Consider the following 58,230-nt stretch of genomic DNA (forward strand, 5'->3'; position numbering starts at 1 on the left):
TTCGTCAATACATCCTTGATCATGCACGTGTGTGTGTGTGCATGCGCGCACGCTTTCCGGTCAAGCCTCTCCAGCCTCGTCAGTGTATTTATAGAGCATTTGTTGACACTGACACAGTATTAAAGTGGCTGCCAAACAGACAATGAAAACATCTCGTCTCCAAGCATTTGTGTGTCATTACATTTATTCATACGAACATTAAAGTAAATTGTCAGCGCTGTCTTCTTTAAGCAGCTAAGCCCCGCGGAGCGCCTCTCCTCAGCGGGATTATAAATGAGATAGGATTTAATATTGATCCTCCGCTGACCTCCTATGAAGTTCTCATCATTTCATAATATTCTCCACAAATGCTGCTGATGCGATCAATGAACTCCCACAGGTCCACGCGCGTAAACCTTGACCTTAGCGCTTGAGCATGACCGGGCTGTGCGCGGCCACAGGAGAGAGAAGGCGAGGGACGACGCACGAGGATGCCTTGTTTACTTGATATGGCGACTCTCCGTGCGAGCCCCCATCACCCCCCCGGTTCTCATCATCTCTTCATGCTTGCATCTCTAGTTTGGACACTATTACATTTTTAGGCTCCACAGCACGCCGCTGAGTAACGCCACCTTCAAAGGGCTAGACCGTGAAGTATTGGATGATTTTTTACCTCGCACTGGAACGAAACTGGTTGATGAGCAAATTTACTGTCAGCTCTGAGGCTGTCTGATGCTGCTCCTCAGATGAAAAGAGGAAGGAAGGAGGAAAAAAAAGGAAAAAGAATCTGTCTCCTCACAAAACACGGGGCTCATAAGCAAGCCACATAAATAAATGAGCTTGATAATTATCGGAATATATTTCCATTCCTCTTACAATGGTCCCCAATCAATGAGCCTGCCTTTAAAAGTCAGAGCTCGCATATGTCCCAAAGGCATTCATTTCACTGACGCTCACATATGAGTTTGGGGGTGGATGCTTGGTGTGGGTGGAGGCAATTGATTCAATGTATCTGAGGCGATGCCAGCCGTACATAATACACAAAAAACAGCGACGGAGGAAGGGTGTGGGCGGCGGGGTGTGTGTGTTTGTGTGTGTGTCAGAGTAGGGAGGGCTACCTGAGTGACTGTAGCCTCTAATAAATCAAATCATTTGCCTTCCCGCCAGCTAGTCCTGTTTTGGAGTCTAAAGCTGCTTATGAGAAAAAAGACATGAGGAATTGTGATTTGTATTCATCGATACTGAGCCACAAGCACACGATGTCCCCTCTCCCACTCCCCTGTCAGCTCATTAGTCGCCCATCTCGATATTGCTATAAGGTGTAGATTCAAGCTCTCATCTAATTATGCCTGCACACACAGAGAATTAGATAAAGAAAACCTTTGCATAATTGGTCCAGAAATGTCCCTCCTTTAGTCCTGTGTGTATGGGTGTGTGTGTGTGTGTTGGGGGGGGACAGAGACACACACACATATTATTGGACAGGAGCCACACCCTGGCAATGACATCCAGAAGTTAGATTTTTAAGCCGGTAACAATAATGTGTGTGAAACTGTAAATCTTCGGCCAAGCTGGCAGGAGACCAACCGCCGACATCTATTTAAAAGATTTTTTTGATGGATAGTCTCCTCCGAGGAAACAGAATCACATCCTGGATATATACATTCCTGTATAATTAAACCTCTTAATAAATGATTTGCGAGGACAAATCTTTCTGCACAAAAATATGGATGGCAACCAGAAAAGGAAAAAGAAAGAAAGAAAGAAAGTTGTGGAATGAATATATCTGGCCTGATTTCTCCCCCCTCCCCCCACCTCCGTAGCTAATAACTCATTTATCATCTGCGACCTATTAATGACCATCTTCAGTAGAGCCGTAATACCATCAGGAAGAGGAGAGACACTCTTTGCCTTCCTGTTGCTGCTAACATAATTGTTACAGATCATCTCCATTCGAATGCGGGTGCAGGTGTTTGGTTTTTTTCTTTGCTTTGGGACCGAGTACCTTTATCTTTGTCAGATGACAGTGTCAATTTGGCTTCAAAGCCGGTCAATGCTAAAAACAGCCGTTTGTACATTTTTCCCTTGATAAAAGTGGAGTGGATGCATTTGATCAAATCTCTGTTGCATTTAAATTTCTATGGGGAGGAGGAAAAAAAGTCATCTTATGTTGACTAATGTGTTAATTAAAAAAGCACCCCAAACCAAATAAATTATAATACAAAAACACCACAAAATTTACATTCTTGCATATGGAAATGTGTGCATTAGAAAGGTGATAGAAGATACAGTTCATGTAATGCATGTAATTACATATTCTGTCTTCACTCTGTGGTTTCACATTACTATACTGCCCGAAGCTGGCACTTTTCAATCCATGAAATCCACAGACTGTATATTAAATATAGACATCCTTAAACCCCCAGACTCTAGCTTGATCATCCATGCTATCAGAAGTAACCAAGTATGCTAAGCTAACATCGAACTCCAGTAAGGATAGTTACCAAGCTTGTTCCATAGACTCCGTGTGTGCATCATATACACATACCTGCTGAAGTAATGTGAAAATAAAACATTACCACACAGCAGTGAATATTATTCCCAGGAGGATATCTTTACAAACTAGTACAGAAAGAACCAACATCACAAACAGGTTATTGCAGTAAGTAAATAAGTAAGCTATAGAAAAATTAAAAACCTGTTTATTTCTGCTGTGAAGTTAGTTTTGGAGCATGGACGATGAAAAAAGATGGATTTAGCTTCTGCGCTGAAAATATGAAGCCAATTCTGAAGTGACTTAAATCTGCTTTCTATCTCAAGGCCACCAGATGGCGATAGCTGTGGTTAGCCTATTAGCCCCTTTCCACCAGTACTTATTCGGCTCGATCCGACTAAGTTTGTAGGGTTTTTGATTAGGTGGTAGTACCTGCACCACTAAAATTTTTAGTAACAGCTCAGCCGGTATGACACCAACAGACAGCATGCCACCGACTGGCAAGTCACTGCCGTCACTCAATGAGTGAAATGGCAACGAGACAATGGCAACACAAAAATCAGCACCCTGGTCTCAGAGCCTGACAAAAAGCCATACTTAGATATACCATCGCCTCGACATCCTCCGTTTTAGTGTTGTGTTCGTGTCACATAGATATGACCTCACAGGGTTTTCGGCCGCGTTGTTATAGCAACCTGATGCACATTAGGTGGCACTCAATTGTAATGGAAAAAGAGAGAAACCCAGTAGAGTTGAGTCAAAGCACGCCGAGTTGCACTATGTACAACTGGAAAACAGCTACATGTGAAATGGCTTTCTGCTCTGACCTCTGTAAACACTTTCCTGCTGAGTTATGGTCTCACTAACTCAATATGAATTATATTGAATTATAAAATTAAATCTATTTTGTTACTTGTGGTCGCACAATGTTTCAAACTGGAACCTTATCAGTGATATGAAACCGTCGTTATCCAATGAGTGTGTGGTTACACAGTCAGACCCGCTGCTCCCCACCAGCCTTCAAAACCAAAGGGTGATGTCATTATGCTACACATTATCAAGTCACTTTAACCTGTGGGTTATTGATGGGGTCAGTTAAGTAGCAGAGGGGATTGTTAATCAGTTTTAGCTACTTTGGTATTAATGAAATTAACAACTGTTGCACTAGAGGGGTAACAATGAGACAATCCACAAAGCAGGAATGTTTTTACAGCTGGAGGCCACGGACATTTTATCTGACTGGATTTACATTATTTTAGCATTTGGCTAAGATCAGTGTCATTGCTGGTAGCACGAGGCGATACCTGGACCCTACAGAGGTTGCACAGGTAGTCCACCATCTCCAGGGTGGCACATCAATATGTGACATTGGCAGAAGGTTTGCTGAGTCTCCCAGCACAGTCTCAAGATCATGGAAGCGATTCAAGGGGACAGGCAGTTACTCTAGGAGAGCTGGACAGGGCCGTAGAAGGTCCGTAATCCAACAGCAGGATCAGTATCTGTTCCTTTGTCCAAGGATGGACAGGATGAGCACTGCCAGAAGTAGAGCCCTACAGAATGACCTCCATCAGGCCAATGGTGTGAATGTGTCTGACCAAACAATATGAAAAATGGGCTTCACGAGGGTGGCATGAGACCCCGAAGTCCTCTGGTGGACCTGTGCTCCCTGCAGAATTGGCAGGTCAATCACTGGTGACCTGTACTTTTCACAGATGAGAGTTTGGTGGTGGGTTGGTGATGGTCTGTGGATGCTTATCCATGGAGTGCTGCACTGCCCTCTATAGACTAGGCAACAGCACCCTGACTGCCATTAGGTATCTGGATGAAATCCTTGTGCTTGTTGTCAGACCCTACGCTGGTGCAGTGGGTCCTAGTGCATGACAATTCCCGGCCTCATGTGGGGAGAGTATGCGGCAGTTCCTGGACCCCACACTCGCCTGACCTAAATCCACCAAAACACCTCCGGGACGTTTTGTTTTGGTCCGACACCACAAAGTTGCTCCTCAGACAGCCCAGGAGCTCATTGATGCCCTGGTCCAGATCTGGGAGGAGATCCCCGAGGACACCATCTGTTGTCTCATTAAGAGCATCCCCGACGCTATCAGCCATGCATACAAGTATGCAGGGACCATACAAACTACCAAGTACCATTTCAAGTTGCTGCAAATTAATTTTCTGTCAAATGGACAAGCCTGCCGCATTGTTTTTCCACTTTGATTTTCAGGGATCTTTGAATTCAGCCCTCTGTAGGGTCCTGTCACTCCTAACACATTATCCAGTCCGTATCAGTCCAGATATCAAACATATTTTTTTTCCTCATTGAGATCTGGTGTATATTAAAAACTTTCTTTTAGCTTTTTATTCATGAGAAAAATGTCATGACAGTAAAACCACAAAGACCTGGCACGATTGGTTCAGACTGAGTGTAACACATTAAACTGTAGTTACTTCACTGTTCACAGCTCTGTTCACCACAGAGCAGCAGTAACATAAAAACCCGGAGTAATGGCTGCATCCAGCAAGATATTTTTACACGATAGCTAAAATAACCGCACACAGCAGACTGATTGTTCCTCGACATGGCATGAAAACAGTTTGTACACAGAAAGCAGACTGAGTCATTTATAGTTATGTGGTACTACAACATGCAGATGCATCCACTAAAGCTCCACGGCACCTTCATCTGTTCCACAACCAGAATAGCCAGGGTTTCCGCTCTCCAATTACACAACATTACTTCATCTTTTGGCCTCTTTCTATCCCACTCACAAAAAAAAATAAAAAATCCCATCTCCATAGCAACAAACTCTCATCCATAGTTCACAAAAATAATTGTTTGCTCCCGCATCAAACAGTTGTTCCGTGGAAGCTGTTAAATTTTGAGAACTTGTGCGTCTGTGCCCACCTTTGGTATATTTAACATAAAAGCCCAAGGCCTCTGACTTTTCTATTTATGTCCTTTGTGTGCTTCTGCCTCTATACGCTGCTGCAGAGGCTGAGGTGGAAAATAGTTGACTGCGCCGGTCCAGACGGTCTTAAAAGCAGGACTGTTCATTATTCACATGTCCTTGGGTTGAGTGGATGCATGTCTGTATTGCTTGTTATTGGTCAGCTCGGCTCTGATGCTATCACATAAAGGCACAGATGCTGGAAAAAAAAGCACTTAAATAAAAAAGATGTCAATGTTTCTCCTGCTTGTTGCCCCAGAAAGACAAAAGAACTTGTCGCCTGGTGATGCGATGACGCCACCATGGAAATGTTTATCTGTTACAAAGGTGGTAAGACCACACTAAGCTAGCTTAGACTTCTGAAATTAGCAAGAGCACATTCGACTAATTTAAGTTTATTAAACCGCAGATATTTAACAGATTTAAATGTCTTTTGTTTATATTTATGTTGCAGTATAGGAATTTCTTTCAACCCACAGGATAGCAGGAATCATGCTGGAAAAAAGGAGAGTAAATTCAGGATTGACCTGATTCTACGCTCCCTCTTATCTCCCTTAAAATGTCAAGTACCTGAATGCGCTGATCAGGCCATGAAAGTACTTATATATATTATGTCCTTGAGTCCCAGAGATTAGAATTTCCATTTCAGGCAGAAAGCCTCTAGAAAAACCAAACATCACATGCTGAGTGAAGAAAACTGGAAAGGTTACTGAGCCTTATCTGCAATTATGCAAAAACAGAGAGATTGGCCAAACCCATGTTCATTGCTACAAAGGGAATCTACAATGCCTTGATGTTGCATTCTCGTCTCGTAGTGCAGATATGTAGCACGCAGCACATCCTAGAGGAGGCTATAGGCAAGAACAGCTGACTGTACACTACTCACACCTAGTCATGTTTTGAATTATGAACACAGGCAATTAAACTTTAAATCCCCCCTTAGTAAGAAGATAGAGCCGACTAATTAAGTAAGTCCTTTTTAAATTTGGTTTTAATTCAGAGCTCCTCGAATGCCAAGCCGGCGTAGAGGATCAGATCAAAACAAGCTTGGTTTACTTTCATTCAAAGCTTTGCATTTTTGTTTGTGTTACATTCAAGTACCTAGTTTATTCCAGCATTAGAAGGGAACAAAACAACAAATCTGAAAATCTTCACTCTGTCTGACCTTCTTCTATCAGCAGCACTGACATGGAGCTTCTCAGATGTTGACAACTCCACTTCTGGACTCATTGTGTCATCTGTTCTCCGTCTCTCTCTTTTTTTTTTCCAAAGGAAGAAAGACAAGAAACAAAGCTTTGCTACAAAGGTCACTCGGAAAAACCTGCTTCTTTCTCTCATTTATTTATTTTTTTCCAACAAACACCGGGGGAATAAAAATAGTTTGGTTTAAAAATAATGGCTTTCATCTTCATTTATGCCTCTGAATATTCAATATGAGAGCAATGGTGCCCCCTTGTGTAAAATATAATTAACAGTCTGATAGTAAATATGCACCTAAGGTCAATTATAATTGAATCTGATAGCACAGCTTAGAAACGAACAGTGTTATTTAACCGTGAAAGAGTGTGATCACCTTTACAGCAGCTTCTGAGGTCCAGCATGTGTTTTGAACATTTTTTATTCCACATTCATACAATTCCCTCTGCAGTAAACCTGTATTGATTCTCTCAGAGGTGAAGGGCGCTCCCTCTGTCCGTCTTTAGCCTCTCCTGCTCTTCACAAGGACTGCAGCTCTATCCTCCGCTGTCAGAGCTCTGTGCACTCTGCACCGCTCGCGGCTCAGTCAGGCGGTCGTAGGACAGCGCTGTCATAACCTGTGAAAATGTACAGTGTGATATGGCTTTGGAGAATAGAGAGAAGCAAGTAATAAGTAGAGGCTATCAAAGACATGCTGAGTTAAAGATTTTACTGGCTAGAACAGCCTGTGGCTACTGTTTTTCACACTGGATTGGTGAAAAAAAATTTTTTTTAAGCAGTAGCTTCGGCTAGTTTCAAACAGGGAAGGTAGATGAAGGACAGAAAACGGAGCTCTTTCTCTCTGCTGACATTAAAATTAAAATAACCATTAAAGATTTTGTAAGCGTTAAATGATCAGTCTGAAGCCACACTCGTGTCTATGCTAAATGTGAAGCTACAGCTAACCACACAGCTTAACTTAGTTTAGCATGCAGAATAAACATAAATTCAAAAGAACTATTTGGAATTTTATCACCAAATTACTTTTTTTTTAAAAAACAACAGTAGAATGTAACATGTTATATTCCAGTGAGCTTTCCCACCTGCTAGTTTGTAGCGTCTGTTTTCAGTCTCAACGCTATGTGAAGCTAAAGTAAGCTATCCTTTAGCAGAAGGCGATTTTCTTAAAGCCATACACAGTCAGTCTGCCTAATGACCAAGACTATATTAGAGAGACACACTACCCAGACAATCACGAAATGAACTATGGGATAATCCAAAGCACAGATGGCTGTATTAAATATAAGTTTAAAGGGGAGAAAGGCGTTTTAAACCGTATTTTGAGCTTTTAACAGATTATGGAGTATATATATAATCTAGGGAAAACTAAAAGGAACATTTTTGGTTCAGTCGCACTATAGCAAAAATTGAGCAACAACCTTCTTGCAACTAGGAAAAATTGGTGATTGCAGGGTTTATGCACTGATGTTGTTTGTTGTGTTTTGTCTTTCTCCCCTCTCACCCTCAATCGGTCGTGGCAGATGGCCACCCTTCACTAAGCCCGTTTCTGCCGGAGGTTTCTTCCTGTTAAAAGGGAATTTTTCCTTCCCACTGTGACCAAAGCACTTGCTCATAAGGGGTCATCTGATTGTTGGATTTTTTTTTTCTGTATTCTATGTATTATTTTAGGACCTTTACTTAGGGCTTAAAATCTGGGACTGTCCACCAATTGCTCTTAGAACTGAAGAAGCTTCTCAGAGGAGAGATGAAACGTCTTCAAGAAACCTAAAGAAGTCCAGACGCTTTTCTTTTAAACCTCCTTAGACTATGATGACCTGGATGACTGAGAACCTTCACAGACATAGGTCTTAACCTTACAATCTGGTTGTTCAGTGATGACAAGACGAATCCTACTTCCGGGTCTAAAGTAGTCTGCGTTTAATATGGCTTTTGTGTTGTTAACATGTTTAATGTTATGTATTTTCTTCTATTTGATCTCAAAAAGCTCCTAAAACAGTCAGTGATCACTGCTGACCTCCCTCGGCTTTTATTACCGCTAATCATTTATTTAAGCTCAGTTTTTAAAACCTTAGGATGTAACTACAGCCCAGCCCATGCAGCAGTATATGAATGACTAACCTCGTATTGTGAATGGATTATCTCAGTTGTTCTCCTGGCTTTAAACAACACAAAACTTTCCAGTTTCTCTTTTGTATCGGTTAAATAACTGTATATGGCATGTCTTATCCCGTTGGTTTATCAGTGATAGTAGATATGTGTTAGTACCACATAATAGGTTACATGCTAAGCCAAGCTAAGCTAAACACATGACAGAACACAGCCACATAGCCAGTCTGTGTAACACTACACTATTACTGAGCGCCTTGTTCTACTTACTGTGATCATAAGAAGTAGTGCCAGCATCATGCCCAACATTATGTACAAATTATTAGTCAATCCTCCAGCCCACAAGGGACCCAAGATTGTGGCCAGGCCCCCAACTGAGCGTCTGACACCTTGGCTGAATCCTTTTGGTGAGGGATCACAAAATATTAGGTTATTTATTTCAGATATAAACATAACAATATGGCTTTAAAGTTCGCTACGTGTAATTTTTTTTTCTATGCATCACATGCGCTGAGCAACAATCTGTTGTTTTAATGTGTTGAGCCAGCACACGGTGCCAAGGTAATATGAGCCAACCTTGTGTTTTCTCAGCAGTGACTTTGGAGAAGAGAGACACCTGAGACACGGCCACAAAGGGAAGCCCCAGCAGCTGCAGAAACACTCCGATGATGAAGGCCGACAGCTCCCATCCATAACCACCTGGCAGGGGTGGGAAGATGATATCACAGGATCGCTAAATTAAAGTAGTTTATCACAGAGTAAATGGAATACATAATTCAGCAATTACCTTTAGCGCAATCCAACATAAACCCTCGCATACCTATATTTGATAGACCTAGTGGCCAATAAATATGACAGTTCTGAAGCTTCTTATTTCTCATGTGGAGTCATGATCATTCAAAGAGTGTGGCAGATCATGCTTCGGTTGCCCAGCTCGTCCGTCCGTCAGTTTTTAAGTTTCTCCCACAAATGGGCTGGCAACACCAGAGACGGCTCAATCCGAAAAACGAAACCCCTGCCAAGCTGGCAACCACTTGATTTTTGTTCTCTGCTGCTTTGCATCATGCACATGCCTGTATGAATTTGTGCCGACTCTAATTGTTGGAAGTTCTTGCATGAGCTGAAAGTCTATCATTTTACGATCAAATTACAGTTTCACCAATCAAACATGCCTCTCGGTGGCCCCAAAGGATAAAATAGTTTTTCTTTAGGTGTCTTTCTTTCGGGTTTTATGTCTTTGTTCGGTTGCTTTAACCACAACGGTTAACAAATGGCAAACAAATGACAGCCACGCTTTAACAAATAGCATTTTTGCTAAATTTGATTACTCTAATCCTTTTATATGTACTCAGGCACTACCCAGCTCCAGCACCTGTCACTTGTAATCAGAGCGATAAACGTGACGAGCTGCAACAGACGCAGGCCAACATTAACATACAGGATCCGGTTTGCCTCTATGGTATCCTGCTGAATGATATCATTTACAGAGCACACTCAGTTCAGCCAGTGTGTAACCCAATATGGCTCTGCTGTGCTCTACACACCGACACTGGTGGAACAGAAAGGATTTGGCTCAGAAAAAGAGGCATTTTTGTGTCTGTGTGTGCCTGCATTTGTGTGTGTGTGTCTGTGGGTGTGGTTTTTCACAGGCAGGTTAGCACCTCGGGGGTTGCAGAGGAAGATGAGGCACCAGATACAGGCGGTGCAGCAGATGACCAGGCCCGCTGCCAGCACGGCGCGGTCCGCCACCTTCCTGCTCAGCCAGCGTACAAAGAAGAAGCCCAGGATGACCTCCACCCCGCACAGGCTGTACATGAGGCTGTTGCCCAGCTCGCCAAAGTTGAAGTGGCGCTGCGTAAGAGGGGTCACCATGGTCTGTGAATTTTTAGAAAGACACCAGTCATTTAGGCAAAGCGGTCCATTCAGAGGTAAAGAAAGGTAACCAGAGTATCCAGTTAGGTCAGTTTAATAAGAGGTGAGAATGGATCTTTACACAGAGGCTGATTATGTGCTTCAGCATTTAACTGATTATTTTCCCAAAAGTTTAGGTCTTAGAAGACTCAGTGTTATTCACTCTGGATGATAAACAGTGTGACATAGTGTGAAATGTTTGGAATCGCTGCCTGATGGATCTCGATGGTCGCTGCTCTCACCTCCAGCGCCGTCTGATTGAAGAGAGTGATGAACTGAGCCGTGAGGACAACAACTACCTCTTCTCTCAGGAACTCTGTGCAGAGAAGGACAGAGAGAGAGATACCAGAAGAAATAAAATAGGGAAGTCAGGGAGAAAAATCCCCAAAAATCTTCAACTGCTAGCTTCAAATCGAAAGTTTCAACTGGCAAGTTAATTCGAGATCAAGAAGTTTTAAGAGAAAAGAAAAGTTGGACGATCTCAAAGCGGTTGTAAGATAGAAGGAGGCGTGACAAATCCTGGCCGCCTGGTCGTGTTGATCATGTCGTCCAAGACGCTCTATATCTATTTCTTTTGATGGAGAGAAGTATGGATTCTGATATTTATCTTATATCCAAAACATGATTACACAGGAAAAAAGGGGGGGGGAAGCTTTCAATAAATTCCAAATTTTGATACCAGCTTTTCCTGGAACAAATTCCTCCTTATGGGCTTGGAGAGGAGGAAAACGAGCTGGGCTTGCTGCTAAATTTGGATGCCAGATGGCTGGAGAATCGGCTTGATATTACACTGTGTGATCCACTACAGTTCAGTTCTCTGTGTTCAGCGTTTGCACTGCTATTGACATGGTTTGATTATTTTATGTCACTGGATGTGTATGTGTGCAGGTAAATACCTGATGTGGCTTTAAAATGATTTATTGTACCTCAGAAAGTTCTGAGACAGATTTTTTTCCCCAAGATTTCCCAGCTTTTATTCCAAAGTCTGAATCTACAGACTGATTATTAGAATCAAAAATGCTTAATAATGGACAAAAAAAGTTACAAAGTGGTTGCTAGGGTTGCCAGGTCTTTGGTATTAAAGCAAAGGGCAACCACTGGAGCTGAAAATTGCCTTGCTCTAAAAGAAGGTCAATCCTAATGTTAAAATATCCAGACAGTAGAAAGCATCGTTAAAGAACAAAAAATAGTTTGTGCATTTTTTCACTTATTACAAAATCTCTGAGCAGAGAGGGGTTTTTTAAGGACTCTGGATACTAGAAGCTGGGGGCGCGGCCAATTTGACCAACAGGCATCCAGACACAAGCAACTGTAAGCAGTTTGGGTCTTCTAGGTATCACCTCTGCTAATTCAAGCCACTGAGCTGGATCTTACCTCCATGCTTGTGCTGTTGGTGCCTTTTATGACAATTTTAATTGGCTAATATGATGTGTTTCTGCGTGGTACGAACTCTCCCAGAAGTTTGTGTTTCTGGTTTGGTGAGTAAAAGTCTAATATTTGATTATTATCTTTGTTAACACTAATTAGCTGATTTGTTTGTCTGTTCATTGATCCTATGAAGTTTATGGAAGCAGACTGGTAACCAAACCTGCTAGAGTGAGCTGAAAACCTGATTCTTCATCCAAACATCAACTCTGTCTTCAAACACCCCCCCCCCCCAAAAAAAATGGTGACAGCAAAAACATCAAAGCATCAATTCAAACGGCAAACGACTCGGAAACTAGTTTTTATCCCATCTATGGATAAAAGCAGCTCAGCTGCCAATCCAAATTAGCCCAAGATTTATTTATACTTTTTTTAAAAATCCAGGTGGCCACTTTGATGCTTTTCCTTTGGACCTTAAAGACATGCTCTTGCTCAGCCGATACATTTTACATTTGATGCTGCACAGAAAATAAGTAATAAAAAGATCTATGAGGAAAATGCTTTGACCTAAAGATGGTTTTCTGGTGACGCCACAAGTAGACAAAGCAAAACAGCAAGTTCCACCGTTTTATTCATTGTATAGCTTAGCTTAGGAAAGAGACTAGCTAGCATGGCATTAAAATTAGCTTACCATTACTTCTAAACATTTCATCACTCGTGAGAGGAGGGGTACAACCTGAAAATATCAACCCAAAATTCAACCCTAAAACTAATCATACTTTCTTGATCTAACTGGAAAAACTAAGAAGCTATATAGCCTAGAACTGTTTTAAACCACATATTGACTTCATTGATATCATTGTTGTTAGTTATCCAGGAAGACATTTACTAGCAGAGGATCTAGCACAGAGTAAAACCTGCATTTCTTTTATTTCTATATTTTTATACATGTTAAACAAATGAAGGCATTCACTCCTGCATCTGGACTTTTTGCTCAGTATGAAAGTGGAATCTAACTCTTGATTACAAAATATCTCTTAAGTATATTTCAGATAATACATCTTTGAATGTTTCAGTCTTTTCAAGGGAGAAGAACTAGAGCGTGAAACAGAGCAGGCTACAAACCTGCAGTGCCGTGTAAGCATGTGTAAAATCTGATCCAGTTCAGATACAATACAAGTACATGGACTAAAAAAAGCAGTTGTATAGTTTTCCTTGTTCCAAAAGCAAAGATTCACAGAGATTTTACTGGTGCTGTTATGTACTTTTTTCTTTCCACGACACCTACCAGAAAAATCAAGATTTGATGAAAGAAAGTGAAAGATCTGCCCTGATCTTCAAAGCTTCTCCACAAAAAGTCAGAAAAGATCAATAATTCAAGAGAGCGAATACCAGACACGCTGTAAGGGCTAACAGACACTCCTACTGCATGTGCCAGAGAAAACATCCTCCGCTCCTGCTGCGTTTCTGGTGTTGTAGCTTCTCTTCGTACAAAAAGGAATCAATAAGAGGAATGTTGGCCACATTACCAATTCTGTCTCCATTTCATCCACAAGTCAACCACAGCAAGTCAGTCAATAAAAAAGGAAGTCTTCCATCCTTCCCTCTACCACGTCTTCAAAGAGTGAGAGAATCAATACAGCACATACACACAAACACACGCACTCGCAGTTGTGTCTTTAGAGGACACAACACCGACTCGCATTTCCTGGAGAGTTACTTCAGTCTTAAACACAACTCTGACCCCAACACTCACCTCGACCGTAAGCTTTAAACACGTCTGCAGCTTAAATTTAACGACGTCCCCAAAAGAAAAATAAATCCCCAGAATGTGAGTGCGTAAATCTACGATCAAAGCTTTAGGTCCTCACAACATGGTTAAGACAAATGAGTAAGTACTCAACCCACTCACTCCCAAGACACACACACAGTCAAAGAAAGTACAGAAAGGATATTGAGTAGTGGCAAACAATCGCAATCGCCATGTAAACGTACTATGACACTAATCCAATAGTGCACCTGACATCATGTATATACATGCTCTGACATAAACCAGACATGTTCACGCAAGTCCAATCAATACACCGGGAATCTGATCTGACATGCTGCAGAAAATTCCTCAGAGAGACCTGGAGAATGGAAAGTGTGTGCGAGACTGAGTGAGCAAATACAAGCAAAATCAATAGAGCAGATATGAAACATGTGCATTGGCAGTGACACCTCTTCCTACCTGAACGCTGCAAAATGGGGCAGAGGAAAGCTGACTGTAATTGCTCGAGACAGGCAGTCAAACCTGCCGGCTCACCTCTGCTGGCGCTGAAGTTTCGGAAGGGGTCCGAAGCTCTGTGGACGGGTTGCATGTCAGACGAGGTGGAGGTCTCCAGTTGGTCGGAGTTGAGGGCTCTGTAGGTGTGCACCGGCTCCTCGTCAGACCCCATCAGCGGCACCTCTTCCTCTACCTCCTCCTGTTTCATCTCCATCATCGTGGCTCCCCCCTCGCAGCTAACGGGTGGTACATCCCAGTACATAGCCAGGACGACAAACTGGAGCAGCATCCACAACAGGCACATGAAGATCTGACAGCATGGAGGAAAAACCCACATGTCTTCAAAGATCTTACAGTTTAAACACACAAAAAAAGATATTTTCACAGGACCAGAATCCCTGGAAGCTTTCAGGAGAGATAAAGTGGTTCAGCTATGGAAGCGCTGCCTGGCAGAGTGAACTCTAGAGAGGGATTCTGGGTCATATTATGCGGAAAAAAATGGAAGCAGGCATATAAGAGCTTTGTTAAGTCTCATTTAAGCTTCATCCACGCTACAGGTGTTTTATTGAGGCACACTTAGATAGAAACAGATCGATACAGGTTGTTACGGGACCGAGTACCGCTGCAGGTGTTTTGTATTCCTCTTACTCACAGGAGAACAAAGGAGGAAAAATATATATGTGAGCACAGAATGTAGAGCGACTATTTCTGAAGGTTATTTCTGTATTCATGAGCCTTTCACAGAACCTTAGATTACTGATTATCTGGATGCTGTTACCCCAGGAGACGTATACTTGTTCACAACAAAGGGCCCCAGTTTGAAATCACACAGCCGCAGGAACAGGTTGAACGCCGGCCCTGTAGAGACAGGAGGAAGTGCTTTAAAGATGAGATAAATGGAAGATGTGTGGAAACAGTAGCCTGCTCCTTAGTGATTTTATTGAATGTTTTTTTCTGCTCACAGTTTAAATGAAACATCAAAAAAGAAAAAAGGGGAAAAAAGGATCACGAAATCCTTCCCGTTGTCTGATATTTCCTCACAGGGCAGAAGGGGTGGTGAGAGGTGAAATAACACCTATTTCTCTGTGGATAAGTGGAAAGGGTAGAAACTGACCAACAAGAAGACCGGCTTGTCGACCAGCCATGATGGCGGCAAATATTCCAGCTCGCTCCTCCGGCTGAGTGCTCCGAGTCAAAAAGCCAAAGATGGAGGACCCAGCTCCTGCTCCGACACCTTAGGGCAAACATATCAAACTATGATATATTACATGCATTGAGTGTTAACCGTTTTACGTAATGCATGCGTGCATGTGTGTGCATTTGTCACCTGCTACAATCCGACTGCATAACAAAAGCCACTTTGAGTATCCAATGAAATACATAAAGTTACCTGAGAAGAAATTAAAAAAAAATAAAAAATTGTTGTGAAATGCATCTTCATCTGAGGCAAGATCTTTGTTTAAATGTTTCCAAAAAAGTACTGGCTTCACCCTGTAACAATTCCATTAACTTCTATACTATTCTATACTTTGGCTAGTTGGCTAATGTTAGCATGCTAACACGCCAACCAATGACTGTATAAAAAAAAACTTTTCTTTTACTAAAAAGGTCTACAGTCATTGATTCCAACACATTCGGTGACAATAGAAAAACACTGTATCTAGTAAAGTGCACATTAACAATAATAGACGATCATGTGGTACTGCTGTTTTAGTTAGTTGATTTTAGCTGATAGTAGCTAGGTTTTAGCTAGTATTTACTAATATTTAGCTACTATTTAGAATATACTGTTAGTCTAATAGCATTCAGGTGATTTTGTTGTTTGGTTGACAACATAAATTTCTTAACAATGACTCACATCATCCCTATAATGCTTTGCTTAAAGAACAAATAAATAGTTATTTTAGAAATTCCCATAATCCATTGTGTGCATCCTGTAGATAAAAATTTGAATCGCAGAGGCAGCTAGAGAGTTCTCATTTTGAAGCCTGTACCTTCACACAAGCCTAGAGACTAGTCAGTGGCTATCTGGTAACTATGGTCACTATGGAAACATGTGCATCAACTAACAGATTAGCCAGTGGCTGCAGGAGGTTAAAGGTCCACTGTTAATAGCCCTCTCACCACTCACCAACCACAACTGCTTGGAGAGTGGTTGCTAGAGGTTGGCACGCACTAGCATGAAATTGGTCACAAAGCGGTATGGAGGTATACCGTGCGCTACCAGGAACCTTCTTGCAGTTGCTTTGGTCTCTAGCAAGTTGCTGCTGTCACCAGTAGTTTGCATGGAAGACACGTGAACCTTCTCTGTTTCAAGTCTTATTTTAGTTTTACAACAGCAAGCTATGGGGCAACTGCAGCAATCTGCTATCAACAAAAGCAATCACAAGGACGTTGTTGGTACAGTACCCTCTTTGTGACTGATTTCACCTAGTAACCTCCAGCAAACACTGACCAACACAACCCAGCGGGTGGTTGCCATGGGGTTGCCAGCCAGTATAGGTCTACATAACTAAAGCCTTTTTTTTTCTTTTTATGAAACCACACGTGATGAAGTGTGACTGACAATCACATGGCAGGAAATGGCCAAACACAATTTAGCAAGCACTTCCTGCTTAACTGTGTCTTTTATTCTAAATGAGACTCAGAACAGAATCAATATTTTGGGAAGGGACCAGTAGGGTGATTTCCTCTTTGACTTTTCTACAATCAGACTTCTTTTTGCAACTGCAGAAGCCACCCTCTGCTGGCCATTAGAAAGAAAGCGGGTTTAAATCAATTCTGCGCCTCTTTCACTATTCACTTGACTTTCTTCCTCCCGGAGGCTACGTTCAAAGAGAAATTTAGATTGCATTCAGATGAAAGGAATGACCTGATATCAGATTTTTTGTAAGTTCGGTCATCTATAAGGAATTCTCTGTGTTGCATGAGGTGAAAATAAATGCGTAAAAGATGACCCACATAGTCTCTTCATACAGAAGCGTGACGCAGAGTCTAAATTAGTCATGTGATGTCTCGTGGCTTGACTACTTACCAACAATCTCGAAAACATTTGAGAAAAGGACAATGGACTTTGTAGTTTTGCTTCGATCTGACCAGATGCCAAATAGCGGGCCCGTGACCAGTGCACTCAAGCTGAAGGCAGACAGACCGAGACCTAGGAAGTAAGGTGGAGCCTCCAAAATCTGTAGATACCTCCATATTGTAGGAAGAATGACAGCTGAGGCCACCACAGAGGAACAACAGAGAAGGGTTGAGACGTGTGCATTAATATGCCAAAAACAACCCTGAAATGATATCCAGTTCGATATGAACTTACCGTACTCTATGCCACTCAGCATGAATATCAGTCCAATGGTGAGAAAAGTAAGATTCCTCTTTTGGTGATTATCCATTGTCCTCACTGACTTGCTTCTTTTTACATGCCAACCTCTATCTGCGCATGCTGCTCTGAAACATTCTTCAGAGCCATAATCAGATAACAAGAGACACCATGCATCCTATTACAGCTGCCGGCCCAGATAATCAGAGGAATCTGTTGCAGCGCTTTACAAGGTCACAGCAAAACTTCTTAGAGATGGACAACAAAGACGATGGGAGGCTTTTCTTACAGAAAAAGCTCAGGACGAACGAAGCCTGGACCACGTCACAGCAAACATGGAAACAATACAAACAAATATGAAATGATTGCAGTAGTCCAATTCCATTAGGCATTTATGTTAAAGATGAAATTCTGTTTGACTCCAGTCCTCGGTGTAGCACCACGCTGCGAGATCGAGGCAAGTTCTCAGGTTGCCCGGTGAGGTAAAGTACCCTGAGGTTTATACATATTTAAACTTGTTTGCTTCAGTTTCATCAAAAGCACCTCACAACCTTGTGAAAAAATGTGCAAGGCCTATCTGCCCCTTTTGGTTACACAGTAATATGCAAAAGTCTTGAGACACTCCTCATTTCTTTATACTTTTCTTCCAAGGAGGCAGACTAAAGAAGAACATCTAAAGAAGAGCCAGGGCAATAGTTCTCCAGGCCTTCTGAAGGAGTTTCAGAGTTTTTCTTGGAACTGACCGTTTTCATAGTAAATCTTTTTTTTGTTGTTGCTTTGCTTTGTTTTTTTTTTCTGTTAAGCCACTTAACACTGACCCATGAATCATTCAAGCATAATAAAAGCTCCTACACATAACAGAGAATAGGACAAATTGTATCTTTAAGGCACTTTGTTACTTGAAGCCTGTTGCAAAAACACATCTTCTGTTCAATTTCTGTAGTTAAATCTATGAAAAATGCCAATGATAACATAAAATAGTAGTTTTGGCGTAGTAATGTGATTCCCAAAGAGCTATTAGCTGAAAACTCGGCATATCCCGGCATGGTGTGCAGTTTGTCCTTAAGGATTTTAGGAAACTGCTGAAGAAATTAGGGCTGAACGATTATGGAAAATAATCTAATTGCGATTTTTTGCCCCAATATTGCGATTGCGATGCGATATGCGATTATTTTTTAAGGTATTTGTCTTCTGTATTATTAAACAAAGACAAGCAATACATCATATAGTATGGCCAATACTATATTACATTAATTGTGTGGATGCTTTAAGCATCCACACTATTGAGTTCCTGTTTCTCTTTATTCTTTATTATTATTCTTAGGACTTCCGTACACTTTTCGCCGTGGAACTACTTCCACAATTTTTGTGCTATTTTCACCGTTCAAACTTTAAACTATTCAGCTATTTTTGCTAATGCCGGCTATGACTTTTGCTATTTTTAACTATTATACTTTTTAAAATATTCCACTTTTTTCCTTTAATTTGTCCCATTGAAATGAATGGGAAACTTCAGCAATTCTGCTAAAATTTGCTTGTTTTTGAAACTTAACTACTTCCTCATATTTTCACCTAGAACAACCATTCAAACTTTAAAATGTTCACAAATTATTGGGCTATTCAGGTATGGTTCAGCTTTTTCAAATCTTCTACTGTTTTACTTTTATGCCTCTTAAAGTTTTGAGTTGCAAAATTGTGATTTTTCACAAAATACATGCGTTGTTATGGTTGCTATGCTCTTGGCTTCCAGTGTGTCACTGAAGGTTTTGCAGTCTTCTCTTCATGTCGGAACAACTGTTTGCTACTTGCTCAATTTTCACTCAACTTCCACAAATTATACATCAAAACGTAGGTATTTTTGCTGGCTTTCAGGAAATGTAACTATCATTGTTGTGGGATTTATAGAATTTTCGCAAATCTCCTCAGACCAACACAATGTCAGAAAACTCTCCATATAAAGTGAATGGAGAGCTTGTTCAAAATCACCGCTGGATTTCTGTAATGAGAGGCATATTCGAATCGTCATATCTCCTTAACGAAGCAAAGTTAAGACATGAGGCTTGTCCCCGAATATCTTCAGACACCCCTGACGCTCACAATTCAAGAATTTCTTTCTCACCTATTACCGTTCTGAAATGAGTTGGACTTGTTTGAGGGTAGGAAATTCGTCCTTCGCTCAGATTTCTTCAGATTTCAAACTGTGGAAATGAACCACTTTTTTCTCTCGTCATAACTTTTTGTTGGATTTCCACAGAGACCTGAAAATTTCCATGATTGTTCACCAAAGCCTGCTGTCTCTTACGGTGAAAGAATGATATCGATACTCCAAATAGATTTCAAGTCACAAAGCGTTGTTTGAGGGCAAGTCAAGGCAGTTTTTGCTTCGCTCTACTCAGTTATGGTGCATTACAAGTCAAATATCTTTAATAATTCATATTTTAATGATAAATTGTAAACACTGGAAGATTCCCCCATCTCTTCTGAACAAAACGGTGTAAGAATGACCGCTCTAGCCCCTACGGTTTGGAAATTATGGTCATTTGTTTGAGGGGAGTCGTCACTATGAGAAATAGGCTGCAATAATCCTGTGCCTCTCTGTGCTGCGTGTGTAAAAAGAGGCACATGTTTTGGCGGGAAAAAGTACACAGGCTCTCTGATTGGTGGATTCAAATTCAGCAGCTCCCAGGCTGACCTAGAAACTTACTTCTCTCTCCCTGTGCATTTTTTTGCTGATTTTTTCATTTAACAAGTATATTTGAGGGACCCTCAGCATGTTCAGCATTTTTTCAGCTGTCCATTTTGCTTTTCCAATTTTTCTGTTTAACTTATTACTATTGTGCTAAATCATACTATTTCTGCTATTTTATAAGATTTGTGCCTAATATAGTATTTCTGCTAAATTACAGTATTTCTGCTTTTTATACTATTTGTGCTAAAACATAGTATTTCTACTAAATGTAGTATTTATGCTTAATCATACTATTTCTGCTTTTTATGGGATTTGTGCCTAATATAGTATTTCTGCTTTTTATAGGATTTTTGCTCAAACATAGTATTTCTACTAAATGTAGTGTTTATGCTTAATCATCCTATTTCTGCTTTTTATAGGATTTGTGCTTAATATAGTATTTCTGCTAAATTATAGTATTTCTGCTTTTTATAGTATTTGTGCTAAAACATAGTATTTCTACTAAATGTAGTATTTATGCTTAATCATAGTATTTCTATATATTTCTGCCAGGTCCCCAGGCAGCCAATCCTCTGTGAGGACTGAGACATTCAAATTTTCAAATCAGGGCCTGCACGGTTTCCCAGCCAATCATATATGTGTCCTGAGGCATTCAAATTTGCATATTGGGGCCTTCATGGCTTCTAAGCCAGCCAATCATATCTGAGGGCTGAGGAATTCAAATCCACAAATCAGGGCCTGCACGGCTTCCCAGGCAGCCAATCATATATGTGGCCTCAGGCATTCAAATTTGCATATTGGGGAATTCGTGGCTTCTAAGTCAACAAGTCATCCATGTCGTATATCTCTAAAAATTCACATTTTAATGATAAATTGTTAACACTGGAAGATTCCCCCATCTCTTCTGAACAAAACGGTTTAAGAATGACCGTTCTAGCCCCTACGGTTAGGAAATTATGGTCATTTGTTTGTGGGGAGTCCTCACTATGAGAAATAGGCTGCAATAATCCTGTGCCTCTCTGTGCTGCGTGTGTAAAAAGATGCACCTGTTTTGGCGGGAAAACGTAAACAGCCACTCTGATTGGTGGATTTAAATTCGGCAGCTCTCTCCCTCTGTGTCTGTGTGTGTGTGTGTGTGTGTGTGTGTGTGTGTGTGTGTGTGTGTGTGTGTGTGTGTGTGTGTGTGTGTGTGTGTGTTTAGTGGGAGAGAGAGGACCCTGCCCTTATTTGGCAGCATGTCATTGTAGGATTTAAATTGAATATAGTTAGACTGGTTGACTGGATTAGAGCCTGTGTTTGTGTGTCCCTCTGTACATTTCTGTTTCAATATGCCTCCATATTTGTAATTTTGTAAGTTATTACTATTCTGCTAAATCATAGTATTTCTGGTACTTTTCGGTACTTGTGCTAAATACAGTATTTCTGCTAAATCATACTATTTCTGCTTTTCATAAGATTTGTGCATAATATAGTATTTCTGCTAAATTATAGTATTTATTCTTTTTATAAGATTTGTGCCTAACATAGTATTTCTGCTAAATTATAATATTTCTGGTTTTTATACTATTTGTGCCTAATATAGTATTTCTGCTTTTTATAGGATTTGTACCTAATATAGTATTTCTGCTTTTTATAGGATTTGTACCTAATATAGTATTTCTGCTTTTTATAGGATTTGTGCCTAATATAGTATTTCTGCTTTTTATACTATTTGTGCCTAATATAGTATTTCTGCTAAATTATAGTATTTCTGCTTTTTATAGTATTTGTGCGAAAACATAGTATTTCTACTAAATGTAGTATTTATGCTTAATCATAGTATTTCTATATATATATCTGCCAGGTCCCCAGGCAGCCAATCCTCTGTGAGGACTGAGACATTCAAATTTTCAAATCAGGGCCTGCACGGCTTCCCAGCCAATCATATATGTGTCCTGAGGCATTCAAATTTGCATATTGGGGCCTTCATGGCTTCTAAGCCAGCCAATCATATCAGGGCTGAGGAATTCAAATCCACAAATCAGGGCCTGCACGGCTTCCCAGCCAATCATATATGTGTCCTGAGGCATTCAAATTTGCATATTGGGGCCTTCATGGCTTCTAAGCCAGCCAATCATATCAGGGCTGAGGAATTCAAATCCACAAATCAGGGCCTGCATGGCTTCCCAGCCAGCCAATCATATATGTGGCCTCAGCCATTCAAATTTGCATATTGGGGAATTCGTGGCTTCTAAGTCAACAAGTCATCCATGTCATATATCTCTAAAAATTCATATTTGAATGATAAATTGTCAACACTTGAAGATTCCCCAATCACTTCTGAACAAAACGGTGTAAGAATGACCGCTCTAGCCCCTACAGTTAGGAAATTATGGTCATTTGTTTGAGGGGAGTCCTCACTATGAGAAATAGACTGCAATAATCCTGTGCCTCTCTGTGCTGCGTGTGTAAAAAGATGCACCTGTTTTGGCGGGAAAACGTAAACAGCCACTCTGATTGGTGGATTTAAATTCGGCAGCTCTCTCCCTCTGTGTGTGTGTGTGTGTGTGTGTGTGTGTGTGTGTGTGTGTGTGTGTGTTTAGTGGGAGAGAGAGGACCCTGCCCTTATTTGGCAGCATGTCATTGTAGGATTTAAATTGAATATAGTTAGACTGGTTGACTGAATTGGATCTTGTGTGTGTGTCTCTCTGTGCATGTGTGTTTCCTCATGTGTACATATTTGTAATTGTGTGGCTGTCATAAATTTTTTTTCAGATTTTTGTCGTTTAACAAGTATATTTGAGGGACCCTCAGCATGTTCAGCATTTTTTCAGCTGTCCATTTTGCTTTTCCAATTTTTCTGTTTAACTTATTACTATTGTGCTAAATCATACTATTTCTGCTATTTTATAAGATTTGTGCTTAATATACTATTTCTGCTTTTATAGGATTTGTGCTTAATATAGTATTTCTGCTTTTTATAAGATTTGTGCTTAATATAGTATTTCTGCTAAATGTAGTATTTATGCTTAATCATATTATTTCTGCTTTTCATAGGATTTGTGCTTAATATAGTATTTCTGCTAAATTTAGTATTTCTGATTAATTATAGTTTTTCTACTAAATCATAGTACAGTATTTCTGCTTTTTATGGGATTTGTGCTAAAACAAAGTATTTCTACTAAATGTAGTATTTATGCTTAATCATACCATTTCTGCTTTTTATAGGATTTGTGCTTAATATAGTATTTCTGCTAAATTATAGTATTTCTGCCAAATTATAATATTTGTGCTAAAACATAGTCTTAATTTAAAATTACAATATTCATAGTTCATCACAGTGTCTCTGGTAAATCACAATATTTCTGCTCTGTTGTACTATTTTTCTAAATCATAGTGTTTCTGTAATGTTTAAGTATTTTTGGCTAAATATATTCTTTCTGTTATCTTATACTATTTCTCCTAAATTCTTGTATTTTTGAGAAGTTATCATGTTTCTGGTAAGTTACAATATTTCTGCTAAATTCTGCTATGCTATTGTATCTCTGCCAAGTATTATGTTTCCTCTAAGATATTGCAGTTCTGCTAAGTTATTCCATTTTAGCAAACTTCTTTTGCTTCTGCAAAGTTTTTACAATTTCTGCAACTTTTCAGCTTTTTCAGCTACTTTTTGCATACAGCTTCAGCTTTAAGCATCCACACTGCATTTTCGCAGGAAATGCAAATTTTTCTAGTTTTAAACTGTTCTTTCCTGGAAGACAGACCTCTGTTATGATGACATGAGGTGATGCATGAATTGATGACTGACATTTTTATTTAACTTCTTCAATCACAACAGTATATTTGAACATACACAATAGTTTATTTTTAGCTTACAAACATCTGAGCATAAAGTGCTGACAAGGAACCCTGGTGTAAACATTAAAATGAAAGTCAGTACAATGTGCAGATTGCAGAAATATACATAAACAAAATCAGTGGCTTTACCACACTCAGTTTTTCGACATCTGTGAACTACTAGACAGTCATTCAATTAAAAAATAATATTAAATAAATAAAACTAATAAATAAAAAATACACACTGAAGGAAACGGTTTCCAGGGCCTAATCCGTGGATCGACTTCCTTCGAGGCGTGGACGTCTATCAGCAGAGAATGTACCTTCACCTATCAGCAGAGAATGTCCCTTAGTCTGTAACACAGTCAAATATATTCTCAAGTAATATTCAAGCATGCCATTCAGCGTGTTAGTACGAGCTCGGGAGCAGCTTGGGAGAACAAGAAAACAGAGACTGCTTCAGGTTGTCTTCCCAAATTGACTCAACTTTATTCACAAGTACAACAGTTTATATAGAGGGTAAAATTCATGAGACAGCAGATTATCAGTTTAAACCAGTACAGACCAAGATAAGGCAGCGTCTTCCTGCCCTTGGGTGAAGAAGCATCCTTTGTGTAGTGTATCAGTTCAGCTACAATTGTGATTATCTCAGCGACATATTTTCAAGGCACAAAACAAAGAGTTCTTACATTAGTGAAATCTGAAACAAACAATTTGGCCTCAACAGGCGTCTCCTAAAAGATTAAGAAACTAATGTAGCTGAGGGAGTGATCTCTGTGGTATTTCAACCTTGTACCAGCCTGTGATTCTCACACATCAATTCTTGGGTCAAAGAGAAAAATAACTAAAACAAAGGGGCCTTATTGAATGACAGAGTTTTCCTGTATAATGTCACTATAAAACAATATCCAGTAAATGCTACCATGGTACTAAAATACCTAACACACACATCTTACTGATCTCTGCAGTCAGTAACATTACACATAAAGTGCAAACATAATAGCAATTGTATAAACACACACACAAACACGCCTTTAAAGTTTAAAGGCGTGAAATTGGACGGTCTAGTTCTGATTAGCGTCACCGCTGTCTCGGTGGAGTTTAATAAACTCGGCCGTCTGCTTCTTGCTATCTAAAATATAACCAGACACTGGCGTAAATTCTCGACTGTCTCATACTTCTGTTTAATAAGTTTTCTGTTTGACGTTTAGTCAGCTGTGTGAAAACCAAGGGGGAACCCACCCGGGGGATTAATAAAGTTTTATTTTATCTAATCTAATAACTTTAATCTCAGCCAAACCGATTTACTCACGAACAAACAAAACACTGAAAAAAGCCCAACAATAACATTTTTAGGTTGTCTAAGTGACTTATATATTACGTTTAACCCGAGCAGCGAAACTCCGCGGTGATCTGAAAATGATGTGCCGGGAGTTGTGCCGTTCTCGGCCGCATCAGTAACCCTCGAGCTCCCGGCTAGCTGTCGAGCTGGTGGGTAGCAGACGCCTCTGAAAACGTCGAAGCACTTTTGCAAATATGGGATATCTTGATAAACCGAGCAGATGTTTGATGTTTACACAACTACTTTCTCGCCTGAAAATATGTTAAAAGTTTATTTTGTGACCCAGAAAAATTAGTATGAGTAATTTTAAAACTTAGTAGCGGCCGCCATTGCTGGAAACTGGAGTTTGGCTGGGCCGCGCTATGAATTCTGGGGACAGCCTTCGGCGCGTCGCTGTGACGTAATCGGTCTACAAATGCGGCCTCAGGAGGATGCAGCCCATGAATTGTATAATATAATCGCAGTATAATCGCAGCCTTTGCGGTTAGAAAATTGCACTTGATCATGTCGCGATATTATCGCAAATGCGATATATCGTTCAGCCCTAGAAGAAATCCAGCAAAGACTTGACACAGGACCTGACAGATGCATCTGGTGCTTAAGTTGATCCATCTACTGTTCACTGAAGCCTAATGAGAAATGATCTCAATGAAAGGAAGAAGCCAAAGGAAGAGAAACAGGGACAAAAGGCTGAGGTTATCATGTAATGCCAGATTTTACAATAACTAAACTAAAAATGAGAAACAACAGATGGAGTGGTGAATCCAAATATGAAATACTTGGTTCAAGTATGTACAGAGGTCAGGAAAGAGGTACAACATAGAGTGTGTACAACATGGTGGAAGCTCTATCATGGTTTTGGGCTCCATTTCGGTCAGTGGTGTTGGAGATCTTGTCCAAATTGATGAACACAGAAAAGCACCATCAAATTTGGATCCATCATGTAGTACAATCTGGAAAGCTTCTGATAATGTTTTAGCATGACAACGATCCCAAACACACTGCCAATGCAGTAAACACACAGTGAAACACTGCCAGTCATGAATTGGCCTCCCCAGAGCTCGGACCTCAACAAGCAGTGTGGGATCGTGTTGACAAAGAACAGAAGAAAAAAGGCAGCCAACATAAAGTCACACCAATTATTGCCGTTCATGTTTGTTAGAATTGTACAAACTCTGTTTTTGCCTCACATACTGTGTGTTTCCATGCATGTTTGCACATGCTTCAATAAATCCCTGCACCTGTTTCCTATTTCTATAGCACAATATAAAGAAATAAGAGGTGGTTTGAGTCTTTTGCACAGGTCTTTAAATAGGAATTGTGCTTTTTACAAGCATGGGGCTAAATTTAGCTGTTCAAAAACACAATAAATCACACAGTGATAAAACAAAAAGTAATGAAATACATCAGATAAACAAGGACTATAGCTTATGGAGCTTTAACAGCAGAGCGGGCAACGGAGGAAACTATTCAGCTTAACGCTGCAATGTATTCAATACTGAATAAATTAGGTATGACACTGCTGTCTGTTGTGTTGAGCTGTAGCTCCTTTTTTCAAGCTGCTGTGGTGTTCCTAGCCTTGGGCTCGCTGTATTAAACAGAACTGTCACCAAGTTAATACCGCCATATGTTTTTCAGCAACCCATGAATAATACAAAACATTTGATTGTTTGAATAGCAGATATAAACTCGCTCAGCATCATGTGCTCATGCCAAATAACGTCCAGACAATCTGAGAGGTTTCGAGCTCACCAGGCCCCTGCAGTGATGAAAAGTCGCAGGACTCATGTATTTGGGTAGGAATCTACTATATATGTATGCGTGCATTTGTTGGCCATAGTGTTGACCTTTCTGTAATTTTTTTAATGAAAAATGATTTCATAGAGCATGTGTACTCACCAGTGTAGCGTCACTGCGTGTGTTTCATTCTGTGGAAACGGTAATCAAGGAGGGATTCATCCGGCTCGGCTTTTCCGTGACAAACGGCTGCTGCTGAGTGTCACAGGCCCGCTGAGAGGCCATTAGCATCCTACCTGCCTTACCTGTGGTGGTTTCTATAGAAACACATATGAGGGTGGAAGGTGTTTTTGCACTCACCTTTGAGCCTTGGTAAACAACAGGAAGTTCCCCGGTGACTAAACTGATATCGAGTCCACTCAGCCAGTCACAGCAGTGCCCCGGAGCCTGTTGGAGATATGAAATGATCAGCTGCTGGCAGAAGGACATTTGACTTTCAGATAGAGAGGAGCTTGTTAGGTGGATATACTGTACAGGAGGTAGCTCAGATAGGAGTGGGCATGTGGTTGAACACAGATTCATCCAGCATCCCCATTAACATTAACCTGCACGGTGCTCGCAGGCGGCAGACACGGTAAGAGCCGGCAATCGACTGGGCCAGGCAGCAACACTTTTGGGTTCATTATGAAGGAAAAGCACGGCTGAATTTAAACAGAGCTTCACATTATACACGCTATAGGTGCTCACTGGGTATGTATAAAAACCAGTTTGTGGTGACATCAGTCAGTTCATACTGCATTCCACTGATTGGGCATAGGATTACTACTATAAGCCTGGAAAATGTACATCTTCTGTTTGTAAAGTTTTAAAAAAAAGCCTATATTTTGTATCCTGTCCTGCCTCCAACAGGTTACAAAACCAGTAAGTTTCATGACATCCTGCTGGTCTGTTAATGGCGTCGGTTAAAAAGAAATATTGTATAAATATACAAACAACTGCAGCAGTCTGTAACAGATATGCACTGTTGTAAACAAAGGACTAGTCAAGATTTTAGAAAAAACGATTCAACATATATGCATGTGTGAGATTACAGCACATGCACAGCACAGAGTATTTCTAAATGTATGGCTTGAAGGGGAATGATATATCAGAAATAACCTGTATACACTCACCAGCCACTTGCTACACGTTGCTAGTACCAGATCAGCCCCACTTTTGTCTTCTTTCGTTTTAATTCCTCATGGCACAGATTCAACAAGGTGCAGGAAGCATTCCTCAGAGATTTTAGTTCATCGCACAGGTTGTCAGCTGCACATCCATGATGAGAATCTCCCATTCCACTGCATCCCAAAGGTGCACTGCAATGTTCAAGAAACCAGTTTGAGCTGATTTGAGTTTTCTGACACGGTGCATTATCCTGCTAGAAGGAGCCATCAGAAGACGGGGACACTGTGGGCATAAAGGGATGGATGTGGTCAGTAGCAAAACTGTGTTAACAAAATATCCCATGAAGCTGAACTGTTGATACAAGGCAGGCTAGATCCATGCTTTTGTGTTATTTATACCAAATTCTGATCCAACCATCTAAATGTTGCAGCAAAAATCAAGTCTTATCAGACCAGGCAACATTTTCCCAGTCTTCTGTTTTCCCATTGTAATGTAGCCTCAGTTTCCTGCTCTTAGATGACAGGAGCAGCACCCAGTGTTGTCTTCTGCTGTTGCTGTAACAAATCTGCTTCAAGATTCAACCTGTCCTGATCTTCTGCTTACATTTGGTGTAACGAGTGGTTATTTGAGATACTGTTGTTTTTCCATCTCACAGCAGTCTGGCTAGCCTATGTTTATATGGCTAGATGCATTGCTTGCTGCTGTGTGATAGGCATGAACAAGCAGCGAACAGGTGCAGCTAACAAACTGCCGATTAAAGGAAATACTAAGGCCCACATTATTAACACAGGACTAATTAAAATGATTCCTCCAGCTTGACCTCTAATCACTGATTTATTGTTTATGGGCAGTGTTTTTCTCTTACAGTGTTCATGTCTAGCTAAATAAGCTAGTTCCTAAACTAATGACCTTCCCATGAGCCTCTGCTGCGCTTCCTGTTTATTGCTAATTAGCAAGTGGTACAATGGCATGCTACCATGCTAAGTGGCGTTTAGCTCAAACCACCCGTATTTTCAAACACAGCCTTACAGAGCTGCTAGCATGGCTCATTTTTTTGAAGTATTGGTTACATTTTGTTGTATTTCATTTCATTTTTATCACTTACATTACTTTAAATACATTTTGTATGTAAGTCATTTATTGTTTTAAAGAGTGTAAAATTAACCAAACGTGAAATCATTTAAGTTTGAATCACTTCTGAATTAAATCCCTGTATGTGTGTGTGTCTGTGTGTGTGAGGCCCGGGGAATTCTGCCACACTATGGTGGCTCAGGACCGCGATCGAAGCCGAGGAGCTGACGGGCACGGAGAACAGGGGATTCGGACACAGGTGCCAGGTGCAAGCGTCGGGGAGGACCGCGCCATCCTGCTGGGCTGCACCATGATGGCCTTCTCTGTGCTCATGTTCTTTGTAGTCGGCATCACAATGATCAAACCCTTTGTTAACAGGTACACTGGGGAGTGTTGTCTCGTTTCCAGGCTCAGTTACAAATGCATCCCCTCACTGAAGGCTTGTTCTCCCCGTGTCTGTGCGTCCAAAGACGTGTGTGTTAAGAGTGAATGCGAGTGTGAATGGTTGCCTGTCTCTCTGCGTGTTAGTCCTGAGATAGAGTGGTGACCTGCCTCTTGCCCTGTGACAGCTGGTGTATATTTTTCCTTCTGCTGAGCTTTCTTAATCATTTTGAAAGATTTCTCCGCAACAAACTGATAAAAGGCACTTAAAAACACATGACATGTGATTGTTGTTGCACCCTATTCTCCTGCAATAGCTTTTACAAGTTTTATTGGCATTCACCATCAGTTGTGTCACATAATCTCCTGTCAGAATAACAAAGCCGGTATAACAGGAATCACTGATGATGCTTATGCTCTGTATTCCTGCATGGGATTTTTATTCCAGTAGTTTTTCTTGCCTGTCTGAGAGTTCCCAGAAGAATTCAGCACAACAATGGACAATGACCGACAGACCAATGACAGACGATGCTGAGCAAGTCTAAAGCTTCCACGTTCAGGATCTTAATTTAACTGTTAACATGCTAAATATTGGCTAACTGCACTGAACCACATAGATGAAGTAAGAAATTATAAAAACTTGGGCAGGAACCCTGCTCCTGTGGAAAAGTTGATGGGTCAGTCTATCCCACACTAATTTTGCTACTACAAATTGCAGTAGCAATCCTTTATGCAGCTGTTTTAATTAGTGCCATTGAGGTGTGCATGTGAATTATGTAAGTCTGAAGGCTTCTCTGAAGCTTCCCTGCTGGTTGTCTTCCAGTGGCTGGGATGATGGTAATGCCAGCTGTGTGCTGCAGAAGAGTGAGATACTGGAGGAGTGGGTGGACTGCAGAGGTGTGAGCACAGTGCCGTGCCTCAAGGCGACGGTGACGGTTTACTTCAATGGCTCCACCGAGGAGGCCGTGCTCCACTTAAATGAGGATTCTGTTCTCCTCGCGACCGAGGTGTGGATTTAAAACACAAAATTCCAGGTTTTAGGAATTGTTACATGAACTGCTCAGGAGGAGGACATCAGCTCTGGAGCATTAAATCTGAATATTAGGTCTTTATATCTATATAGCACAGCATGTAAGATTACTTTGTTTAGTAATTCTTAATTTTAATTCTCAGGTGTTTTATTATCCATCTAAGCATGGACCTGGGAATGCATGTGAGAAAGCGATGAAGGCTGAAGTAGCTGACAGGATGGAAAAGCAGCAACACTTTTAATGCCTGTGCCCTTGTGAATAAGCCAGTAGATATTATTAGGAGATGCTCTCACACTGCACTTCTGCTCCATTCAGAGAGATGCTATGAAGTATTTTTCGGCACCGGTGCAGAAAACGGAGGCTTGTAAATTCCCTTTGCTTTTTTTAACAGACACCAAAAAAAAAAGACCCTTGCAGCTCGTCGCACTGATTGCAATCAGTCCTGCCAACTGTAAGGGGTAGGTCACTTGATAAAAAATTACACTTGAATCTTATCTTTTTCTCTCTCAGTGTTTCTACATGCCCAAATGCCAAATGGACAGAAAAGCACTTCAGGATCAAGTCCAGAAAGTGAACGGCAGCCTGGACAGTCTGCTCGGGAACAACACCGCATGTTTAACTGATCAGACGAGGTACCCCAACCACGCCATCTTACGCAGGAAGTACACTTTGCAGATGGTCCTGTTTGCACTGCTGTGGCCCTGTATACTTCTGGGCGGTGGAGCTCTGCTGGTGGGCCTTGTGAAACTGACTCAGTGTCTAGCCCATCTGTCCACAGAGGTGATCAGTGAAGCTGCAGGGAGCCGGCTGACTTCAAGATACACTCAGGGCAAACTGTACAGGCTGCTCCGTAGGTCCAGCGCACAATCTCCCTCATGACATGTCCAGAGCTTAAGCTGTAATATGCCAAAAAATGCCATTTTTGTAAGCCTTTTAACTGGTACATAAAGTTATCTAGTGTTGATTTGTAAAAGGTTAGTCAAAGTAAAATGTTGGTCTGAAGTGTGAGAATTGAAAATCTATACAGTTTTTGCCTCCTTATTAAAAAGTGCCTTCCTCTGTTATTAAATAGACACTGATGTCCAAATGTTGGCAGAAAGAAACAAAGTCTGCTTGACCAGCCACACCATTCATGATGTTTCACACTCAGTCAGCACCAATTAGTACCTCTCATGTTTAATTAGGCATATATTCAATATTTGTTAAGTGTCGAGCAGGTAGCGCTCCAACTTTCTCGGGCCAGGGATCACTTACAGGAGAGAAGCATTCCAATGCTCTCCTGATAATCCAAACACTGATTTATCTAGCCTGGGCTCTGGGTCACTGACTAATACTTTTTAATGTTTTCCAGATAGCAAGCTGGCTAATAAGTCAGTTTATGAGGGATGATTATTTGCACCCTGAGAGAAGTGAGGAAATTCGTGACAGATTGATGTTATGTGTCACAGTTGGATGAGAGTTTCTATTGGTCCAATGATAATATGCGAGGGAGTACTGGACACAATATATTTAGAATAATAACAGACTCTGCTTGAATGTCTTTGCATGATTCATGGTTAAAAATAATTCTCATCCTGGAGTTTTGTGTAAAACTCTCAATGCACTTCCCGTGTCTTTATGTTTCACTTCAAAGGATTCAGACTCTCTTGTTATTTTTAAAGTGCTTTTGAGAGATAGATCTACAGGTTTTTTGAAGCTTTTTCACAGTATCTCTTTTTGGACACTTGTTGTTCTTCATTCATTTTCAGTGCAATCCTTGAATAACTGAACATGTCCAGAGGATTTCTTCTTTGTTTGGTGTTTGTTTTTAAGCCACTTAACACTGGCCTATAAATCAGTCAAGCATAAAAAAGCAACTAACTCAACGGATGAACCAGTGTTGTGTCTACATGCAACAGACAACTTGACAAAGACCATTTTAAATTGTATCTTTAGGCACTCTGTTAACTTGTACCCATTTGCTTAGATGAAAAATTCTAAGAAAGATGTATAAAATAACAGAGACAAACATGAAGTAGTATTTTTACACCAACAAGGTGATTCCCAAAGCGCCAGTAGCAGAAAACATGACCTAACTCAGCATGGTGTGCAGTGTGCCCTTAAAAAACCATCTATAGCAGATGAACTGTATCTGAAAGTCATGTCTGTAAGAGATAATATCCAGAAAAGACCTGACACAGGACCTAAAGATACATCTGGCACTACTGTTCACTGAAGCCTAATAAGAAACAACCTAAGTGGAAGGGTGGGTGTTAAGATGCCTCTCTTAATGAGTGGACTGGACTTAAAATCAGTGGCAACTGACATTTTTTGTTAAAATCATTGTCAGTATGTATGGAGGAGTGGAGGAGAGAGGTACAACAGTGGGTGTCTACAGCCTTCTGTAAAACACGGTGGAGGCTGTGTCGTGGTTTGGGGCAGCGTTTCAGCCATTGGTGTTGGTGATCTTAACAAAATTTGTAGAACAGATCAGCATGAATGATCCCGAACACACTGCCAATGCAGTGAAAGTATACCGGGATAGAAAAATGCAGAATGCAACATTATCGCTCCCTAGATCCTGGACCTCACAAAAAACAGTAAACATCCAAAGATACGCTTTGAATGTCCTTCAAGAAGCCTGGAGAACTATTCCTGAGGACTACGCGATCGTGGCTCAAAAGTTGGCAGTTCGTCTTGTAATCGGAAGGTTGCCGGTTCGAGCCCCGGCTCGGACAGTCTCGGTCGTTGTGTCCTTGGGCAAGACACTTCACCCGTTGCCCACTGGTGGTGGTCAGAGGGCCCGGCAGCCTCGCCGCTATTGCCCCGGGCAATGTAGCTTGCCGTCACCAGTGTGTGAATGGGTGGATGACTGAACGTGTAAAGCGCTTCGGGGTCCTTAGGGTAAAGCTAAGTAAAGCGCTATACAAATACAGACCATTTACTTAACAAAATGACAAGAAAGCTGCCCAAAAGGGTTCAGGCTGTGATGAAGAATAAAGGTAGTCATATAAAGTACTCACTGCCAACCTTCACCTTGTATACAGTTTCCATGTTTTTACTTTTCAATAAATGTATGCACTTATTTCTCAATTCTGAGCAACATATAAAAACATGAGGAATGACTCAAGACTTTTGCACAGTAGTATCAATTACGGTACTCTTACCGTAATCATTTAATGTTAGATAATGTTAATGGGAGTCATTTCACAAGTGTGCCATATTGCACAGACCCTTCTAATAAGTCTTTTTTTTGTATTTTTCTATGGAAACCTTTATAATGCTTCTCTTCATGGCTTTGGCTCACTGTGTAAATATTATTCTGGAGTTGTTTTTTTGTAAGCATGGAAATGAAAAAGTGGCTTGTAAATGACCTAAATTTTTAAACGAGTAAAATAAACCGACAGACTTATTCACGAGGAGAAATGTTTTTATTCAACAGCACAATAAATGAATGCATACAGACATGGTGATATGAGGATGACTAAAAAGAAGTATTTGAGGTGTTTTTTTTTCTGACATATACAGGTGGAAAGATAACTAGCATGGGTCTGGATCATTTTAAAACATGCAGGGTAGTTTCTTTGTACGCGTTGTGCTTAGAGACTTCCACTTGGGGCAAAAATTCCCTCCACTTGATGTGAGAATGGTACTCCAACTGCAGCACCAAGTCCTTGTCCTTCAGTCACATCCTTTTCGATGACAAGAGGCTGTTTGCTGGATTTTGCGTGAGGATGGTGAATGTTACACGTGACTCCTCCTTTTTTTTTTTAACTTTTTTTTTTGCGTTTTTCCTGGTTAGCCGTTACTCATGAGATTGCTTACATTTAAAAAATACAAAAATATATTACCTCTGTAGTTATTCAAGGAAAGCATTTGCACACGTATCAGTATCTGTTAACTTCACTGTGACTTTGTTGTACCTTAAACAAGTAACAAGGTCATTTCTATACATGAAATTCAAGTAGACAACATCAGGTCGAAGAAAAAAAAAAAAGTAGATAGTCATGCATAATGCAGTGTGAGAAACAAAACAAGTACAAAGGGAGAGAGCGTGGTTTAGATAGGGCTTCTATAAAGTATATGTGAGGGTTAGTTCTGTCAGTTCGGGTCCGGCCCACTGCTCTGTATCCCGTACAGAAGCGCGTGCATGTCAGTCGACAGTTTCCTGAGCAGTTTTAAGTCCTCGCTCAAACTTCGCTTACTTTAACAGACTTAACGTTTCCAGGAAACCGCCCTGTTAGGCATCACTTTAGTAAAGCTACAACACTTATGGACGCGTACGAGAGTCTGTGCAGCGATAACGCCGGCCACGCTTCCACGCACAGGGCAACAATCACAGGTATGGAAGAAGACACTTGGAAGGTTTCAAAAATATAACTTCGGATACTTTTCTTTCTTTGCTCTCTGTGATTGAGAGCAAAAAAGTTTTGTTTTTTGTTTTATTTTTTAAACACATGGCTTAGACCGAAGCTCCAAAGTTTCTCAAGGACAAGTAAAAGGCAGGGTGCAGAGGTGTTTTGCACAGCTCTTTCTGCTGGGAAGTAGACGATACTGTTACACGGCAACTTAAGTGAGTTTTTTTGGGTTTTTTCCTTCTTCCATGCACTTTCTATACAAAGTCCACCGACGGTTCTCTGTGCAAGCACGCCAGGGGGAAGATGCGCTTCCCTCTGTGCCCGACATCAGTATACAGTACATGTTATAGTATTATGACTTGCATAGAGTAACTGCACAGCACACGAAATGAACACCGCACATCCTTTGTTTCCCCACCCGTGTTAGCTAAACGACAATAAAACCACCAAACAGGAAAAAACAGGGATCTGCTGATATCGAGTTATCGAGCCTGACGTTTATCGACCTGTCAGTGTCGTCCAACATGAATCTGGTGCTGGCTAAATGTTCCGAGACTCTGTGATGAGGATGACCTTAAAAAATGTTTTTTCTAACTAACGTATTGAGCAAAAACTTTGTTTTCCTGAAACAAACTAGCGCAATACAAAAACAAACAAAAAGGGGGGAAAAAAACAAAAAACGCTTTTGGCCAAATTCATATTTTGGGGCATCCAAAAAAGAAAAGAAAAAGAAAGACGAACCCTAACCAGCTGGTCATCAGAAAGGTTTTCTCGGGTCCATGTGCACTGAATAGATGACACGTTTGTGCCTCTACATGTGACACAAACTAATACTGACAGACAAGAAAAAAAACAAATACTGCAGACATCAGTGCTAAGAGTACACACAAGACTTGGAATAGTAGTGATTATTTGGGGGGGGGGTTTGTTTGTTTTTAACAATAAGACTGCTGACTAGTGGAGTTATGCATGTAGTACTTTGGCTCAGTAGAGAATAGATTCAAAAAGGAATATGTGCACCAAATGCATACAAGTATATGGATATACTGCTGTACAAAAAGTCACTTATATGACGGGACATGATTTGTACACGGGTAGGTTACAAATAGGTCATCATTGCAATTTCTTCAAATAGTGTTAAATGCTTAGTTGAGGTTTTCCCAAAAAACTTTGAGGTTTGTTCAGTGTTTATATAATCTTATTGGAAAATTCTGAGAGTACCTGGCAGGTGAGCTGCCCGCTGCAACAACAGCCCCATCTTCACCTGGCCCCGCCTTCATCAGTTCAAAAATAGGTAGTTGAAATAATTCGGTTTCAATCTCTCTTTATAAAAAGCTAGCTGTGCTCATCGTGTATCACTTCATGAAGTTCCTCTCTTAATGTTGATGGTTGTAGAAGCTTTGAAAATAAAAAGATAAAATGTAACCTGTCTATACTTGGTTCACATAAAGGCCAATGCTGTCCAGGTCCACGCTAGCTTAGCTCCTATGAAGACAACAGGTGAAATTTAACTCCACCTTCTTAAGTTCATAATGCAGGGAGAGAAATTTCAGACGTCTGTAAGGAAAAGGAGCATTTAGGCATTTCTTCTGAGCGTGCTCGTTTTGAGTCTCGCTGGCAGGCAAAGTTTCAGAGTCAAGCACTGGCAGAAATATTCACCAGGCCTTAGTGTGTTAGGGGAAACAACTTGCTTATTTTTTATTGTTCTTGTGGTTCTTCGTGTCCTGCTGCTGCCACCATTCTTTCCTCAGTTCATGGCATGCTGGCGAATCGTGTGGAAGATCCAGTCCATCTTGGTAGTCCAGCCGCCGTGGTGAGCGTCGTTCATCTGCTTCATGAAGTAGTCCAGGGCCTCCTGCTCCGACTTGTCCAGGGCCAGGGTCTTCCTGATGTAAGCGATGTCGTCGAACGACTGCAGCTCAGGCATTCCCGAGCCCAGCATCATGGAGAAGAGGTTGATGAAGAGGTTGGCGTGCTGCCGGATTGCCAGGTACGCTTTGTAGCACATCTCCTGGAATCTGAAGAGGGAAGCAAAACGAGCAGGGTCAAGTTCTGTTACCCACCCCAGTTACCCACCAGAGACTGCTGCTATTTTAAATCTGGCACTGTGTGCAGTCAAAGACAACAGAAGAATCATCGACTTTCTTACATTTGAAGTGCAAGACCTCAATTAGAACCTATTCACACTGTGATTGGCTGTGTCCAAAAATTCATTCCCTAGACATTTTTGCAGGAGGTGCAAAAGATACTGGGAGAGTCTTTGAACATGGACCCTTTATCTCTTTCGGGACATCCAATTTGGAATAATATTGCGGACATCAGCTTCATTAGACTACATCCTTGCATACGCTGCAAGGAAAAACATTTCCATGTCTTGGATAAATGACAAACCTGATCCAGAATTTCTATGGAACATTTGAGCAGCTTGCGTCATTCCGCCAGGAAACAGTTTATGAGAATCTGGGCTCCGGATCTTTGTTTCACAAACTCTTCAGTCACTTTGTTGCTCTCAGATCTCATCAGTGACAGAAAACCTTTGGTGTGTGTTTACAATAAGATCACTAGCGGCCACATCTGTCACGGCTTGACTGTCTGATCTTTTGTCTTTGCTACAAGCCTGTGGTGCCTACCATTTGATTTATATTTATTTACTTCTTCCGTTTCTCTCCTAACACCTTCAGATTTTTATTTTTACACAGACTAGTTGCTGTGCTGAGTCATTTGTTGTAACAAAAAAGTTTAAAAAGAGGACTCAAAAAGCACCTCATCCACCCTTTCAGCGTCGCTGTGGGTGAAGCATTACCTTTCAAACTCCCTCGTTTTGGTGCACTCTTGCGTTCCTTTGCTAATAACAATCAAAAAGTCCTGTGTGAGCACAAAGGGGACGCGCTCCCTCTTGTACCCAAACTTCTTCTTTTTGTGGTCAAGGAAGTGACCAAAATCTATGTGGAACAGCTGAGAACACAGAAAATATGACACATTAAATTATAAAGGATAAACCAAAAAATCTAAAGTATAGAGATGAAGTTTAACTCAGAAAGAGAAGCGGCTGTAATCATTACCTGCCCATCATCTTTAACCATGATGTTGCTGTTGTGCCTATCTCCTATGCCCAGGATAAATGTAGCTACACAGTAGCCTGCGCACGACCGTGTGAACAGATCGATGGCCTGGTCGTACCTGAGACGGCAAAAAAAAAAAAAAAAAAAAAAAAAAAAAAAAAGGCAAAATCATTTGAGGCAGTCTAGGAAATTTATGCAGATGTCGTCACAAAGGAAGTAGAAATAGAAAAAAAAGGCTTGGCATTAATAATTAACATTAATTAACATCTCTACTGAGCTCACATCTCTCCCTTGTTCTTATCCTTGAGCCACTGATGTAGAGTGTGGCTGTTGAACTGCAGCGCCCCCTTTAGGCCTCCTTTGCACTGGATCTGCATGATGGTGTGAGAGTTCCTCACCACCTCGATCAAACCCACGCAGTCGCCGATAGACAAACAGCCATAGGGCAGCATCCTGGAAGAGGAAGCGTAGAAAACATGAGAGGCAAGGCGATAAAGAAAAAAAATATATATATATATCAAGACAGCACTGATGGACTTTATATTAAATGACGTGAGGTGGCTGGCAGGGTCTGCCTGCTAATCTGCATTCAAGTATGGCTCGCAGAACATGAAAGGTCCGGTGCCTGTTAATGGATACCTGCATCCCTGCTGTCATGACGAAGTGAGGAGCCTACCTGAGATCAAGGCCTTGGTTCTGCCAGATGTTCTCCATTATCCTAATGATCTGTAGCGTCAGCATGTCCTGCCTCAGATCTGCAGAGGCAAAGAGAGACAAGGAGGTGGATAACGGTGAGGTGAATATGAGCTGCTGAGCTGCTTTGATCAACTCCATGATGCATTATGGAGCAGAGCTTTCAAAGTCATGTTGGTCACAGACGCTGCAGCAAAAAAGCACAACCTGCTGCCGTGAAGCGGGGGTCAAATACGAGCACTGCTCCTTCTGAGTTCTGCGTTAAGAGCGCAGTTATAGTTGTATTTATGTAGCATGAAACGACGCAGCGCAGGCTGAACTGTGCGCATGCTCGGCAGGTCTGTGTGTGTGTGTGTGCTGAGAGTGTCAGCGCTGAGGAGAGGACAGACAGGCGGAGGTAGAGGCACAACTCACCATCTCCATTTTTGAAGATGATTTCATTGTTCTGAAAGAGCAGCTCCGACATCATATCTGGGTTTTCCCAGTTAAGCCACAGAGGTCTCTTTGCTGACGACATCATCCTGCATTCCTCCAGGCTAAAGTAAAGACATGGATATGTTTTAGCAGGAAAAATACACATACATGTATATAAAAGGAAAGGAGGAAAGCCCTCTGTAATTGTGGTTGTGTTCATCACAGCAACAGAGCTCTACAAGCATTCAGTTCATAATGGTCCTAATGTGCTTGATATGAACCAAACTGTTCAGCTCTTATCACATCTGGTAATACTTCAAGCCTCGGAGAGGAGAGGGCGAAAGCATCACCTGCAGGGGGAATAAAAATCAAATGCCAACCATTTGAGCGGACTGCGTTAGATAAGAGTGCTGAAGTACCGGAGGTTTCCCAGCTGATGTGCCGGATTCAGCGGAGAGGTGAAGCTTTGCAGTGCATCCATGTAGTCAGGTCTTTTCATCTGCTCCACCAGAAACTTCATTTGAACCTTAGAGGGGATTAAACAAATGTGACAGTTAGTTTCCTCAGGTGCTGAGCAACTGGATAAACGGGCTGGCCTAAGTTCATATGCAGCAATCACAGTCAACTTTCTGCTGCTTCTCTTCAGCAAAATCTCTCACAATGAGGTAATGCTCCTTCACTGAGGGCTTTCAGGCAATGACATACACCCTCTGGTGGCCATGCTGAACCATCTAAGAAGCACCAGGTAGATTTAGATTGGATGGGCACTGGGCATTTCATACTGGTTTAATACATGACCAAGCCATCCAAGCTAACCCCTGTGACTGGCATAGCAACTAGTAGCAAAACATTTTTATAGCCTGTAGCTACATATTAAGTTCACTAACTACTAACGACTGCTAACCTTAAGTTCCATATTTAACTGGAACTAGTACTATAAGGATAAGAGACCCATTGTTCTCATTTCAATGAAATATTTTCATTTGACTCTTCTGGGTTTGCTCTGCATGAGTCACAGTTTAAAATAATCCTTGTTTATTTCATGCTGAGCCTTTGTGGAGTCCCTCGGGTCATCCTCTGTCTTAAACGAGGAGGTTGCTGATTAAGTCCAGCATCCCTTCTTCTGATTGGCTACCCCTCACAAACAGAAAATTGGAACAGCAGGTGGGTGGGGCTTCTGTTATCTATGTTTCTGAGATGATTGAGGTTTTTCACTCTCACTGATGTCATAAAGACCCAAAAGCAAAATAATAATAATAATAATAATGATAACAAAAAATACACTGAATGAGTGATTACAAAAAGCTTTTTAAAAAGATGAAATATCTTATGCCAGTGTGGCTGAATATTTTACTACAAGCAATTAAGAGGGAAAAAAAAAGAGAGAAAAAGCAAAGCTCCAAATTCTATCACTGCACTCTAATGTGGTGTCCCTGCGGCCAGGCCGGTCCAGATGTTGTCAAGATTAAACCAAACGATTCAGTGGATCACATTCAAAACAGCTGCCAGCTGTCAGATTACCTTCTGAGCCTCATCTTTTTTCTCCTGTTTGAGGAGGTCAGTGAGATTGATGAGCTTCTCCATGGCCTCCACCTGTCTGCTCAAGTGCTTCAGATACATGCCACAGGCCCGGCAGTAGGACTCCAGAAGCAGACCAAACCGCTGGCTCACTGTCTTGTTGTGCATCTCTGACCTTCACGCATAAAAACAAGGAAAGAAAAAAAGTTTAAGAGGTTCTGTCCCAAAGAAAATACACTCTGCCTCCCTGGAAATCCTAAAACATAAACCAATGTGAGGCATCTTCAAAGTATGTTTTTTAAATTCATCCGTACCCGAGGCCAAACACTCAAACAAGACTTTAACCTTTCGCTTACAAACAGTTCCAACTTCCTGAAAGAAAATCCTTTTAAATAAACTCACTTTAAATGCCAGAAGAAGAAATGTCCTATCCTCTGATTGGTTAACGCCTTTTTCAGCAGGAACCGTGCGAGTGGGTTATCAAGGTACTGCTCGTACTTCAGAACCTAAGACACGGCCACAGAGAATATATTGAAAATACCTTCAGTCCATCAAGCAAAACATGTGACTCATCAGCAAAACATGGCAGAATGAAAATGGCTCCCGCGGCTTAGTTTGATCTAAACACACCTGAACCAGCTGAATGAGATACTGGGAGAGTTTGTCATCAGTTAGGTATTTCTCAAGGCACTTCACAGCAAACTCTCTGACCATAGGATCGGGGAAGTTGCAATCCAACAACTCCATGGCTTGTTCTGGTTTGATAGCAGGCCAGTCCTTTAGAAGGCAATACATCTGAAATGAGAAAAGGCAGCTAAATACAGAACACAGATTTTGAACAACCCTGTAATACACAGCTGTATAAGGACTATGAGAAGTTGCCCCTTCATACATGTTGCAGACAACAGATTCTCTGTGTCAGAGTTGTATTCTCACCACTGCAAAGTTCTCCTATAGATTTAGGTGTGTAGTGTTCCCTAGGTAGCTGCTGAAGGAGGCAGGACACATTACACTCACTCACTCCCCGTGAAATCTCCAGCCTGCCTGCTCTATTCTCACACTGGCTCAATCTGACATCACACAGACTTTGTACTAGGGAGCTGGCAGGGTGAAGACTGCTCGAGTTCAATCCATCTGAGTATGACATTTAGGTTCTCGCATCAAGCCCTGCTGGGTCTAGAAAAGTCATGCTGTGGCTCATGTGCAAAAACAGGTCGAGAACTTGAGTAAGCATATTCAATCACTGTTAAAAAGTGATATCAAGGTGTATGAGCTGTAGAAACCCCGCACTCACCTGTGCAACCTCATCTCTGGAGTTCCACTTCACAGCCAGGAGGATCTTGGGAAGGATCTCTGGCATATTGATGCAGTCATGTCTAAAATAAAATTGGTGACAAAACAAATAAGTTATAACTTTTTCCACCATCAGCATTAAAGACTTCTGTGTACAAATCTAGCAGCTTTGATAACCAGGGGCCAACTCTTCCACTAGTACCTACTCGTCCTACTGCTCATTTTGTCATTAGAGTTTTCCATTAGGTGGTACTGGTGGTGTATTGTATTGCCTACTCTTCCAGGGATCCAAGCGAACTGAGTCAATCTGAAAACGTGACATCAACAGGCTGCATGCCACTGATTAGACTGGACAGTGGCGTCGTGAGAGCCGGCAACGGCTACACAAAAAACAAAATCGTGCTACCCCAGTCTGAGAAAAAGCCATACACTGAGCTTCAGGTGTACCCTCTCCTCTACATCCTCCATTATTGTGTTGCATACAAATGATGTCGGCACATTAGGTGCTATTCAATTGTAATGGAAAAAGACTGAAGCAGAGTAAAGACGAATCGCCCCGAGTGGGTACTAGCTCAAAAGCCCTTTATAAAAGCATACCAGCACACATCATTACCTGTGTCTCCACAGGAAGTCCTTCTCCTGCTCAGTGATTTCAGAAAGCGGGTCTCTGTTACACACTTGCCGTAGCTGCTCATTGTCGCCGTCAGTCAGGGGGTTGTCCCGTGCCAGTCTGTTACTCTATGACACCAAAATAACACAGTTTAGCAAAACAAACCAAGGAGGTCAGAGTCGGTTCTAGAGCCACTTGTCATATAACAGCGGGATGATTATTCTCATTTCCAGCTCCACATTTGCTATAGTGACTGCATGATTCACAGTTCAAAATAGTCTAAGTCTATCTTGTACTGAGCCTTGGTGAGGCCCATTGGTTCATCCTTTGTCTAAAACGATCCGTTTCAGCTCCTCTCCCTTTAAGGAAAACCTTTCTTCTGATTGGCTGCACCTGATTGAGTCCCTGAGATGACATTATTAGGGATATCCACTCTCAATCACATCACAGAGCCAAGAGGCGAAGAAAATGACCTTATTATATAACTGTGTATATATTTAACAGAAAGATAAACCTTATAGGCCCCCATACTTTCTGTGTAGAGTGCACATGAACTATGATGTGGCAGCTCTTCAATGAAAATCACGTCAGATAATGTGTTCATGTATCTGACCAGCAAAGCAAAACAGAAACCAACAAACACGTGTTTACTCTTACCAAACCAGTGTGGCAGTAATTAAAGCCAAGCTCTCTGGATATGTTCCAGTTTGCATGATCCTCAATGGTAGACATATCAGGAAACTTGACAGGGGAGCTGTAATGGTCAAACTCCAGCTCCAGACATGGGGTTTCCTGTATGTTTAGAAAACGGTAGAGGGGAAAAGGTCATTCAAGGTGTTTATTGTAATCAAATTAAGGCGCCCGTGTCAATGAGTAATTAATTAATTGGGATAAGGAGCTAGGTTGCTTAAATCGAGCAGCTTAAGCAGCAGCTGCTGCATTACTGAAACTGTACAAGGTGTCGCCAGCTTTGCTATAACTGGGTCACGAGGCTTAAAAGTTATTATTATGCATAATGCGTGTATGTGAAAAGCTTCAGATGCTGGCAAAAACTCAAGTGTTTATAAACTGCATCCTGATTCATTCAGGTTTATGCAAATTAAAGATACAATGCTACTATTATCAACATGTTTGTATATACAGAACAGAGAAACACTGGAAGTGCAAACAACAAAGAAAGTTTTGCCACTTGCCTTGTTAGGGTTGGAGCCCGTGACACCGATAGGGTTGAGCAGGTCTTCCAGGCCATGTGGGACAGGCCACAGGTTGAGAGCCATCTTCCCTGCTACTAGTGTGTGGGTGTAGTCAAACAGGTTAATGTTGCCCCAGGCGAGGGGACAGTGTTCCTACAGGAAACGAGTAAAAAGGATCCATGTGAAAATCATCAGCAAGGCAACATCTGGTGGATACGGAGCAGACAGGTGCAGTGGAATAAAAACAAACAGGGAAGTTGGTGATAATAAAGTAAGAACAGGTAAGACGATAATGAAATGTCCAAAGTACATGTGCATCATTGGTTTGGCTGATCATAACTGTTAATAGAAACATGGTTTTTAAACAAAAAACCGCAAGAAGAGAAAAAATAGCTGCAGCAGGCAGACTGCACAGCTCCAACTCCTGCCCTGCTCCTGTATGGAAATCCATTTAAACCACACGCACCATGAAACTTAATCGCATCTGCTGCTGGTCTGCTGGGAAAAGGGCCAATTACTGATTGACTTCTTAATTAAAACCATGCTAGTTTGTTTGGCTGTCGGGCAGATACACCACTTGTGCTTTTGATACATTTCTGACAGAATAATTTCTCCACGAGTGCTTGCTGTAATATTAAAACACACTTGTTGGCCAAAATCAACAAGGTGTTAAATCGTGGCCTCTTTCACCCCGGAGAGGGCAAACAAAACAAAACAACCACTCTGTGGCTAATGAGATGGTACAAGAAAAACACAATAGCTAAGATTAATGTGCTTCATTTCTGTTGCACCAAATTCAGTGGAGGTGCAGAGAATAATTTTGAGAACAGTTTCGATAACATCTGAGGCACTGATTGGTTTATATTAGGCTGTTATTCACTCTCCATATTAAAGGTTTGATTCAAGAGGAGCAAAGACCATTTTTGAGGCTGTTTTTCAACCCTTGTAAGTCACACGATGAGACACGGATAGAATAAACCAGTCGAGTTCGATGCATGAGGTTGCGTGATTGACAATGCCTACTGAATCACAGGCTATGACACACCAACGCAACATCGACGCTGTTTCTTTCTCTGCTACACCCTCCTTGGCACAGACACGATCATAGTTAAAGAGCATGTCATTTTAAAAGATCAGCTACATTTTTTTCTTGGTTGGCATCCCAAACATTTTTTTTGGCACATTTTACTTCCATCAATTCGGTTTGTGTTTTTTAACAAGTGCCCGTGTCGAGTAGATCGGGGCATGAGTTGTAGTTGCATTCCAGTTGGCTGACTGGCGAACACAGGTCCCAGAAGCAGTTGATGAAAGATTAATTTCTAACAATGCCTTACTGTCAACAACCATCTTTGGCTACTGGACCATTATAAGGGCCAACTTCACTTACTGTGCCGTGACTGATTCAATTTCGGGATTTTTTAAAAAGAAAATATGCGAATTTTACGACAATACCTTGAAGATTTTAATATAAAATGCTGACATTTCAGTGCTAACCTCTTTAGCTCCCTTCCGTCCTTTGACAGAGCAAATGGAGAGGCAGAGTCGGGCAGCTCGGGGGACTTCTGGAATGTACATGTCGTAAGTCAGCCACTCGTTCCACCTGCCACAAACAGGAACATAACCACAGATATGAATCAGTCACATTAGTGCCACAAAGCTCAGTAAAATCATAGAGTACAAAACACTTTGATTATGCACAACCTGGGGTTTGAGCACGGCACACGTAGCGTGTTGACATTGTCGCACAGCTGCTCTCCACCATGGTATATCCCAGTCCTGACATAGATCTAGATCAGCAACAAATCAAAAGATTTATAAAGTAATCTAAGCGATAACGATTTCTTTCAGCACATTTCTGACTGAGAGAGACGGCTAGACGCAGTGCAACATCTTTTAATAATCTCCAAGCTACTGAGATGGAATATTACAGTCAGAATAAATTTTACTCAAATGAGAAACAAGCCAGATGAGCTTTAAAGAAAAACAAGATGACAACAATGTACTGCAGTTGTACCTTGTCAATGTCTCTGATGTTGACATTGACATAAGTGGCGCACAGTATCTTAATCCTTAGCGTTCCGTTGATAGTCCACAGATTCTTGGTGGCTGTTTCCCCATTCATGTAGGGTGTTGCTGTGGATATTCGCCTTGCATATGACGGCATGGTGAAGAAATCCATGGGCAGTTGGGAATACAGGCTGTCTTTTGACATTAGCATCAGGTTAGGCATTCTTCCCAGCATGATACAGCTGCGCACATACTGTTGAGGACAGATAAAAGTGACATTTTGAAGTAGATGCGATTGTGACATTTTGACGCCGCTCGTGTCATTTTGACATTTTGAAGCCATTCGTACACATCTGGGCCTATCAAAATGTAAATTCCAAGAATTTATAATTGCAGCTCAGCAATAACTGACGCACTCAGCACTTTGTACTTGTGTGATGTGTGTGGGGCTTTTCTCGAACGTGCACACTTGACTGGCCGAACATTTCCTCAGAAATTTAATTTCATGCCCTAAGTGTCGAACACATTTGTGTTGGATGATAATTTGATGTGAGGTGGATCTGTCTCTCCCCCTCTAAGTACAATAGAATCAGCTGCAGCTAAGCTAAGATTTAATTAGATTACCTTGTACTGACTCAGAGGGTATTTCTCCAGTAAGTACTCATCACAGCCGCAGACTTTGAGGATGTACTTTCCCTGATACTCCTGCACACACATCTTTAACTGCTCCTGGGAGAGCAGCATGCTGCGCGTCTTCTTCCGAATGGCTTCTGCAATCACTTGCTCTGGTACATAATCATGATTGATCTTCAGGGTGTACTTCTGTTTGTCATTGGTGGGCGAAACAATGACCCAAATGACCACAATGATTTGACCTGAGGGAAACGGAGGGCAAAAGCATTGGCAAAACAGTTCCAGCACAGTGAGGGGTGCTGCCCACCTCGGAGTAAAATGCCTCACCTTTGTCTAGCTTGCTATAGATGTGCCTGGGAAGCTCTGCTGAGGATTCAACATTGGGAGGGTAGACGTACAATGCTCTGCTGTGGGGTCCGTTGCTGTCTCTGAGGTCCACAGCTTCTTTGCAAACGTTTAAAATGTTCCTTCTGAAGTCCTGCACCTCAGGGTCTTTCACCAAATCAAACTCACATATAGGCATACCAATAGCAAAACCTGAAAGGGAAAAAAAGCAATTGCGTTTTGTTATTATGTATTAAAAAGGAGAGCCAACGACAACACAATACAGTGTATATAACACACAGTATAACCAAATAAATACGGGCTGTTTTTAACTGCATAGTAACTCAGGAACTGTACCTATCTCTCTGTTGAGAATCTTCTCTTCTCTGTTGCCTACTGGCTCAATAACCTTGAGGAAGGCCTGGAAAAGCCTAAGATCACATAACCTCCTGGTCTCATCATAAAACTCCTCCCGCTCTGCTTCCTGGGTGACACTAACAAAGATGTAGGAGCTCTCCTCCTGCAGCAGATGGTAGAGAGGGTACTTCCTGGCCTCTTTGAAAAGCTCATGCTTGACTGTAGTAAGTGTGGCCTCCCGGAGGCACTCCAACGTGAGAATCATGCCATTTGGCAGAAGGCAGTCCACTAGAATGCTGGGGGGCATCAAGTGCATCCCCCATAGTTCTCCCGATGATGGTCTGGGAGCCATGGCTTCGCCAGCAGATCCTCTCTATTCTGAGCCCAGTAATTACCAGATGAGCAATTTCGACCAACTGAGAAACAGAAAGGAGCAGAATTACGCCTGTGGTAAATATTTCACTACAGTTATGGCAGCTGCTTCTCAGTGACAGGATATACAAAAATGTAACTATATCCAAGGGAGTTGGAAACATCAAACTTTAACTGATTATGAAGAATTTTAGAAGAATTGCGAACAAAAATAATTGTAGAATACCTGTAGTGTCACTCTTTAGTATTTGTGTGCTACTTATATAACAGATGTTTCTTTGGCTCGGTTAGCACAAGAGCGGCAGCACAACATATGCCAACAACTTGACGTTACAAACTGATCCAATGATAACAAAAATTGTCAACTCATCAGATGCGCAAAATCGACCACATGTGTCAGCTGGTGTTGAATTAGCTCAAGTTAAAGTGGACAGAAATGAACTGATGCAGGGCTGTGGACTCAAAAGGTCTTTGAGAATCATGTAAACAAACTTGTTAGCTAGCAAATTTCCCCGTATATTGGTTTATCACGGCTAACACAGCTAAGCCTTGAACTTGACATACACATTGACTGGTTGGATGTGTACTGCTGTCTGGTGGTTTAACTTTAGATAATGTTTCTTTGACGAGCTAGCTAGCCACGCTAGCCAAGTTCACCAAGAAGATCAATGTCATATACAGTAAGACCTCTCCTCATGCACACGCTATTTTCACGCTGGCCCTAATGTAATTAAAGGGTAAGAGTGAACAGTGTTGTGTGAGTAACTGGATAGCTTTATCGATCAACAGCAAAACCAAACACACTGCAAAAAAACAAAACAACAACAAAATTAACATGTTAGGTTTACCTGTGTCAGCTAACGGCAACCGGTTAGCCGTAAAGCTAGTCGGACTGCTCAATCATTAGCCGCGGCTAGCTGAGTAAATCCCATCCGCTCCAGAACTCCCAAGCAGCCGCGCTACTTTAGTCCATCCGAAGAGTGACACGGGGTGGTCGGGACAGTGCCGCTTTTCAGAAGGAAACACGTCCCTAGCTCCCACCGAGGTTGTCAATATTCTGTAGTGGAGTAAGTCTATAACACTTCTTGTTGTTCGTCATCGTGCCGTCCCGAAAATATACTGCACTGCTTGGTAACACGCTAGCTCCACACAGCTAGCCTGTTCGAGGGATGCTAACAGGCTCATCGTCTCGGACCGCCTTCCCACACTGACCGAGCTGGTGGAGGAGTTTGTCATGAGATAAGACTGGGGAATTGACGGGAAACTGCCTGCTCGCTGTTTTCTTGAAATGAAATGTCTCCAAAGAAAAGCTATCAGATTGCACATGCAGAGTCCAAACCCTTTATAGAAACGTGAAGTGAACAAGCCTACAAAATACGATTGCAGCACTATTTTATTTAATTATATATGTACACTCAGGGCATTATATTTCCACACATTTCTCGAGTATCTGTAAAACAAACAGTCTATATTCAATAAGCAAAGGAATAGATTAAATGGTCAAGATTACTGAGTGATTAGAGTGTGAGCAGCTTAAAACTTTGAAAAATTGATAATTGAAGAAGCCATATTCAAGCATATGGATATGCAGTCAGGCAGCCGCCTGTGTTTGTGATGCAGGTTTTAAAAATCAGGTTCTCTTTCATTATAAAAAAGCTGTGAACATTTAGCAGAGGTGCATCTGTATTTGTTTTCTACCTTGTAAATGCTGAGGGATTGATCATTTGTTACAGTTACAAGCCAGACACAGCCAGCGAACTACCACAATGTAAGATGTAATTTCAAATAGAAAATTATTATAGAGATGTAATCAATAAAAATTGTGATCCTGGAATACAAAATCAATTTATTTAGTCTGGTAGGCTGAGTCAGCGCACATGTACGCTGTGTCATGATGTCTCTGATTTTTCACTCATTTTCAGTCCAGTCCTTGTACATGAACATTTTCAAAACAATGTTCTATTTGTTTGTTAAGCCACATAACATCTATGAATCATTCACCACAGAACAGACAACCTGGCAGCGCTGCCATGTTGTTACTAGTAGTCTGTCACAAAAACACACAATTTGCTCCCATTTCTTTAGTTGCCAAACACAGTTTGACAGGCATAAAACAATACAACCAACAAAAAAGCTATTAGCTGAAAACTTCACTTATCATGGCATGCTGTGGAGTGTAGCCTTAAAAAATCTGAAGAAACTGGACAACTGATGAACAAAAGAAGAAGCGGCACATGTTTATCAAAATGCTTTCCTATCATTGTCACATTGTTCGACATCATCAGCCACAGACACTTCTGCTCAGACAGCGATGTTTTTCTCCATCGGTTCAAATATTGATTCGTTTTCGTCGGGTATGTAACACTTGTAAACAAGCACTCTCAGACATTTTTACCATGCTTTAACATCTTCCCAACCGCGCTCAGATCTTTATACAGCTGACAGTTCATTCACATTTATACACTTGCTCTGAGGTGAAAATCAGCTGCTCTGAATGTCTCAGCTGAAGAGAACGGTTTGCGAGATGTAACAAAACATTCATTTGGTTCCCAGCAATTCCTTTATGTCGTGCGTCCCTCACAAACCATCAATTTCTTGGTTTATTTTGATTTTTTCATGTCTTGAGCTTCCCTATCTCTTCACACAGTCTGGAGAGGTACTGCGTTAGCTTCACCATCATGATGATTAGGGCCCCTCCTGCGAGCGTGCAAGACGGCCAGAGCAGCGAGTGGAAGACGGCGCTGTGATCGTACAGGCGAATCAAGAGAGTCATCTCCTGCTGCTCGCTGGGGTCGTAGTAACACGGGACCTGCTGGTTCGCCTTCAGTCGCTCAGAAATGTTCAAAATCATGGCGTGCATGGCTGTGCTGTCCTTCTGACACCTGGGCACATAGAAACACTGCAAGGACAGGAGTGAGGGACACAGAGGTCATCCAGAGGGCAATCAGCCAGTCATACTTTTTTGTTTTTTGGCACTCAGAGCTACTTTTGTTTTATTTCACAACACGCTATCTGACATTTCTGAATTGGGCATCTATCGCCGGGCCAACATCTGACAGCCATTGTCAACATTTGAAACAGTTCAGTAATTCCCAGTATTTTCTCTCTGGCACCGTACTCACTTCAGAGCTGGCATCACGGGTCTCTTCATTGTGAGATAAACGGCTGACACGACCTGTGTTATTGACGCTCACATAGACCTGCAGGCAAGGGTATCTGGATATCCTCCAGCAGTCTGACCCACAGCTGTAGGAACAGTTCATGTCTGCTGTGACCGTGGAGTTGAGAACAATACACACACCCTCCTCCGTCCACACGCTGTGTTGACATTTAAAGGAAGATCCAATTTATTACGACAACAAAAAAGAAGAAGAGGAAAGAAAGACAGCATTCGGGATGTTATGCCATGAAACGAGCTCAGTTTGGAAAGTGTAATCTGCTCCTGGAGATCTGGTTTCATAAAGTATTCATTTTTGCATTTTACCCGCTTGAACGAGCAAAGAAACAGTTTGCCAACAAGCACATCTGATGAATAAAACATGTTTCTGAAAGAAATATCAGAGCCGCCTCCTCCAAACACTAGCAGGCCTGTACCTGTCTGCATAGGACCGCAATATGGTGATACCCAGGACAAAGTACATCATGACTGAAGAGAGGATCATCCCAAGTCCCAGAAGAATGGCCCGATCTTCTCCGGGCTTCAGAGCGGTCACCGTCTTCTTCTTGTCCAATATATCTACCTCTCGAAATTTCTGGTAAATTGTCCTGATGATGGAAAATTAGAAGGAGTTAATTTTTTTTTTTTAAAGCTGTAGCTGAAATACTTTTGGCAATCGAAGTCCTCTTGACATTTCATACTTTTTCAAGCCTGAAATGATGAGAATCTGTTACCTCCTTTCATTTCCTCTTCCCGATCCTGCTGTATTTCTGGCCCCTGCCACAAAGAACATCTTTCCTGGCGACGACAATGATGGTGATGCACGTCCGCCTGTGTCTGATGAAGCAGAATGGAAAGGCTGCTGGAAAGACCTGTGAAAGAGTGCAGCCGGTTTTATTTTTAAGATCCTAAACCAGTGGTTCTTAACCTTGTTGGAGGTACCGAACCCCACCAGTTTCATATGCGCATTCACTGAACCCCTCTTTAGTGAAAAATAAAATATGATTTTTTTCAAATTCAAGACATAGATTTGTTTTTTATTGGTGCACAAAATGAGCCGTGCATGTCACGGTGGAGGCTCTGCCGAACCCCTGAGACCGACTCACCGAACCCCTAGGGTTCAATCGAACCCAGGTTAAGAACCGCTGTCCTAAACAGAGCACAAATCCCGAGTCGGTGGTTCCAAGGGAGATTTGTAAGACGTGAGAATCGCAAATCACGCTTTACCTCTGGTGCATATTGGCTGTCAAAACGCACTACGTTCCGGATAAAGTAAACACTACTTCAAATAGCCCTCGAACAACAGTTCCTCATTATGCTGCACTTGATATGGCACGCCCCGCCAGGTAAACATCTCATTTTGAACACAAAGAATTCTACAAGATGACGGACTGCCACTGATGAAAGGCGTTAATGCTGACGTGGCACACGTGAAAAGAAAAAAAGAAAAAACCTACCTGCTGTTTTCTGAACACTGTCAACACAAAGTCATTTGCACCTATTGAGACACAAGAGCAACACCTTGCATGGGCCTCCTCCACAGGTCCTACCACTGCAAGAAAACATGCAGCATTCAGTGCCGCTGTACGTACAGCTTCTTTAATATCATTAGCTTTCATGTAATTGAATAAGCACCTGAGACATTAGGAGTAATTGGTCATCTTTAAGTTCTTAAAACACTATTAAGACTGCATGTGCACGCTGTAACTTGGGGTGAATTTCCCATATTGTCACTGCTTTTATTTGAAAATCAAAAATCAGTTCCTCCGCAGGCTGGAATTTATTTAGAAAAAGCTTCTATTTACGCCCCAACAGCCCTCCAAAGAAAACATTAGCTTCATTCAAGGCTCAAAATGGAAGCAGAATGAACACGGCCTCTTTCTTTTCTTTCTTTTTTTTTCTTTTTTGTTTGTGAGGGGATAACAACCCTGCCAGAATGCTGGGACCAGAATAGTTAGAAAACAAGCCAGCAAGTTCCTCTTAGATGAGTAATTTCCTTATTGTATCACATTCCCAGCTGCTTAGGGGAAATGTAGCTGAGAGACAGCTCCAGTGTGACACAAGACATCTGAAGGAAACCATTAATGTTATCAACAAAATGCGCTTCTCTCCAAACACTCCACACGAATTTGCATGCATCCCCACAACAAAGGGAGTCACTCACACAAATTTTACGCTGTGTCTTATTACTTTTAACCAGCCCCCCACACACACACACCCTGCCGTTGCCCCTCGAGAGCCTCAAGCTCGGTGCATAACTGTATTGATTTCAGCTAAACGTGGACACCCGCACACACAATTTCAGAGAGAGACCCCCTAACTCCATGTGTCTACTTAACTGTCAAGCAAAACATTTTAAAGGCTTTGAAAGCTGTAAACGTGTTGGCAGCTGAGCCTTGTGCTCAGTGCAGGTTTGATTTACACTGGCAGCACAACAGCCTGTGAGGAATGGGCCTCGACTGTTCTCGCTGGTAAGTGAGGCTAACCAAAAATGCAGCTGATGAGGTTTATTTAAAAGTGATGTTAACTCAAATATATTTCTAGAGATGTCTGGAAATGTGCTATTTATGTGAAATGTCTCAAACTGCAGTGAAATAGTGTTAGAGGCTCAAAGAGCCTGTCGACAGTTTCGAAAAACACGAATTTCTTCATGTCTCTGCTTTTTTTTTTTTAAAGTCTACTTGGTCTGCATACTGTCCAACCCCACAAAGCTCTGCAGGGTGACAGTTTTTGCGTGCTTGAAGAGATTTTCCAGCACCGAGTGCTGGTGTGGAAATGCTTACAGCAGCAGGAACGTATTGTTCACACTTTCCTGTTATCATTTTAATGAACATCCTGAGCCAGAGGCCGATACGATCAGCCAGCGTCCCCTCATGTTTTCACGGGTGTGTCCTTAGTTCATGTTTCATCCAGCTGCCTCGCTTCAATCTCGTGAGCGCGAGCGAGACTGAATGATAGTGAACAGAGCTGGCACGTGGTAGCTCGCGTAATTGTGGAGCCACAAAAAAGAAACACAAGTGACCAAAAAATAAAAAATGAGAAAAGAGAGATTTAGAAAGATTGCAAAGGTGCACAAAACGGAGGCAGTGAAGAGATGACAACAAAGGTATGTTCATGTTGTCCTTCCAGTGATTATTGCTTTCCCATCATGTGTCCCAGTGCTGGTCCTGCCCCTCAGCAGCCCACATAGGTACAGTATAAGCGCTTTACCGAGGGCCACAGAGTAATGCTGTATAATATGCAGGGGAAAGTGAGCTGCATGTTAACTAAATCAGCTATTTATTATTGCAGCAGTTGTGAAGGTTGCAGCGCTGTTCCTCCGACTGAGTAAAAAACATATGATTCATTAGGCCACTCCAGGAGGAAAATCACAGTGTGCTCCATTCAACAGGTCAATGCACTGCATCTAAATCTGATCGCTTAGAAATAAATAGCACATGCACCAGATCTGTAAAAGATTCAAACTCTTTTGTATCCGTTTTGTGCTAAATGTCAGCTTTCCGCTGTGTGCCGGTTCTTTTTTTAAGCACACATGGCCTGTGTTTCTCCCCCGGTGTCCGTGATAATCTTTCTTTTCACAGCCGAAGTGAAGTAAGCCCCAGCTTTTGAATTAGCTTATGCTGAATTGAAACCGCAGCGATAACATGTCAATTCTGTGAAGTCCTACCTTTTGTCGCTCGTGGTGGGGGGGCTTGTTGTGATAATCCAGTCTTTGGTGTACAACTGTCAGCAGAAGCTCTTCCAAATGCTGCCCAGGCTCCTGGGGACAGCAGCTGGCTACGTCTTATTTAAACTCTTACCCCCAAGTGAACAGGATGCCTGCCATACCTGGGTCAGTAATTTGAGTTCCCTTTACAATGCCTTAAAATGTGTTGGGCAGCACAATGATCAGACCTCTGACTGGGCCTGTTACTATGTTTGTGCGCAGCAGTTACTTCAAACGCTTCTGGCCTTATATTGTACATATGTCTATATCCATTTACTTTCCTTTATCCAGTTCAGGGGCAGGCTACACCCTGGAGAGGTCACTAGTCTGTTACATGGCTAACGCTCAGAGACAGACAACCACTCACACTCACATTCACACCTATTACAATCACAGTTAACCACTGACTGCATGTCTTTGTGACTGTGGGAGGAAGCTGGAGCGCCTGGATAAAAACCACACAGATACGGGTTGGATATGCAAAAACCACACAGATGGTGGATTTGAACCCTTGCTGTAAGACAACAGTGCTACACACTGCACCATAGTGCTTCCCCATTTACAGGACGTTTAGGCAAATTCAAAGTCAAATGCTGTGACAAGACAAAAAAAGAAGTTGCAGCTACATTGTGGCCACAAGGTGTCTCTGCAACCTCAAAAAGTGGAAAAAGATAAACGTGGAGGGTGGCTCTCCATCCACTGATTGAACATTAAACGTGTAACTCAATTCATTATGAGGGGTGATGCTTTCACTCTGGTGGAGACATGGGTGTTAAAGTGTGATTTATTTATTTTTTGTAGGGATATATTTATTATTACGTGTGTGAAAAGATCATGCTGATCAGGCAAACCACATCGCTGGGATATCCCTGCTTTTATTCTATACGGGGGAATCTTATTGCTTTTTAAACTTCTGGCTCTCTTCATTAAAAGCAAAAATGACAATTAAATCCACTTAAAAAATAAAGACTAAAGATAGCAAGAAAGAAAGAGTGAGAGCAAACATTCGCTCAGAATTTAATCTGCGAAATTTCTAAATCTTGAGTGATGTAATCACATGTGATGTATTTTATTAGGCTTTTACTGTTTCAAGTAACCATGAGTAGAGATTTTGTACACAAATGCTTTTTTAAGCTTGAAAATAAAACACAATTTGCAGATTAAATCTGTAGAGTTTTTTGGGAGGGTTTTTAACCTGTTTTTACCACTTCCCTTTAAACAGTAATTTCCTCAACAGCCTGACCAGATGGTGGATTTTACTTCACCGACCCTAGCTGATGAGCCATCTTGACTGCAATCTCTCCTCATCCCGTTTGGTTTTGAGCGATTGAGCGAACGTCTGCCCTTTTCAGTTATAGCACAAGATCTGATACTGTCACTGCTCACTACTTGACTTTCTCTGCATCGTCCAGCTGATTAACAGTGTACACTGTACAGTGTACACTGTACAGTGTAACACAAGACAACCTCCCAGAAGAACCACAGAGCTCCTTCCTGCCACTCAGCTCACATGCTTGCTGCTGTAATTATACCCTGGCCTTGGATTTGGTCCTTAAAAATAATGGTCCCTTCTGCGTGTACAGTAAGACAGCAGGAAGAATTTGTGCATAGATATAGCAGGATGAGGGGGAAAAATGCTCAAGGGCAGATGGAAAGGCGTTTGTATTTATTTGAGGTTATATCTAAACTTAGCTACAAAGTGCAGGCTGTCTTCAAGCACCACATTTGGAGGTGAAATAACATGCTAACAGGGGGGTGGATGGGTGGGTGTGTGTGTGTGTGGGGGGGGATGAAAGGCGATTCTGCGTCTTTGTTTCTCTGGATCTAAAAATAGCTCATGCTGAGCAGGCAGTGAAGCTGAGCTGCAGTCTCTTCTCTTGCTCCCTTTTTTCATTCTTATTCCATCTCTCACTTTCTCACACACAACAATGCATCACCCTAACGGTGCACGGGAGGTGGCTTGGAGAGCCAGCGCGGAGCGGCGTTTTGGGCCAAGCTGTTCCACCCCTGTCTTTAAATTGCTGTCAACACAGAGCACCTTTGGACGCAGGGCCCGGTTTTAATATTTATGTGCTGACTGGCGTGTCACCTGTGCATCCATCCGCTGAAAGAAATGGCAACATGAGACTCCAGTCTAAAGGTTGGGATCCTCCAATGTACACATTAACATCAGCTGCTCAAAGTTCTGCATGTGAACTCTTCAGAAAGCGGTCAGAAGCAGGCGTTGCTTGTTCTGACAGGTTTGCAAACACCAAAAAACAGAAGAAACAAAGAAAGAAAAACTGACCCACTAGTGTCAAATTATTTGTCCTTATCTAAAATATACCCACTAATCTTCTGTTCATGATCTTTCACACACACACAAGAAAAAGGCATACTGCAGTTGCTAAGGCACTTGATAAAGCCTGGTCTTGTTATTGTCCTGCAGATTAGTTTCCCGCCCACACACACACTCCTAGTCTCACAATTATAGAGGGAAGCTGTGCTAACCCTGTTTTAAGGGGTAACAGCTGAAACACAAGCAGACTTTGTAAACCAGGGGTTTCTGCACACATGCATGCAGAAATACCGTACATATATATCTATATATTCACATACAGTATAGAGTATGTGCACGTGGGTCAGGTGAAAATGGGTGAGCAGGATTTACACTTGCAGAAAAAGGTGAGTCGATTCACAATATTTGCCTCTGGAGTGAATCATGTATTGCGTAAAGGCTGGCGCTGGAGATGAGGAATTTGCTTCACATTTCTTCACTTGGCAGCCAAAACACCCTCACACAGTGGGAGTGATGGAGCACATATTTCTGTTTCTCATGGCTCGAGGAGAGAGCACCAGAGGCAGAACGTGGGAAATCACTCGGAAATTAACTAATGGAGACAAACAGCACTGGTGCCATGTTTTGTGAGATTTTATAGCAAAGTTTTGTGTTGTGGTCCTTTGTTTTTCCTCGTGGAGCTCCATCTCGACTGGGGATGCATCAGCTCTGGGCTGATACTGTCCATCCATCAGTTTTCTTCTGCTTAGGTGTGAAGAAAATGGGTTTGATCCTGGAAGCTTATATTGTGAAGTGGCAGTGCTAACCACAACACCAACCATCACCCGGAACCTCGGGTGATGGTGATATTTGCATTTTTATTGCAAGCAAACAATAGGTTTTTCTGCTTGGCCTCCCCTCTACACCAATCAGTCACGACAAATGCCTACTGCTTCTGCTGGAGCTTTCTTCCTGTTAATAGAGAGTTTTTCTTTTCCACTGTCACCAAGTGCTCGCTTGTAGATAGTCGTCTGACTCTTGAGGTTTTCTCTCCATTACCTTGCAAGATAAAGAAGCATGAGGTGATTATTGTTGGGATTTGGGAGCTATATAAACAAAAATGTATTTATTGTTTGTTTGTTTTTTACATTTTTTTCTCCACATACCCAGTAACACAACACAACAATAAATATTGGCCACCGACATATCAATATCAGTCTATTTGGCTAATAGTGGATCCGTAGCGTAGTGATTTGTATGATTGCTCTGCCAAGCAAACAACCCCTGGTTTAATCATGAGGGGACACACAAATCCCTTAGGGGTTGTGACAGGAAGGGCACACAGTGTTAAAATCTACCAAATCAAATGTGCATCGCTATCTGCTCTGGGGACCTCTTGTGAAGAAGGATAGGTGAAAATAGCTTCAGTCAATCTGGCCACTATCTGTCGCTATCAGTATTAAGTTGCTATATCA

The 58,230-nt window shown here is 41.7% G+C and overlaps 4 protein-coding genes across 12 annotated transcripts; 1 reads left to right on the plus strand and 3 right to left on the minus strand.

Annotated features, from left to right (window-relative positions):
• Positions 1 to 6,431: 6,431 nt before the first annotated feature.
• On the minus strand, positions 6,432 to 28,482 carry mfsd8l2 (major facilitator superfamily domain containing 8-like 2). Of its 4 annotated transcripts, none has more exons than XR_013974647.1 (13): positions 28,345 to 28,482; positions 27,533 to 27,619; positions 17,301 to 17,902; positions 15,594 to 15,656; positions 15,381 to 15,500; positions 15,045 to 15,124; positions 14,306 to 14,576; positions 10,878 to 10,951; positions 10,386 to 10,599; positions 9,301 to 9,423; positions 8,995 to 9,125; positions 6,995 to 7,235; positions 6,432 to 6,676 (listed from the first exon to the last, which is right to left on the minus strand). XR_013974647.1 is itself a non-coding variant. In XM_080907707.1 (13 exons), the coding sequence occupies exons 3-13, from the start codon at positions 17,659 to 17,661 to the stop codon at positions 7,155 to 7,157; spliced, it is 1,419 nt and encodes a 472-aa protein (XP_080763833.1). In that variant the 5' UTR covers positions 17,662 to 17,902; positions 27,533 to 27,619; positions 28,345 to 28,482; the 3' UTR covers positions 6,691 to 7,154. The 4 variants fall into 4 exon arrangements, 3 of the variants coding, with proteins under 3 accessions (XP_080763833.1, XP_080763831.1, XP_080763832.1); XM_080907707.1 differs by lacking the exon at positions 6,432 to 6,676 and having other exon boundaries at positions 6,691 to 7,235; positions 17,301 to 17,486; positions 17,586 to 17,902; XM_080907705.1 differs by lacking the exon at positions 6,432 to 6,676 and having other exon boundaries at positions 6,691 to 7,235.
• Positions 27,718 to 34,215, plus strand: kcnmb3 (potassium calcium-activated channel subfamily M regulatory beta subunit 3; the record flags this gene model as incomplete). Of its 4 annotated transcripts, none has more annotated exons than XM_080907711.1 (4): positions 27,718 to 27,806; positions 29,579 to 29,788; positions 30,615 to 30,798; positions 31,333 to 34,215. In XM_080907711.1, 4 exons carry the CDS (start codon positions 27,733 to 27,735, stop codon positions 31,699 to 31,701), a joined length of 837 nt encoding a protein of 278 aa, XP_080763837.1. In that variant the 3' UTR covers positions 31,702 to 34,215. The 4 variants fall into 4 exon arrangements, with proteins under 4 accessions (XP_080763837.1, XP_080763836.1, XP_080763834.1 ...); XM_080907710.1 differs by lacking the exon at positions 27,718 to 27,806 and adding an exon at positions 28,622 to 28,646; XM_080907708.1 differs by lacking the exon at positions 27,718 to 27,806 and adding an exon at positions 29,304 to 29,467.
• Positions 34,216 to 35,362: 1,147 nt separating this feature from the next.
• Positions 35,363 to 48,832, minus strand: LOC308412971 (phosphatidylinositol 4,5-bisphosphate 3-kinase catalytic subunit alpha isoform). Of its 2 annotated transcripts, XM_080907703.1 has the most exons (21): positions 48,484 to 48,832; positions 47,264 to 47,679; positions 46,910 to 47,119; positions 46,574 to 46,824; positions 45,957 to 46,202; positions 45,644 to 45,729; positions 45,437 to 45,542; positions 43,943 to 44,095; positions 43,407 to 43,541; positions 42,753 to 42,877; positions 42,141 to 42,222; positions 41,477 to 41,641; positions 41,249 to 41,352; positions 40,850 to 41,021; positions 39,748 to 39,854; positions 39,329 to 39,450; positions 38,898 to 38,976; positions 38,504 to 38,674; positions 38,222 to 38,339; positions 37,963 to 38,114; positions 35,363 to 37,177 (listed from the first exon to the last, which is right to left on the minus strand). In XM_080907703.1, the coding sequence occupies exons 2-21, from the start codon at positions 47,613 to 47,615 to the stop codon at positions 36,907 to 36,909; spliced, it is 3,207 nt and encodes a 1,068-aa protein (XP_080763829.1). In that variant the 5' UTR covers positions 47,616 to 47,679; positions 48,484 to 48,832; the 3' UTR covers positions 35,363 to 36,906. The 2 variants fall into 2 exon arrangements, with proteins under 2 accessions (XP_080763829.1, XP_080763830.1); XM_080907704.1 differs by lacking the exon at positions 47,264 to 47,679 and having other exon boundaries at positions 48,484 to 48,831.
• Positions 48,833 to 49,030: 198 nt separating this feature from the next.
• kcnmb2a (potassium large conductance calcium-activated channel, subfamily M, beta member 2a) lies at positions 49,031 to 54,608 on the minus strand. Of its 2 annotated transcripts, none has more exons than XM_080907713.1 (5): positions 54,460 to 54,608; positions 51,527 to 51,664; positions 51,230 to 51,400; positions 50,758 to 50,881; positions 49,031 to 50,534 (listed from the first exon to the last, which is right to left on the minus strand). In XM_080907713.1, exons 2-5 carry the CDS (start codon positions 51,583 to 51,585, stop codon positions 50,250 to 50,252), a joined length of 639 nt encoding a protein of 212 aa, XP_080763839.1. In that variant the 5' UTR covers positions 51,586 to 51,664; positions 54,460 to 54,608; the 3' UTR covers positions 49,031 to 50,249. The 2 variants fall into 2 exon arrangements, with proteins under 2 accessions (XP_080763839.1, XP_080763838.1); XM_080907712.1 differs by having other exon boundaries at positions 49,036 to 50,534; positions 50,758 to 50,953.
• Positions 54,609 to 58,230: the final 3,622 nt, after the last annotated feature.

Source organism: Rhamphochromis sp. 'chilingali' (assembly GCF_963969265.1).
Source record: "Rhamphochromis sp. 'chilingali' genome assembly, chromosome: 16".
Lineage (NCBI taxonomy): Eukaryota > Metazoa > Chordata > Actinopteri > Cichliformes > Cichlidae > Rhamphochromis > Rhamphochromis sp. 'chilingali'.

Bases quoted from the DNA above. Each gene is read 5' to 3' on its own strand.
- mfsd8l2 (XM_080907705.1), bottom strand. From the start codon at position 17,661: ATGGATAATCACCAAAAGAGGAATCTTACTTTTCTCACCATTGGACTG. The intron at 15,125-15,380 runs GTCAGTTTCTAC...CTGTCTCTACAG, and splicing joins ACAAGCCGGTCTTCTTGTTG to GGCCGGCGTTCAACCTGTTC. The intron at 7,236-8,994 runs GTAAGTAGAACA...ACATTTTCACAG, and splicing joins CACTACTTCTTATGATCACA to GTTATGACAGCGCTGTCCTA.
- LOC308412971 (XM_080907703.1), bottom strand. From the start codon at position 47,615: ATGGCTCCCAGACCATCATCGGGAGAACTATGGGGGATGCACTTGATG. The intron at 41,022-41,248 runs GTGAGTTTATTT...TTATGCGTGAAG, and splicing joins TTCTTCTTCTGGCATTTAAA to GTCAGAGATGCACAACAAGA. The intron at 39,451-39,747 runs GTACTTCAGCAC...TCTTTACTTTAG, and splicing joins CATCAGCTGGGAAACCTCCG to CCTGGAGGAATGCAGGATGA.
- kcnmb2a (XM_080907712.1), bottom strand. From the start codon at position 51,585: ATGTTCTTTGTGGCAGGGGCCAGAAATACAGCAGGATCGGGAAGAGGA. The intron at 51,401-51,526 runs GTAACAGATTCT...TTCCATCATCAG, and splicing joins GGAAGAGGAAATGAAAGGAG to GACAATTTACCAGAAATTTC. The intron at 50,535-50,757 runs GTGAGTACGGTG...CTGTCCTTGCAG, and splicing joins CCCGTGATGCCAGCTCTGAA to TGTTTCTATGTGCCCAGGTG.